Source organism: Mauremys reevesii, linkage group 14 (genome assembly GCF_016161935.1).
Source record: "Mauremys reevesii isolate NIE-2019 linkage group 14, ASM1616193v1, whole genome shotgun sequence".
NCBI lineage: Eukaryota > Metazoa > Chordata > Testudines > Geoemydidae > Mauremys > Mauremys reevesii.
In genome coordinates, this window is record NC_052636.1 from 8,519,460 (window position 1) to 8,591,151 (window position 71,692).

Consider the following 71,692-nt stretch of genomic DNA (forward strand, 5'->3'; position numbering starts at 1 on the left):
GAAAGTAAATAAGGAGTGTTACTTATTCCTTCTCATCACACAAGAACTAGGGGTCACCAAATGAAATTAATAGGCAGATCGTTTAAAACAAACAAAAGGAAGTATTTTTTCACACAACACACAGTCAACCTGCAGAACTCCTTGCCAGAGGAGGTTGTGAAGGCCAAGACTATAACAGGGTTCCAAAAAAGAGCTAAATCGATTCATGGAGGACATGCTCTGAGCCAGGATGGGCAGGGATGGTGTCCCTAGTCTCTGTTTGCCAGGAGCTGGGAATAGGTGACAGGGGATGGGTCACTTGGTGATTCCCTGTTCTGTTCATTCCCTCTGGGGCACCTGGCTTTGGCCGCTATGGGAAGACAGGATACTGGGCTAGATGGACCCAGTCTGACCGTTCATACGTCCTTATGTCCTTATGCTCCTTTCATACAGATGCCTGGGATTCTGCCTCACAAGGTGTCCCTGAGGTCTCAGCCAAAATGCCCAGACAGGCAAACACTCTGGGCTCCTGAAGCCTCTGCCCCCCACCTAGTGCCCTATGGCTCATCCCTGACCCTTGCTGCTGCTCCTTGCTATAGACTGTGAAAGGAGCGGAGGCAGCGCAGGAGCCTTCTGGGGACGCAGATCTGAGGCTTTGGGAGAGACACATGTCTGAGACATCAGAGCTCTGCAAACCCTGCAGCCACCCCCTCAATCTGGGGCCTGTTCCAGCCCTGAGTCTGGGCTACCGCGATACCTCCCCAGAGCAGGGCGCCCACAGATAACAGCCTGGAAATAGGCGTCTGACACTAACTCCTGCTCTCACTGGCAGGGCCTCCCTAGACCAAGTGCCTCTCCCAGGCAAGACGTGTCTTCGCTGCCCCATATGTTAAAATTTTGAATATCTTATTTTTCATTGCATTTGTAGCTCAGCTCATGATTTTGATGCACAATTTCGATGCATGATTTTCTCTGTCATATAAGATGATAAATTTGCAGGCTAGGTTCTGTAAACCTGTATTTATTCATGCCATATATAAGCAAATAGAACAAATGCATTTTCTTTAAGCATATAGAAACTTTTAATTTTGACAGTAACTGAAATGTACTAACATCTAGAATGGAACTGTCACTAGCACAGGGTGGGCCGGTATTAAATAGTGTTACAGTAGGAGACAGCGTTAGGATGTTAACCCCAGGCCTTTAGTTGAAAGGTCGCTTCTCTCACCTTTCCCCCATGAACTGAAGCGCAACATTACAGAGATCCAAAGATTGGCCAATGGCATTTTAAGTGCTAAAATAGCAAGCGATGTCAGTCTCTCATTGGCCATCAGCAACTGAAGATGTGGTTTAATGAGCCGGAGCTTCAAGGCGAGGGTGGCTCTGTCCACTGCCTTCCGTTGCGCTGCTGGGCCCCAAGTCCCTGGTGGCCAATATGTGACGCTGGGAGAAGAGAGTGGGGTGGCAAGTGGCGGCAGGACTTTTGCCACCAGGGTCTAGCTGCCCAACTTCCTCCTTGTACTGCTGGCCCCCCGTCGCCTTCAGGTAACCCAGGAACTAAGGCAGGAATAGGGCGGGGAAGCAAGTAAAGCCGAGCAAGGAAGGAAAAGTGAATCTTGTCTTCATGGGCCGCTCGCAATGACGTCCTTTTTCTGTGCCACAGCTGACAAAAACATCCCAGACAGAAAAGCAGGAGGCCAAAAAGAAACTGAGCACTGCTGAAGTAGTTCAGTTGGGAGCGTGCTAGACTAACAGGCTCTTCTGTCCTCCTTTGTGCACGGGTAGGATGTTTTCTGAAAGTGCAGCAGTGCCTTTAACTGCCACGAGTCCCTCATTTCAGGCTATGCAGCTGGAAAAGGCAGCATGGGCTTCTGCACCGAGTTGGCCCACCTGACCTTTCATTCTTCTCTTGCTCTTTGTCAGCAAGGGGAAGAAAAAGAAGCTCTCCGTCAAGCTGGAGTCACAAGGGCGACGTAAGGACGACTTCCTGAGTGCCTGCTCCAGTCCTCTGCTCTGCCAGCTGACCTATTGAAGGGCTGCCACCACTTTCTCTAGGTTTGTCCATCGGTCTGTCCGAGGATGAGCAACAGCTAAGTAGATGGAGTTTCTGTAGTGTAGTGGTTATCACATTTGCCTCACATGCAAAAGGTCCCTGGTTCAAAACCAGGCAGAAACATGCTGGCTTCCTTTTGCCAGATCCCCTTGCTGTTCAGGAAGACGCTCCTCCTTCTCCTATTGGCCTGTCCCTGGGATAACTCCAAACCCTGCATGACAGAGGGTGCTGACAGCAGTGGAGAAAGCACCTTGGCATCAGGCTGGAGAACCTAGAGGAGTGCGGCGTGTCACCTTTTGGAGGCTTGTGGCTTGGCCTCCTCTGCCCTGGGAGGTTGGCCGGTGGAGGCCGGCTCTTCCTGCTGGCCTCCTCTGCGTGACTTGCCAAAGGAGGAAGTGAGGCAGGAATGGGGCAAAAGAGGAAAGTCGAGCTGAGGAAGGCAGGGCAGAAGCTAAGCACGTCATTGCGGCTAAGTGGGGTTAGTAGAGCGTCACCATTCGTTCTGCAAAGCCGGGAGGTGCGGTTGGCTGCCGGGAGGCAGAATCCTGTGCCTGCCTCTTGGCTTCCCAGGGGTGGCTCCTTGCAGCCCAGGAGAAGCGGGGTTCTGGGGGGAAGGAAAAGCAGCAATCGCGAGGCTGAGTGGGCTCCTTTCTGGCCGAGATGGTGGGTCTGGGAGTTGCCTGTAAGCCATAAGTGGACTTGGTGCAGTGAAAACCGCTGCTCCATTCTGGCTGACCTGGGGGAGCCATTAATGACTTGGGAGTGGGGCAGGGTGCTGGCTGTGAGCAAATGGGATCCAGGAAGCCCCAGCCTGCCCCTCCAGGGGCCCAGTCTTCTTCTTCTCTCCTGCCAGGGGGAACCTGCCCAGCATGCGCTGCAGCTTGAGCATTAAGCCTTCCTGTGGCATAACCGAACTACGGCCTAGTGTAATAAGATGTAAAGTTTAGATTGTGAATTTAGCTTTAATTTTCATGGTAACTTACTTTGATCTTTTATGCCTACCACTTATAATCCTTAAAACTCCATCTTTCCGTAGTTAATAAATCTGTTTTATGAAACTGGAGTATTTTGCTTGAAGTTCTTGGGAAATCTCAGCTCCATTACAGGGCTGGTTCATGTACTATTCACAGTGAGGGAGGGGTGGACCCTGCGTAATAAACTCACTATTGTGTCCTACAGGAGGCCTGTGATATGCAGGGGGTCAGATTAGATGCTCTAATGGTCTCTTCTGGCCATAAAGTCGACTAATTTCTGAAAAACTGAGTGTAGCATTGGGAGCAGCGTCTGATGTTTCCCTGTCTAGCCGGCTTGCTGCCTAGAACGAACGCTCCTTGAGTGGGGTGATCCACAGGGAGTAGCTCAAACCTCCAAAGTGCCTGGCCAGGGGCAGGACATTGGCACAGCAAGGGAGGGTGTGGCAGTGACATCACAAAGGCCTTTGGCAGGACCTCAGCCTATTGGTCCAAGGTGGTGGGGAGGTGGTGACCTCACAGAGAGATGCTGACATCAGCCAGGCAGGACAGGGCGAGGGGCCAGGGAAACCTCAGAGACCCCTTTGGCTTTGCTTCAGCAAGTCTCCTTCTCCAGGTCTCTCTTTGAGGACTGAGAGAGTATTCGGGTTCACGGACGTGAGCGCCAGGAGGAACCTCTTCCGAGTTTTCTCCTTCCCTTTTAGTGATTTTACTAGAAAACAGCCGTCCCTGTTTAGAAGGTAAGAGCCTCCTGGAGGTTTGAAACCTGTTCAGTCTGGTCCATCTGGTGACAGTTGAATTCTAGGCATGGAAAACACGAGCTTAAGGAGGCAGAATTTTATTCTGCACCTGGGATTTTGTCCCTTAGAATCACTGGGGACATAAGGGTTTGTCCTTTTTGTTTCACCTCTTGCTCCATCCACTGTCTGATCCCTCTTTTCTCTTCATCTCTTGCTTCCTTTGTCCTTTCTCCTGTTCCCCTCCCAACACCAGGTTTTTTTCTCCTGCTGATAACAGCTCACATTAACTGATCACTCTTGTTATAGTGTGTGTGGCAACACCCATTTTTTCACGTTCTCTGTGTGTATATATATCTTCCTACTGTATTTTTAACTGCATGCATCCGATGAAGTGGGTTTTAGCCCACAAAAGCTTATGCTCAAATACATTTGTTAGTCTCTAAGGTGCCATATGTTCTCCTTGTTTTTTTTGCAGATAAATTAATGGAGGTTAAGTCCATTAATGGATATTAGCCAGGATGGGTAAGGAATGGTATCCCTAGCCTCTGTTCATCAGAGGATGAAGATGGATGGCAGGAGAGAGATCACTTGATCATTACCGGTTAGGTTCACTCCCTCTGGGGCACCTGGCATTGGCCACTGTTGGCAGACAGGATATGGGGTTGGATGGACCTTTGGTCTGACCCAGTATGGCCATTCTTATGTTCTTATGAAGGGAGGGGCACAGCCTTGTGATGGAGTTTCTGTAGTGTAGTGGTTATCACATTTGTCTAACACCCAAAAGGTCCCTGGTTCAAAGTCAAGCACAAACATGATGGCTTCATTTTCTCAGCTTCTAGTGGCCTGTCCCTGCTGTTGTAGGAACAGCAGTGATTTCTATGCTCCAAAGGTCTGTTATCCTTCCCCCTCTCCCCTCACTTTTGTCTCCTCTCCCTCTCTGAATGCCTGTGAAGTGGCTTTCCCCCTCCCTCCTGCAATGCTTGTGGGATGAATGGGCTGGTTGAAGATCAGAAGAGCTTCCAGGTAGACAAGGTGTCTGGGACTCTCATTAGGCAGCACTCACACACCCAGAGCAGGGACACTGCATGGACACTGGCTGAGGTGGAGTGTGACCCACCGGATGCAGCCAAGTCATCTCCAGTCGCAGGCCATGAGGAGCAGGTCCTTAAAAGGGAAGGGGCCCTGTGCTCAGGAGTCACTCAAGCTTGTACCTCCAGTGAATGCCCTTCACCCCGACCGCCTGGCCAGTGGTTCGCTGTGTTACATTCCATCGCGCCTCGGGAAGACTTACCTTCATCGCACCGTCCATCGCGGCGCTGGGGGACACTTACCTTGCAAAATCCTGACATCTCCAGTGCCGAGCCAGTCCTGGGAGCGTGAGTATGGGAGTGTGAGTGTGACCCCGCCTTCTTTTGAGCTTAGCTATCAATATAACAAATGTGCTGCTTTCTACCAAAGTCTGGGGGGTCATTAGTCCTCCCTACACTTAGTAGCTGGCCCAATTTTGGGTAACACCAGCGATAACCCCTACCCCTGCAGGACAGAGGGTGGTGAAATGAACTGAGAAAAAGCCTTGGCCTCAGCAGGGGAAAGCTAGAGGATCTGTGCGAGTCACCTTTTGGAGCCTTGTGGCTTGGCCTCCTCTGCCCTGGGAGGTTGGCTGGTGGAGGCCGGCTCTTCCTGCTGGCCTCCTCTGCGTGACTTGCCAAAGGAGGAAGTGAGGCGGGAATGGGGGAAAAGAGGAAAGTCGAGCTGAGGAAGGCAGGGCAGAAGCTAAGCGCCTCAGTGCGGCTCAGTGGGGTTAGTAGAGCGTCACCATTCGTTCTGAAAAGCCTGGGGAGGTGCGGTTTGGCTGCTGGGAGGCAGAATCCTGTGCCTGCCTCTTGGCTTCCCAGGGGTGGCTACTTGGATCCCAGGAGAGGAAGGATGGTTCTGGTGAAAGGACGACAAGCAAAGCTCTGGGAGGAGATTTGGGTGTGGGGTGCGGGCTCTGTGCTGGGGGAGGGGGTTCGGGTGCAGGAGGGGTGGTGCTTACCCCGGGCACTGCAGCTCCCAAAGTGACCGGTACACACAACCCTCCAGCAGCAGCTCCTAGGTGGGCAGGGCCAGGGGGTCTCCATGCGCCACTGCCTGCAGGCGCTGACCCCTGAGCTCCCATTGGCTGCAGTTCCTGGCCAATGGGAGCTGCAGAGTTGGTACTCAGGGTGGGGCAGCACATAGAGACACTCCCCCCGCCCCAGGGGATGCTGGGACATGCCAGCCACTTCTGGGAGCGGCACGGAGGGACGGAGGTAGAGTGGGCAGGGAGCCACCTTAGTGCTGCTGGCACATCTCTGCACACCCGTTGTGGGGGGAGGGGAGCAGAGGGCCTCCATGTGCTGCCTGGGGTAGGGGCAGAGCACGGAGCTGCCTCCCCTCCCTGGTCTATTCCAGGAGTGGGTGGGTGGGGTCTTTTGGCCTGCCAGGTGCAGCAGGTCAGACAAGATGATCACACTGCTCCCTTCTGACCTTAAAGGTTCTGAGTCTAACAGGGAGAGGGAAGTAAAGGATTTTTTTTTAAATATAAACCAAACATCATAATACCTGGATGACTCCAACTGCTCATTTTACAGTCTTGCCCCTTTCTTTGTCCCCTGTGTGTTTAATGATCTGGTAGGATGTGGGACATTGATTCTCTTATTCCCTTGATAAAGCGGTACAGTGACTGAAACTTAATCAATTCCCATGAGAGGAAACATCACATCCCTGCATTGGCCAGGAATTGAACCCAGGTCAACTGCTTAGAAAGCAGCTATGCTCACCACTATACCACCAAGGCAGCTGGTGAAAGTCCCTGATTTTTCACACTTGGTGTCTGGTCACCTTACTTCTCAGCATGAGGCAAATGTCTCTGTGGTCTCTGCCATTCATCGTGGGGAGTTTCCCCACTGATAACAGTTCTTGCTGGGTCGGGGAGGGGAGAGAGAAGAGGGGTTTGCTCTGTTTCATTCCTCTCCATTTTCTGTTCCTTCCCGTCCCTTCCAGGGTCCTCCCTTATAATAAAAAATAATAATAATTGGAGATATACCAATCTCCTAGAACTGGAAGGGACCTTGAAAGGTCATTGAGTCCAGCCCCCTGCCTTCACTAGCAGGACCAATTTTTGCTCTAGGTGGCCCCCTCAAGGATTGAGCTCACAACCCTGGGTTTAGGAAGCCAATGTTCAAACCACTGAGCTATCCCTCCCCCTTTCCATTTTAGACGGTGCAGTGACACCCTCCCCGCACCCAGGACTCTCGAGCCTCTGGAGCAGCACGATCCCATGAGATCCTCAGTGACCAAGGGTCTTTTCCAACTTCTAGGAGACCCCAGCTTGAGACTAAAGGAAGCTCTGTTCCTTCCTGGGGATCCTCTCTCCCTTCCTGGAGATCAAGATCATGAAGCCTCTGCCTTGCCTCCTGGATCTGAATTAATGTCCCATTTCCCACTAACTGTTCAAAATAAACAAGTTTCTAACCCAGGTGAGCAGAGTTAATTCAGTTCTCAGCTGGAATCCTTCACCCACATTCCTTAGGAGATACAGACTCTCTGTGACACAAACTGACTGGGGTTCATCTCTGCATGTCCCCAATGGGGAAGGAAAGACACTGAGGGGAAAGGAAGATAGGCAGAAGGAGTCAAATTTGGGCAGTCCCCAGAGCCAGTTGATTGAGTGGCCCTGGAGTCAGCCACTGTGGCCACTGCAGAAGTCACAGAGGTTGCAGGAAGTCACAGAATCCATCACTTCCACCACCTCCATGACAGACACGGAGACAAACCCCTCCCTGCTGTGACTGCGGTTCCTGGAAGGAAAGAGAACAAGAAAGTGAAAAGAGAAAGAAAAAGAGAGATTCCCTGTCACCTCTCTCCCTGCTGCCTCCCCCCTTGTATTCTGTAACCTCATTTCACTGGTTTCCCTGTGCTGGTGCCATGGGGGTGTGTCATAGGTCTTCTCCCCCACTTGGAGCTGTTGGGTTCCAAGATGGGGACCTGCATGGACTCCTCTAAACTAAAATCCTAGTTTAGATCTGGTTCTCGCTGCCACCAGTTAAGTTTAAAGTGGGTAACACACTGCCTGTCCCCCAAACTTCCCCTGGGGAACCCAGATTCAAACCCCTTGAATCTCACCAGAGAGACAGAAACAGCCAGTTCCCCTCCCCCACTTCCCTCTCTCCAGCCTGCTCCAGAGAGATTACACCCCGAGTCAAATCCTTGACTCAACACAAAGAGGGACTCACCTCTCCCTCCCCTTCCCTAGTCCTGGAAAGAGATACCTTGATTCAAACTCCTTGAATCAAACAAAGAGGGATTCACTTTTCCCCCTCCCCTTCCCCTGAAAATCCAAACAAGGGAAGAAATCAATCAAGTTCTAAAAAGAAAAGATTTTATTAAAGAAAGAAAAAAAAGTACACTCTCTCTGTATTACCAGGATGCAAAAATACAGGGTCTAACTTATAAAAACTGGAGCGACTTCCCCTCCCTCCTTCTCAGAATAATCCAAGTAACAGCAAACAGAACTAAAGATATTTCTCCAGCAAACACACAATTGCAAATATAGAAAGCAACTCAAAAGACTAATCCGCCTTTTTAACTAATACTCACTATACTGGGTAGTAGGAAATAGTCCAGGAGAACTTGGCGACATGTCTGGCCTCTCTTAGATCCAAAGAGAGCATGAACACTCAAACAAAGAACACAGACAAAGCCTTCCCTCCACAGAGATTTGAAATTATCCTGTCCCTTGATTGGTCCTCTGGTCAGGTGTTCCTCAGGTTACTGAGCTTGTTAACCCTTTACAGGTAAAAGAGACTTTAACCCTTAACTATCTGTTTATGACAGGGTGACACTAGAGTTCTGGGGATTTGGGGGACTCTTCATTTCTCAACATTTCACACAAAATTTGTCTTTGGGCTGAAATTTCTCCTGTTAGGCCTCTCAGTCAGAGCTGTACCCCACCCTGTTTGCGCAGGGGGGGAGGGGGAGAGGGGAGATGTAAATTGCAGAGTAGGCAGAGAAGTCGCCCATAAAGGGTCATATTGATCTGGTGACTGGTTCTGACCGGGGTCCCACGTCCTCTGACACAGGCTCATCACAGGTGTTCAGAGAGACAGGTAGTTGCGGGTTTTCCAGTGTCAAGTCTGAACTTTGATTCTAACAATGTGCGTTGAAATATCAAGGGATCTCCACATACCTGATCTCTTCCCTCCCTTTTTTGTATTAATTTTTATTTTGACGTGTTTGGCTTAACCGTGATCGTCTATTTCCCCACCTGTATTGCAATTTGGGGGTTATGTTTATTGTGCCTCCCTTTTGTTCATGTCATTATAATTGTAACAGCAAAGGAATCTGCAGGAGCAAAAACTGACTCAAAACTTCATTTCCCCATCATGCCGGAACATCCTACAAACAGCTCACGCAGCTGGAATCATAACACGCAAGGCCAGGGGATGGGAGATGCAGGTTTCCAAGGGTTCTGTCTTTCCCAGATGACACATTCCAGCCCCTTGTGTGCCTCCATCCTGTACGACCTGCTGGACTTCGACACATTTATTGTCTCATTCTATAGATAATGTGATTGTAACACAATGTGACTGAAATGAAACCACTTCCAGATGAGGAAACAACAGAAGAGAAAAGCCATTATTGCAGTGGCTGGGAATCAAACCCAGATCAACTGCTTGGAAAGCACCTACGCACACCACTATACCACCAATGCGTCTGGCAGGAGTAGCTTTCCTGCAGGCTGTGTGCTGGTAAAGGGGATGACACATGACCACAGAGTTAGTGAGTAGGGTGGATGGGCTGGAAGCTGCCTGACAGCTGGGAGCAGAGTTACCATCCCAGAGTGACTGAAAGGGGGCAAAGGTGAAAACAGATCTCACTGGGAGCTGGCCCCACACCTGCCCTGCCCCTAGGAGAGGGGAACTGAAACTCAACTTCAATCACAGAAAAATCTTCCCTGAGAAGGAAGGGGACAGCTTGTTTTAAAGACCAGTTTTGTGTTTGTTCCTGCTACATACGGAGGGGCTGGGTAGTGCTGATTCCAGCCCCCAGACTCTGGGAGGATAAGGAACAAATTCAGGCTGCCAGTGATCTGCAGGAGGGAGAATATCTTTTGACAGTGACGGATGCCTCGTCCTAAAGGCCTTTGTCTGCCCCCTTCCAGTGACTGTTTGGTACAGGAATGCAGCCCCCCACCCCTGGGTCTCTCCTGGGGAAATAATGTTTCTGTGCAAAACACCAAAGCTTTTAACAGAAAGGAAGAAAAGGAAATAGCCACATGATGGGACTAGCACATAAGGAATGAAGCACAAGATCCTTCTCCCCTGTGCATTGACTTTTAACCTTGTTTGTGGTGGTGTTGTATCTGTGTTGGTCCCAGGGGTCCTCTGGGGCGCCGGGCATTGGCCACTTTCAGGAGAGTGGGCTAGATGAACTGGTCTGACTCAGTGTGGCTGTTCTTATGTTCTAACTGCTGGTTATGGAGGAGACGACCTTCCAGGCTACACAGAACTGAAGGAGGGTGCTGGGTTAGCTCCACAGCTTGTCTCTTTCACCAACAGAGGTTGGTCCTCTGCAAGCTCTTACCCTCACCCGCCTTGTCTCTCCTGGACTCTGAAAAGTGCTTTCTCTCCACTCCCCTTGGAAAGAAGTTAAGTTTCCCAAAGGGAAGACTTATCAGGCTGAAGCAATTGTATTAATTGTGACACTAGAATAGAAGATTTAATATTATAAATAAATGAGTCTAGACCTGAGGTTCTGGTTTTCACATTGGTTTTTCTAACTCAGTTCCCAATTCTCTTCTAGAAAGGCCTCCAGGCTGCCTGCCCAGCCCAGCAAAAGTGGCCAGGAGAAAGCCCACACTGCTGCTCTTTCAGGTAGTTGAAGGCTGCTATCAAACCCCCCTCACTCAGGCCTGGTCTACACTAGGACTTTAATTCGAATTTATCAGCGTTAATTCGAACTAACCGCTCAACCGTCCACACCAGGAAGCCATTTAATTCGAACTAGAGGGCTCTTTAGTTCGAATTTGGTACTCCACCCCGGCAGGTGGAGTAACGCTAAATTCGCACTTGCTAGCTCGAATTAGGCTTGGTGTGGATGCTAATCGAACTTAGCAGCTCCGGGAGCTATCCCACAGTGCACCACTCTGTTGATGCTCTGGACAGCAGTCCGAGCTTGGATTCTCTGGCCAGCCACACAGGAAATGACCTGCGAAAATTTGAATTCATTTTCCTGTCTGGGCGGTTTGAATCTGACGTTCTGGTTGCACATCGGGGCGAGCTCCGCAGCACCTGCAACGATGCAGAGCTCTCCAGCAGAGGAGTCCGGGCAATCCCAGACTAGAAAGAGGTCCCCAGCATGGACTGACCGGGAAGTCCAGGATCTGATCGCTGTGTGGGGCGAGGAGTCTGTGCTCTCGGAGCTGCGCTCCAACAAGCGGAACGCGAAGACCTTCGAGAAGGTCTCTAAAGCCATGAAAGACAAAGGATACAGCCGGGATGCGATGCAGTGCCGCGTGAAAGTGAAGGACCTAAGACAAGGGTATCAAAAGTCAGAGCGGCAAACGGACGCCCGGAGCCCAGCCCCAGACATGCCGCTTCTACGAGGCACTGCATGCCATTCTAGGTGGGTCTGCCACCAGTGCCCCACCAGTGACGGTGGACTCAGAGGACGGAATAGTGTACCGGGACAGTTCCCCCTCCCTGTTCGCCGATGGGGAAGATGAGGAAGGGTCTTTTGAGGACGGCGCAGGCGACATCGAACCCACTCCCGCTTTCTGACAGCCAGGATCTCTTCATCACCCTCAAAGAGATCCCCTACCAACCGTCCCCGCCCGTTAACCCGGACTCGGAATCAGGGGAAGGATCAGGCGGTAAGTGCTACAAACAGGGAAACATTTATTTTTTTAAGAAACAGGGATATATATAAAAAATAGAAATACTATATAAAAATTTTTAAATATGAAACTATACAAACAGCAGGTCTACACAGATAGGAATGGAGCAATAGTCCTCTGGGGACAGTTCAAAAAAGCTCTCAGAGAGCAGCTGGAAAAGCCTCAGCAAGAGGTTTCTTGGGAGAGGTGCTTTATTGGGTGCTCCGTTGAAGCACACTCTTCCGCGCCAGGCCATCCTCAGGTACAGGGGGACCATCGCCTCTACGAGCATGGCAGCGTATGGTCCTGGTCAGTGCAGGGCTTCTGTTAGCATCCGCTCTCTCTGTGTGCGCCTGACACGCCTCAGGGTGATGTTGTTGTGGAAGTGCTGCATCTAATTAGTGGAATTAGTGTACTGTTACTATTGTGCATGGTAGACTTTTACTTTGCATAAGAATGACCCTCGCTTAACAGAGTTTTACTTTGCATAAGAATGACCCTCGCTTAACAGAGTTTTACTTTGCATAAGAATGACCTCGTTTAACAGCCACGTGTTGCAGGCCACAGAGGAAAAGCATACAGGGTCTTTCCTGCTCACTGGCGGGAGGTGCCGATAACGCTCATCTTTTCTGCTTTGCACATTGCCTCCAGCAGGAGAGCACAGCTAAGCACTAACTGATAAGCACTCTGTACTGTAAGGCTTACCAGGACTTTGTGCAAGAGGGATGCAGCTGTCTCTCCTCGCTGTGCGCTATCCAGTGCAATCGCGCCGCCAATGAGAGCGTATTCCGAAATCTCGGACTAGTTCTGAGATCTCCTGAGACTTGGTTCCCTGTTTGGTCTTCTTAACTGAAACTGACTAGACTGTGTTTACTGTTGGCAAACATGTATTTGTTCAAGGAAATCACCTACTTTTTCGCATCACACAGCTTCGCTCCTTCCCGACTGCCCCGCCATCCCCCTCGCAGAGGCTGGCTCAGATTAGACGCCGAAAGAAAAAGACAAGGGACGACATGTTCCAGGAACTGATGGCCAGCTCCAGAGCGGAGGCGGCAGAGCAGAGACAGTCGAGGGAGAGCCTGTGTCAGCAGCATCGCACACACCTGGAACGGGAGGATAGGTGGCGGCAGGAAGACCAGCAGGCGACTCAAACGCTGCTTGGTCTAATGAGGGAGCAAACGGACACGCTCCGGCGCCTTGTAGATGTTCTGCAAGACCGCAGTCAGGAGGAGAGAGCCCCCCTGCAGTGCATCTGCAACCGCCCTCCAACGCCAAGAAGTCCTGTCCCCCCCTCACCCAAAGTGACAAGACGGAGGGGCGGTTGGGGCCGTGAGAACTGTCCCTGCAGCGCAGCACACAGATAATGTTCGAGACAACTCTCGCGCTGTAAATTTGTACAAGCTCTTTCCTTACAGCATCAACCAGTCCCAACTCCAAGTTCAAACCCCCCACTGTGTACTACATTATTAAAAGCGGTTTGGTGTTACTGACTGTTTCACACGTTTCTGGTGTCAGAAGACTTTCTGTTGTTCTGTGTGTGGGGTGGGGGGAATTTTAATTTCACTACATACCCCACAGTGCCATGCTACAGACTTGGCTGCAGGGTCAACTGCAGGGCACACACAGACTGCAGTCACTAGGCACCAGAGACAGTCTGTGTGGTGTATGCTGCCCCGGGTCTTTCCTTGATGTGTATGCTTGTGCAGGGTCCTGGTGCCTGCCATCCCCGAATGTAAAGGCAGGCTTCCTTCACATGCACTTGGACCGTAGTCACGATCCTCCCGGTGCCCTGAGCCCCAAAGAGACCTCATCCAGGGGCAGATACTCACCCTTCCCCACACCCTCACCCCTTCCAACACCCAAACCCACAGCCGTCATGTTAACCCCTATCCAAAGACGGCACCCTCGCCCCTTCCTGCAAACCCACCCATCAGTGCACAACTTAACCTGCTCAGAATGCTTCAATTTTTCAACGAATAAAGATAAATGCAAAGTCAACGAAACATTTATTATTAATTACTAATAAATGTCCTTAGTTTTATAACGTCCTTCGGAAGTGGGGGAAACTTGGTTTATGATCAGGCTCTCTTAAAATCAAGTGGACAGTCACAGGTTACCCTGCTCTGCTAGGAAACTCGCTTTCAAAGGCTCCCTGATGCATATCGCTTCCCGCTGGGATATTCTCTCAGCACGGGTGTCTGGCTTATCGTAAACAGCAGCAAGGAGATTTGCCTCAACCTCCCAAGCGGCCAAAAGGTCTCGCCCTTGCTCTCACAGAGATTGTGGAGCACACAGCAAGCAGCAATAACTATGGGGATATTCTTTCGCTGATGTCCGAGCGAGTCAGTAAGGTCCGCCATCTCCCCTTGAGACGTCCGAAAGCACACTCCACCACCATTCTGCACTTGCTCAGCCGGTAGTTGAAGAGTTCCTTTTCACTGTCCAAGGCGCCTGTATAGGGCTTCATGAGCCAGGGCATTAGCGGGTAGGCCAGGTCCCCGAGGATCACTGTAGGCATCTGCACATCCCCAACCGTTATTTTGTGGTCCGGGAAGAAAGTGCCTGCCTGGAGGCGTCTAAACAGACCAGAGTTCCTGAACACACGCGCGTCATGAACCTTGCCCGCCCACCCGACGTTGATGTTGGTAAAACGTCCCCTATGGTCCACCACAGCTTGCAGCACCATTGAAAAGTAGCCCTTTCGGTTAATGTACTCGCTGGCCTGGTGGGCTGGTGCCAGGATAGGGATGTGAGTCCCATCTATAGCCCCACCGCAGTTTGGGAATCCCATCGCGAAGCCATCTATGATGACCTGGACATTTCCGACAGTCACTACCTTTGAGAGCAGTTGCTCCACGATTGCGTGGGCTACTTGAATGACAGCAACCCCCACGGTAGATTTGCCCACGCCAAAGTGGTTCGCTACTGACCGGTAGCTGTCTGGCGTGGCAAGTTTCCAGAGGGCTATGGCCACTCGCTTCTGCACACTCAGGGCTGCTCGCATCCTTGTGTCCTGGCGCTTCAGGGCAGGGGACAGCAAGTCACACAGTTCAAGGAAAGTGCCCTTACGCATCCTGAAGTTTTGCAGCCACTCTGTGTCATCCCAGACCTGCAGCACTATGCGGTCCCACCAGTCTGTGCTTGTTTCCCGGGCCCAGAATCGCCGTTCCACACCATGAACTTGACCCATTGCCACCATGATCTCCACTGCCCGGCGTACCCTGCTTTCTGAGAGGTCTGCGCCACTCTCCTCACCGTGCTGCCGGAGCCTCCTCGCCCGGTTTCTCAGCATCTGACTGTGGAAGAGGTGGACGATAACGTGCGAGGAGTTGACAACGGCCATAAGTGCAGCGATGATCGCAGCGGGCTCCATGCTCGCAGTGCTGTGGCGTCCGCGCTGTAACCGACCAGACAAGGGCGCGAACAGATTTCCCGCCGGCGCTTTCAAGGAAGACAGGGAGGGCGTGATTGACGGTTCAATGACGACACATTTTTCCCCCCAGCATGCATTGGGGGGAAATCCCACAATTCCAATGGGCAGCGGGGAGTGCGGGAACTGTGGGATAGCTTCCCACAGTGCACCGCTTCCAAAGTCGAAGCTGGCCCCGTGAATGTGGACTCAGAAGTTTGAATTTGTGTATTTAGTATGGATACACAAATTCGACTTCATAAGGTCGAATCCACAAATTCGAACTAAGTTGATTCGAAATAGTCTTGTAGTGTAGACAAGGCCCTAGTCAGTCCCCAGTCTGTGGCAGTGCATAGGATTCTTCCATCCTAAGTGCAGGACTCTGCACTTCTCCTTGTTGAACCTCCTCAGATTTCTTTGGGCCCAATCCTCCAATTTGTCTAGGTCACTCTGGACCCAAACCCTGTCCTCCAGCGCTTGGATTCTTTACATGCTTTCACAGAGCGAAGAGCACATGTTCCATGATTTCATAGGGCAGAGTTTTGTGCTATCGGGAGCTTTCCCTGTGTGAATTTGACAGGTGGATCAACACAGAGACACATTATGACCCTTCTCAGGGTGCTGAGGGCTGTGAGTCTCCTTGTTGCCACCTGCCACAAGGAAGAGGGAGTTTTGCATTTGGCAGCTGGATGTTAGTGACCAAACGCACCAGCCTGCTGGAACTCAAGGACCCTCCTCTGAGCTACAGCAGCCACCTTAACCCTTGAGTTCCTTCAATGTGTCCCCCTCTGGGGTCCAGCCCGGATCACCAGATACTCGGTGAAATCCCAGATCCTCTCTTCCCCAAGTATCCCAGGTTACTAGTTTTACTGTGGACCATTGCTACTGTATCTCACACAGCATCTGAGTACAGTTATCGAACAAGCAAAAAATTTATTTCACAATGGATAGAGATTTAAACAAAAACATGAGTGATGGAAACCAACTGTTACCACTAAACAAAGGCAGAAAATGATAGAAGAGAAATGCCAGCACAAAAAACAGAGAGAGGAACAATAAGATACTAAAAGGACAATGGTTGGAACTCTCCCTTTCTCTCAGTCTTTGGATTGATGGGTACTAGAGCTGTAGCAACAGTTGAGGAACCAGGGTAAATTAAATCTAATTAACTTTTCAAGATTAGCCATCATTTCCTGTACGACTAAAAAAAAACCACAAAAACAAGACAACTTTCAGTTTTCCAAAATAATTCACATTATCACACAGTCTCTTACTCTTTAACCAATAACTTCACCTATAATTTCATTTTAATTGGTAACAACAACATATTCAAAGATCACAAATTCTTTTCATATATGTTAGGGCTTGGCTACACTTGAGAGTTGCACCGCTGGGAGTTACAGTGCTGGTTGTGCAGCTGTGTAGGAACAGCGCTGGTGTGTGGCCACACTCACAGCTACCAGCGCTGGTGTGTGGCCGCATTTGCAGCGCTGTTGGGAGTGATGGATTATGGGCAGCTATCCCAGCATTCAAGTGCCAGCAACCTGCTTTTCAAAAGAGGGGGGTGGGGTGTAGTGTGACAGGGAGCGGGGGAGGGAGAGAGAGAGACAGTGTGTGGATTTTTTGAGCCGACACTGTGTATTAGCTCCCTGCCCTGAAAATCTGAAAATTTTCCAAACCCCTTACTCTGCAAACAGCCTGCAGACCAGATAAGAAGCACGGACTTCCCCCCCCCCCGTTTCTCTCATCAAACACTCAACCCCTGTGAATGAGGTAGGCAGGGGGTTCTCTCATTTGATTGTTCACAGTCACTTACAGATTGATCACAGCAAACAGGAGCTGTGTTTGTTTAGATAAGCAGCTCCCGAGTTCACAACAAAACAAAGAGAGGCTGCATAACAAAACAAAAGAGAGTAATTTACTTTAAAGCATTCTGGGATATCTCCTAATACCCTAGAGGCCAACAACAGCGCTGGTGTGTGTCCACACTTGATGAGCAGTGCTGGATCACCAGCATTGCACTCGTTATACCCCAAGCAGACCAGGTGTTCAGCCAGCACTGCAGCCAGGGAGTTGCAGCGCTGGATGTGCCTTGCAGGTGTGGACAGTTACTAATTGCAGCGCTGGAAAGCCTCCACCAGCACTGCAACTCACAAGTGTAGCCAAGCCCTTAGTTTGCTTTTAATCCCCATTGTCAATAACTGAACCCTTGTTCTTATTGTGGTTTGTCCCAACCACTTCTGTGAGTTCATATATCTCAGGATCTTCTGCCATATGTGTTGGTAGAAGGAGTCTTCTATGTCGGAATGTTTGCATTATGGAGAAAAATACCTCTCTTTTCACACTTTTTAATCTTTCAAAGTAGGAGGAGGTAGAGAAGTAATGTAAATGCATAAAACAAAAGAGAAACCTCTCTGGTCTACACTAAAGACATTTATCGGGATAACTATATTGCTTAGGGGTGTGAAAAATCCACACAGCTGAGCAACGTAGTTACACAGCCCTAACCCCCTGTGTAGATAGTGCTACATGAGCGGGAGAGCGTCTCCTGCCAACATAGCCACCGCCACTTGCGGGGGCTGGACTAATCAAGTCTGATGGGAGAAATCTCTCTCATTGGCTTAGAGCATCTGTTATAGCAGTGCTACAGCAGCGCAGCTACATTGGTGCAGCTGTGCCAACATCAGCTTAATTGTGTAGCCACAGCGTCAGACACAAAACCATAGAATCAGGACTCAACATGCGTGTATCTGGAAGTCTGAAATTGGAGGCTGACAAATGCGTTGCCTCATTGGTTACCATCATTTCTACAGCCTGAAAGTCCTTGTTACCCAATCAGGCAGCCAGTTTGGGATCCACAGGGAAGGACTGTCCTATGAAGCACTCTCTCTTTGCATCCAAACAGTGAAGGATGACTGTTCTCAATCTAACCCTGGCATACTTTGGAAGTGTAATCAGTGACACTGAACTAGGAAGTGGAGTTGTACAAACAATTTTCCTTGGGTCACCATAGCTTCCTTTACTGGGATGGAAACCAAGAACTGGGTGTGGACTCTTTCAACCTCAGCTCTTTCCAAATCCTTGGTTTTGGATAGGGTAGATTTACACTTCTCTGAAGAAGAATACTTTACAAAACCACTTAAAATCTCAGCAGTGTTAATGAGGAATGGCTTCCTGAAACATGCCCAGCTTTTCTTTAATTCGGTGGCACAGGTCCAGGGAAGGGACTGGATACAGGCCTTGATCAGAATCTTCGTTAGTTACCAGAGCTGGAGATTCTATTCAAACATGGCTATTTTGCTGAAGATATTACATTTTCAACACTGGTTTCATTTTATACACATCTTTAGCACCTACAAAAGGATAAATTCAACCAAAAACTCCACTTCTATTTCCTCAACATCTGTGTCATGAAGGGCTGCATTTCCCATAGCATAGGATTAGCTAGGAGAGATCTTCTGTAGGGCCTGGGTTACAAATGGTCTGGGAACCAGACACACGGGCATTTTGCCTAGTTCAAAACCACTTACCATGCAATTCTCTTCCCAAATCATTGGAGACAATATTGCCTTAAACAACTGAAATACACTGTGATCAGATGCACTTCCTTCAGTTAGTTGGGGTTCTGCTGTTGTTCACCATTTCTGAGTGGAGATTTTAAATCACTGCTGTTTCTTTGTTAGCCTGTCCAGTAAATTAGAGAGTTCTCTCCTGTTGATAGAACTGCACTTCAACTTTCTCCATGTCATCATGGAGGGATGGGGAAAAAGCAAAGCTGAAATCATAAATGAGGCCTTTAGCAAAGGGTCATTGTCTTAAATTCTTCAATAAATCTGAGCTACAGCCTATCAAACTGAACTAATATCCAATTGGGTGACCAAACAGCCTTCAGGAAAGATAGAAACCCACATCACAGAGAGACAATACATGACAAAGAAAGTGTCAAGTGAAATTCCAGAGCAGGTTACATCTGATTATTCAGAATCGGGACAAGAGATTTTCCCACCACATTGTCCTCTGATCCATTCAAACCTGCTTCCCTCATCCCTGTCTCAATAGTCAGTTATGTTATTTACAAATGTTTTAGTATCCTAGCATGCTCATAATGAGGGAAAAACAGCCCTCTTGCCAGAAGTGGCTTTACAATAGATGGAACCTGGAATTTAAACTCTAAATTATCACACTGTATTTGGAATCCATTTGAATTCCCCTTCCAGGTCTTTGACACTTTCATCTCCAGTCATAGCGACTCTGATATAGGATTAAAGAAGTCAAAACATCATCTGCAAGCACAGACAACGGAGAATGCTTCATCCCATGACACTTATGAAGTGGATGGATAGAATGTGATGAAGATAAACTCTGCCTGGCTTAGGCAAAAGGTAAGAGTTCTGCAGTGAAGGGGAAGGAGGGAATTTCTGAGTCACCTCATCTCCTTCCAGTGTCACAGAAGCTGTAATTATACTTTTTTCCTGCCCCTGCTCCTCTTCATTTACATATAATTTGAAAAATTCCCAATGTAACTGCTCTTCAGCACAACCCAGAGCAACGTGAGAACAACTGGCAAGGATACAATCTGTATCACTGGTGACTCTAACAATAACTTTGCAATAGGAGGAATGGTATAAACGTGATGCTCCCTGGTTCCTCATAGGAAGGGCACACTCCAATTACTTGTGGGACAATAGAAAGGACAAATAGGTCCATCTCAAAAGAGGGCAAACTGCAAAAGGCAAAAATGGGCCAGTCATCTGGACAAGCTGAGGGATAACGGTGGTGTAAACAGTTCAAAGAGCTTTAAAAGTTAATATGTGGGAATCAGGAAAAGTATTAAAGAAAGAAAGTCTTGATAGCCCTAGAGATTTTTACAATGTTTATCTCCCTTGCAGATTCTCTGATGGCTAACAAGGGTTGAGCTGCGATTGAAGGTTTTCCCACACAAACTGCATTCATAGGGCCTGTCCCCTGTGTGGATTCTCTGATGGGTAATAAGGTTTGAGCAGTGATTGAAGGTTTTCCCGCACTCACTGCATTCATAGGGCCTGTCCCCTGTGTGGATTCTCTGATGAGCAGGAAGGGCTGATCTTTGAGTGAACGTTTTCCCACACTCACTGCATACATAGGGCCTGTCCCCTGTGTGGGTTGTTTGATGACTAATAAGGTGCGAGCTGCGATTGAAGGTTTTCCCACACTCACGGCATTCATAGGGTCTTTCCCCCGTGTGGATCCTCTGATGTCTAGAAAGGTCTGATCTGTAAGTGAAAATTTTCCCACACTCACGGCATTCATAGGGCCTCTCCCCTGTGTGCATTCTCTGATGTCTAGAAAGGTCTGATCTGTAAGTGAAGCTTTTCCCACACTCACGGCATTCATAGGGCCTCTCCCCTGTGTGGATTCTCTGATGTTGAGAAAGGTCTGAGCTGCTAGTGAAGCATTTTCCACACTCACGGCATTCATAGGGCCTCTCTCCTCTGTGGATTGTTTGATGCCTAATAAGGTGCGAACTGCGATTGAAGGTTTTCCCACACTCAGTGCATTCATAGGGCCTGTCCCCTGTGTGGATTCTCTGATGTCTAGAAAGGTCTGATCTGTAAGTGAAAATTTTCCCACACTCACGGCATTCATAAGGCCTCTCCCCTGTGTGGATTCTCTGATGTTGAGAAAGGTCTGAGCTGCTAGTGAAGCATTTTCCACACTCACGGCATTCATAGGGCCTCTCTCCTCTGTGGATTTTTTGATGCCTAATAAGGTGCGAACTGCGATTGAAGGTTTTCCCGCACTCACGGCATTCATAGGGTCTTTCCCCTGTGTGGATTCTCTGATGTCTAGAAAGGTCTGATCTGTGAGTGAAAATTTTCCCACACTCAGTGCATGTACTTTTTCTCTTTCGCCTAAAGATTTCCTGTTGTGTTGTGGTTTCCATGAGGACCTTCTGAGTTCCCCAACAGGAAATAAATTTATCCACTTTCTTCCCTGGCTGGTTTCCTTGATCTCTTTCTGGTCTGTGCTGAATCTCCCAGGAGTTTCCCTGCTCAGGACTTCTGGACACATTCCTTTTCGATCTTTGCGATAATGCTCTGTTTTTACCCACTGGCTCGACATCTTCAGGCTGAGAATTCTGCTCCTCTTTCTCACATGCCATTGCATCACCTGCTGTGATAGAGACAGAAACCTCAAACAGGGATGGAAAGGGGAAGACCAAACCAAAACAAGTGCTGAAGACAGGTCAAATAAAAATCAGGAGCTGAACTCCCCCAAACTCTTCCCCCAAATAGGAGAGAGGAGGGGAATGAATTCAGCCTTCACATCCCATCCAAATACGCAGGGGGAAGGGAGGAAGCTACTGCCTGGTGTCTGCTAGGGTCTATAGGAAGCCATGAACTATATTTACCCTGAGGATACGACCCCTGTTAGGGACAATAATGAACTGAGAGACCTCCCAAGGGCTTTGTTGGGCATCCCAGATGTTTCCTTCAGGCACTTACAGATTCTGAGTTGGTTTAATGTTTCCTCACCTGTGCAGGGAGATCTCAGGATCTCTCTTTCCTCTGAACCCCGGAGGTCTGGGACCCATGGCTCTTCCCCTTGTTCCAGCTGGGAGATCACATCAGGCTGGGTAACAGGAAACCCTGCTCAGATGAAAGAAAACAAAGGAGTTCAGTTGATTTCATAAGACTTTGTCATAAAAAAACATTCTATTAATTTAACGTCAGTGCTTAGTGTGACCTGGTGGGCCAGAGGCAGTTCGCACTGAGAATGCCAAGATCAGGGCAGGCTGAAAAAGGGATCACCCACATGGGTTATCAAGAAGCTGAAAAAAGAAATCACACAGCCCCCTTGATTGCATCCCAGTTCTCTGACTCCTAATCAGCACTTAGGTCCAGTACAGTGAGAGGTTATTTCAAAACTCTGCTCACATAAACAAAATGATCTTCTGACCCCAAAGGTCAGCCACGTTACTAGGTCAGTATAGGTTTGGATCTTACCCAAAATACCACACTGCCAGCCAATCCTTAGCATCTAAACTAAAGGTTTAAACGAAAGAAAGACAGAAAGAAGTTAAATGGAAAAGCAGTCAGACACATTCCAAAATGGATATATCAGGTTCTTAGCAGTATTGGTGAGTTGCTGGCTTGAAAGTCCGTCTGGAACACATCCACAGCTTGGATGGGTCATTCAGTCCTTTGTTCCAGGGTTCAGTTTGTAGAAAAGTTGCTCCAGAGGCAGGAAAGGGGATTGAAGACAAAATGGGGATGATGCAGCTGCCCTTTACATTCCTTTTGCCATGTGGCCTGTACTTCCTGTGTCCCAAACACAAGCTTCACAGCACATGGCATGGAAAAGCCTTGGAGTTCTCATTACACAGGCATACCCCGGCATGTCTTGCTGACTCAATAGGTGTATCCCCTTGGTCCTTTCCATGGGCTCATTGTACAGATGATGACCCTCAATGGGCCATCAAACAGGCTAGGCAGTGTTGATGCCAATATGTCTGGGGGTGTCACCCAGAAACACTGCACAAGTCTGGAAATACAGATATACCCTACATATCTATAACTCACAATACAAAGGTGATACAAACATAGAAACTAAATGATCATACTTGGAAAATCGTAACATTTCCCCTGACACCTTACATGGCATATCTAGCATGATTCATTGCAATTTGATAAGATTATATTATTTTATTATTAATACCAAAGTGTCTCTCAATCCCATACAGTGTCACACTTGGTAAACCAGTGAATTCCCAGGACTAGTTCCCCAGGTCCTTGAAGATGCCGAACACTGTGCTTATAGGGATTGAAATACCCACATATCTACTGGGAACACACACATAGACACTGTGTCAGTCTACACCCCTGTGTTCACTCTTCTAGAAAATTATGATCCATTTTGTACGCAGTATGGCTTGTGAGGTATCATTTGAAAACGCATAATCTACTGAATATTATCCTCCTGTTAAAATGTGTAGTAACACTGTATGTAAAGTTATGCGATTTTACAGTATGAGATTACAGAAAAAGTTACAATTCTGGGGAACACCCACAGAGCAGTTCCTCAGAGACAGCAAGGCAAACAGCTGGTCAAACAGCCATTCTCCTGCAGCGGGAAGGTGTGAAGACATTTACATTCCATCACAGGGACCTCTAGAAGTTGTTATGAAAACGACCACATGATTGAGTTTGAATCAGCTCAGCCTGAGGCTCTTTCTTGGTTAAAAGTGCGCAGGGGCGACAGCTATTGGAATACTGTCCCCCTGAGCTAAAAACCACACAAGCCTTTTAAAGCTTAAAACCACAATCAATGGCACATACGTTGCACGTTAATTTCCTTATTTGGAATATATTGCAAAATATGATGCAGGTCAAAAGCAAGCTGAACAATCAGTTTTCCATATTCAGCCTTTCCTGTTATTGTTATTCCTAGTCTAGTTCGTGGTTTGACTTTTCTAACACTTCCACTGTGGTTATGTTTCACAAGCTCGGTTACTGCAAATCAGTGTGTTTGGGGACTTTCCACTTCACCTACTTAGGCCCCTTACGCACACAAAGCCATTGGTTCCCAATTTGGGGATTTAAATTAAAATAAATAATTGGAGATATACCAATCTCCTAGAACTGGAAGGACCTTGAAAGGTCATCAAGTCCAGCCCCTGCTTTTACTTTTTCCCCAATTTTGGGGATTTTCCATTCCACTTTGCCTTTCTATGCCCTTTACACAGAGAAGCAAGCTCAGCTAATACTTCAGGCCTACTAGCTTGACCAAAGCTCCAAAGCTCTTTCTGTAGATTTTCCCTCACAATTCTCGTATCTCCGACAGACAGCCTGGCACCATGACTCAGCTGAGAACTGAAGTTGTTTCTAGTACAAAAGACTGAATTATAAAAAGAGGTGAGGAAAATGCTTCAGACTCTCTCTCTCCCCTTTCCCTCTGCTCATGACAACTCCTGAAGAGCTGAACGTGGGCGGCACGGGTGGGTTAGGCCAAGTCCTGGCTGAAAGGAAAACCAGCCTGTCTCAGCACATGGCGAGAGAAACATTTGCCTTGTTTCAGCTGGTTAACTTAGACATTAGTTTGTGTTTTATCTTTGCATTTCTTTCGTAAACAATTCTGAGCTTTATGCCTCATTATCTGTATCTTAAAATATTTTTTTTGATTGTTAACTATCTTGTTTTATTCTTTATCTAACCAGTGTGTTTGTATTAAAGTGTATTGGAAACTCCATCTGGGATAACAAGGCTGGCACATGTCATTTTCCACTGATGAAATTACAGACTTCATATGAGCTTGCGTTGTTCAGGAGTGTGCTGGACAGGGAAAGATGCACATTTCTGGGAGAAGTCTGGGAGCAGAGAATTTTCTGGGGTTCTCCTGTGCTGCACTGTAACTTGTGAGTCACTGACTAGCAGCACTCAATACTGTGTAGCTGGGAGCGAGTTACATGCTGGAGACTGTGCATTACCTGCCCAAGAATGGCTGTTCTCACAGTAAAGCAGTGTAAAAGGCACCCCAGCTTGGAGAACTGAGTCACACAGCTGTTCAACAGTCCAGGTTGCACTGTGGTTAATATCACAGACACTCAATTTCAAAGAGTTCCTAAAACACAGAGAAAGTAAATCCATGTCCCAGAAATCAAAGACTCCAGAGAGAGGGCAAGTCTCCCTGGCACTGCTTCTTGCTGACAGAGAGGTTCAGGGACAGTGAGAGAGTCCTGGGGAAGCTGGGAACAGGAAGCATGGGCTGGTGGGGTTCAGTGGAGAAAGGGAACAGGAAGGGCAGGGATATCACTGAATGCAGGATCTCAGCAGTACTAGATGACAGGATAGCACATAGTGCAGCCCATTGGAAAACATAATCCCAGCTATACATACAAAATGATGGGATCTAAATTAGCTGTTACCACTCAAGAGAGAGATCTTGGAGTCACTGTGGATAGTTCTCTGAAAACATCCACTCAGTGTGCAGCAGCAGTGAAAAAAGCGAACAGAATGTTGGGAATCATTAAGAAATAGATAGATAATAAGACATAAAATATCATATTGCCTCTACACAAATCCATGGGACGCCCACATCTCAAATACTCCGTGCAGATGTGGTCGCCCCATCTCAAAGAAGTTTACTTGAGCAAACAGGAGCTATTTGACACTGCGATGCGGCTCCTGTGCTCTGTTCCCAAAGTGTTCTGCAGCAGGGGAGGGTCTCTGGTAGTGTGTGTGTGTCACTGGCATATTGGGGTGATGCTGCAACAGGACAGAGTAGAGGTGGCATTGTGGGGCTGGCATGAACCTTATCTCTTCATTTCCTATTCCAAGTACCAAGAGGACGGGAATCCTTACCCAGCGAGGTCACATTTTCATAGTTCTCCTGCATGACATCCCAGTATAGGGCTCTCTGAGCGGGGTCCAGCAGAGCCCACTCTTCCCTGGTGAAATGCACAGCCACCTCCTCGAAGGTCACCGGCCCCTGAAAGAGCAAGAATCCAACACTCAGTACCTGCTGCCCCACTATTCGTGGGGGAAAGGAGCCAATCAAATGGAAGCTCTGGGTGGATCGCAGTCAACAGAGTCCCACCCCCACCCTGCAAAGAGCATCCTGGAAACACCAGGTTAAGGGGACTAAGAGAGAGCCCCTTGTCTCTCTCAGCAGATCCATCACACACTTACTAGCCACCGACTGATACAGGAGATGGAGCCCCTAGCAGGGCGCAGGGAGAGCTCCCTGGTAGGAAGCCCAATAACCTCCTCATTGTCAGGAGCTGGATATGAAGGGGGCAGCTCCCCTAAACCTCACTGATGGGTGCCCACTTCATATCTCACAGCAGCCGCTGGTCAGTCAGGTCAGGCTCCAGCACTAGGAGTCTGGTCAGTTAGACTAGCTCCTTGTAGGTGGGCTATTTTCGGTTTCACAAATTAGGGTATTTCCACCACCTAATCTCATGGGTCTGTTCCTAGAATCTAGGCCACTTATTAAACAACACCCAGCAGGTTTATCTCAAGCTGTCCTCCTCCCTTCCCCACCCTGTGCATTTCCTGCCCACCTCCAACCTCGACTGTGCAAATCTTCCCATCTCTGGTGTATTTGCTGTCCCTCTCCCCCCTGCAGGAACCCACCAGCAACCTCCCGATAATCCCTACCTGAACAGGTTCCTCTGCACCCATTTCTCTTCCCTCTCCCATGGGAGGATGGGATGAGCTGGAGCGAAACATGGACGTCATTTTACAACCTGTCTGGGGGAGAAGGGCAGTTGTGGGGGTTTCAGAACAGACTTTAGTTAATTTCACAGGATGATTCTCCCAGGCCCTTTCCCTGCAGACAGGCATCCTAGATTCTGCCATCCTGGGAAAGAGATCAAGCATGTTATTACAGTGTAGACCTGGCTCCTCCTGCCAGGCTAAGCCCACAGAGACATTTTTAACCTTCCTTGAAAGGTCATCGAGTCCAGCCCCCTGCCTTCACTAGCAGGACCAATTTTTGCCCAAGATCCCTAAGTGGCCTCCTCAAGGATTGAACTCACAAACTTGGGTTTAGCAGGCCAATGCTCAAACCACCGAGCTATCATCTGACTGTCACACAAGCCATGCATGACTCACACTCCTATTTACTCAATTTAGAATTCTACAGGCAGTATATTTTCCTCTTACAATGAGGAAAAGGCATGAAAGCTACAGTGATTAATGTAGTTATTAATGTAGCCAATAAGGATACATTCAATGCAGTTTTAAAATGACTGACAGCACCAAAAAAAGCACATGTCCAAAAATTATACTAGTAGGTGGGAGATGAGGCAAAAACAGTGGGGGTAAGGAAACTTGTATGACAAATAAAGGTATAAAATTACTCCTACTCAGGTTCTTGAGAGACCCCACAGCTTTTAATAACTCAGGGGACAGGACTCCTTACCCAGCGAGGTCACATTCTCATAGTTCTGCTGAATGACATCCCTGTAGAGGGCTCTCTGAGTGGGGTCCAGCAGAGCTCCCTCTTCCTGGTGAAATACACAGCCACCTCCTCGAAGGTCACCGGCCCCTGAAAGAGCAAGAATCCAACACTGAGTACCTGCTGCCCCACTATTCACAGAACAGCAGCACCAGGTAAATGGAGGCACATGTTAACAGAGTCCCACCCCATCTTGCTTAGAGCAGCCAGGAGGCATCATTGGGTAGAAAGAGAGAACCTTTGTGTCTCCCAGCTGACACACGGAGGCAGAGTCTTCATATTTATCACATACCCACTAGCCAGAGCTTGATACAGGAGATGGGGCTGTCTCTGGACCCTGCTGGTGGCTCCCTGATAGGAATCCCAACACTCTCCAAATAAAATATATGGAAGAAAGGGGAAGTCAATAGTAAAGACTATAAGTTAGGAGGTCAGAATTGTAGAAAATTGGTAAGGGAAGCTATCAGAAATCAATGATCAATGAAAATTAAGAAGGAAGTTTTTAAAAGTATATTAAGTACAAAATTAATCCTAACAACGGTAGTGGTAAATTACTAGATAGAAATGGCAGAATTATCAAAAATAATGCAGAAGAGGTAAAAGTGTTAAAGAAATATTTCTCTCCTGGATTTGGAGAAAAACAAATGATGTAACTCATATCATAAGATGTTGACGACGACACTTTCCATTCCAACAACAACTCATGAGTATGTTAAACAGCAGGTATTACAGTTAGATGTGTTTAAATCAGCAGGTCCAGATAACAAGAGTTTTGAGAGACCCGGTGGAGAAGCGTGGAGGACTGTTAGTGTTGATTTTCATTAGGACTTAGAACACTGAGGAAATTCCATAAGACTGGAATAAAGCTAATGCTGTGCCAATATTTAAAAAGTGTAAAAGAGATGACCCAGCTAATTACAAGAGTGTTAGTCTAAAATCGATACTGGGCAAGAGAATGGAGCAGCTGATACTGGAGTTCATTAATAACGAATTAAAGGAGGGTAATATAATTAGTACCCATTAACAAAGGTTTAGACACAATAGATTGTCAAACCAACTGGATATCCTTACTGGATGAGATCAAAAGTTTGGTTGCAACTAATAGTATTGATGTAATATACCTAGACTTCTGTAAGGCATATGACTTGGTCCAGCACAATATTTTGACTAGAAAACTAGAAAGATACAAAATACACAGGGCATATATTAAATAGATTAAAAACTGGGATTGTAAATGGGGAACTATGGTCGAGTGGATTTCTTTCTAGGACTTCCCACAAGGACTGGTTCTTGGCTCTGTGCTATTTAACATACTTATTAATGACCTGGAAGAGAACATAAAATCATCAGTGATAAAGTTTACAGTTGCCACAAAGATTGGGGGTGGTGGTAACTAATGAAGTGTCAGTGGATTCTGGCTCCAGCTCTGGGAGTCTGGGAAGTTGTCCCAGCCCTGGCTGGGGGGTTATTTCCTGTTCCACAAAGAGGGGAAGTTTCATTCCCAACTCCTGTGCCTTGAAATTAGGCCCTATCTGACACTACACCCCACATTCAGCATAGTGGTAGGAGTATAAAATGATTAGGCCATAATTATTAGGCATTTTGTGCAAGATGCGTCATGTGCAGTGTCATTGGAAAAGTTGTGATTGGCCGAATATGATTATCCTATTTGTGTGCATGGATCATCTTTGTTATCTGAAGTTATGGATATTGATTCTGTATCTGAAGAACAAAACATGTCAAACCAATCTGAGAGCTTTCTTTGATAGGATAACAAGCCTTGTGGATAAGGGAGAAGCGGTGGATGTGGTATACCTAGACTTTAGTAAAGCATTTGATACAGTCGTGCATGATATTCTTATCAATAAACTAGGCAAATACAACTTAGGTGGGGCTACTATAAGGTGGGTGCATAACTGGCTGGATAACCGTACTCAGAGAGTAGTTATTAATGGTTCCCAATCCTGCTGGAAAGATATAACAAGTGGGGTTCCGCAGGGGTCTGTTTTGGGACCGGCTCTGTTCAATATCTTCATCAACCATTTTGATATTGGCATAGAAAGTACGCTTATTAAGTCTGCAGATGATACCAAACTGGGAGGGATTGCAACTGGTTTGGAGGACAGGGTCATAATTCAAAATGATCTGGAGAAATTGGAGAAATGGTCTGAGGTAAATAGGATGAAGTTTAATAAAGACAAATACAAAGTGCTCCACTTAGGAAGGAACAATCAGTTTCACACATGCAGAATGGAAAGAGAAGGTCTAGGAAGGAGTACGGCAGAAAGGGACCTAGGGGTTATATAAAAGCAGCAAAGAATCCTGTGGCACCTTATAGACTAACAGACGTTTTGCAGCATGAGCTTTCGTGGGTGAATACCCACTTCGTCGGATGCAAGAGTGGAAATTTAGGGGTTATAGTGGACCACAAGCTAAGTATGAGTCAACAGTGTGATGCTGTTGCAAAAAAAGCAAACATGATTCTGGGATGCATTAACAGGTATGTTGTGAGCAAGACACGAGAAGTCATTCTTCCGTTCTACTCTGTGCTGGTTAGGCCTCGACTGGAGTATTGTGTCCAGTTCTGGGCACTGCATTTCAAGAAAGATGTGGAGAAATTGGAGAGGGTCCAGAGAAGAGCACCAAGAACGATTAAAGGTCTAGAGAACATGACCTATGAAGGCTGAAAGAATTGGGTTTGTTTAGTTTGGAAAGAGAAGACTGAGAGGGGACATGATAGAATTTTTCAGGTAGCTAAAAGGGTGCCATGAGGAGGAGGGAGAAAACATGTTTATCTTAGCCTCTAAGGATAGAAGCAGCAGCAATGGGCTTAAACTGCAGCAAAGGGAGGTTTAGGTTGGACATTAGGAAAAAGTTCCTAACTGTCAGGGTGATTAAACACTGGAATAAATTGCCTAGGGAGGTTGTGGAATCTCCATCTCTGGAGATATTTAAGAGCAGGTTACATAAATGTCTATCAGGGACGCTCTAGACAGTATTTGGTTATGCCATGAAGGCAGGCGACTGGACTCGATGACCTCTCGAGGTCCCTGCCAGTCCTAGAATCTATGGATCTATGAATAAGAATGGCCATACTGGGTCAGACCAAAGGTCCATCCAACCCAGTATTCTGTCTACTGACAGTGACCAATGCCAGGTGCCCCAGAGGGAGTGAACCTAACAGGCAATGATCAAGTGATCTCTCTCCTGCCATCCATCTCCACCCTCTGACGAACAGAGGCTAGGGACACCATTCCTTACCCATCCTGGCTAATAGCCATTAATGGACTTAACCTCCATGAATTTATCCAGTTCTCTTTTAAATGCTGTTATAGTCCTAGCCTTCAGAATCTCCTCAGGCAAGGAGTTCCACAGGTTGACTGTGCACTGTGTGAAGAACTTTCTTTTATTTGTTTTAAACCTGCCGCCCATTAATTTCATTTGGTGGCCTCTAGTTCTTATATTACGTGAAGAAGTAAATAACTTTTCCTTATTCACTTTCTCCACCTGAGGAAGCACCTGAGGAACAAAGACTGAACTGGGGGAAGTGTTGGTCCCAGGGTAAAGGGATTTCAAGCTTGTATATGGAAACTTGGTGGACTGCTTCTATCATCAGTAAGGGTGAGAAATTGCTAGTTCAAATTCTATCCATCTAGTATGTTAGCAAATAACCAAAAACTCAAACTAAGCCTAAGTAATCTGCTTTGATCGCTTTGCTATCACTTACCGCTGGGAAATTGGCTGTTGTCTTCTCTGTCCTTGAGTGGCTTAGGTAAAGCACTCAGGTAGCTTAGCTGGGTGCATGGTACCACCTGCTGTCGTGTTGGGTGATAACAGGGACTGGAGAGGCTGGCTGAATCTCCGGCCAACCACTGTGAGAAGGGTCAACCCAGCTTCAGGGTTAGAGGGCACAGCAGTTCCCAGAAGCCCCCCACAGTGCACCCCGGGGGTGACAACCCATCACATCCTACATTACACAAGTCTCAGAAGCTTTGTCACATCCTGTCCCCTCCCTTCCTCCACCCTAGATAGTTCCTGCCTCCCACCACCTCGAGCAGCTCCCACCCTCCTATGCATTTACTGCTCCTCTCCCTCCAAGCAGAACCCACGACCAGCTGTCTGATAATCCCTTACCTGAGCCAGCTCCATTGCAGCCATTTCCTTCCCTCTGGGAGGAGGGGATGATCTTGAGCGAAACGTGGACGTTATTCTGTAACCTGCCAGGGAGAGAAGGGCAATGTGAGAAAATTCAGGTGGGGTTTTTGTCCATTCCACAAGCTGATTCCCCCAGGATTTTCCCCTGCTAATGGACATTCTAGGTTCTGCTACACTGTGGAGCACAGAGTGACCGTATTCCAGTACAGGCCTAGCCGCATCCCACCAGGGTGTAACCCTCTGACACAGGGTGAAACCCTCCCAGCAGCAGAGTCTCTGTGTTACACTTATGTTTGTGGACGATACCAAGCTGGGAGGGGTTGCAAGTGCTTTGGAGTATAGGATTAAAATTAAAAATGATCTGGACAAACTGGAGAAATGGTCTGAAGTAAAGAGGATGAAATTTAATAAGGACAAATCCCAAGTACTTCACTTAGGAAGGAACAATCAGTTGCACACATACAAAATGGGAAATAACTGCCTAGGAAGGAGAGCTGCGGAAAGGGATCTGGGGGTCACAGTACATCGTAAGCTAAATATGAGTCAACAGTATTACACTGTTGCAAAAAAAGCAAGACACGAGAAGTAATTCTTCTGCTCTACTCCGCGCTGATTAGGCCTCAACTGGAGTAGTGTGTCCAGTTCTGGGGGCCACATTTCAGGAAAGATGTGGACAAATTGGAGAAAGTCCAGAGAAGAGCAACAAAAATGACTAAAGGTCTAGAGAACAAGACCTATGAGGGAAGATTGAAAAAATTGTGTTTGTTTAGTCTGGAGAAAAGAAGACTGAGAGGGGACATGATCACACTTTGCAAGTACACAAAAGGTTCTTACTAGACGACCTCTCAAGGTCCCTTCCAGTTCTATGATTCTAAGAACCAAAGGCCAGAGACGAGCAGAATTAAAGGAGTCACTCTGGGGATTCTCCCTGTCACTGTCCCCAAGGCAGCTCTCTCAGGTTTACAAAGCTGTTGGATGCTCCAGCCTTTATTCAGTCTCTCCTGGCAGTGCCCCTTTCATGGGCTGGGCCTAGTTTTAGCCTTTTGGAAGCGTGACCCCGGGGGCTCTGAGACGGGGCCTTCTTGCCTCAGCACATCTTGTTCCTTTCTGTGGCTCCCCAGGGAGTCCCAATGAGTAGATACTCCTCATACAGACTGTGAACATAAGAGTGGCCCACTGCATCAGACCAATGGTCCGTCTAGCTCAGTGGCCAGTGCCAGGTGCTTCAGAGGGAACTAACAGAACAGGTAACCATCAAGTGATCCATCCCCTGTTGCCCATTCCCAGCTTCTGGCAAACAGAGGCTAGAGACACCATCCCTGCCCAGCCTGCCTGTGACACTGGCAGATGAGGTGTTAGCTCTTGCAAAAGCTCCCAAGTCTTAACTGAACATGGACAAACGCATCGCTGGAATCAGTCTGACTCACCTGTGTTAGTATTGTTAAAAGAGGTATTAGAATTATAACAATGGGTTGAGACTTTACTAAATGTGTGTGATTTGCTGCCAGGGTTAATATCTGACTAGCTGCATTGTGAGCCTCTGTAAATCACCAGACAGGAGAGAGACTTTACCTAGGTGAAGTGCTGACTGGCAACTGAATGCATTACACCCTGCCTGGCAGTAAAGGTTCATCAACACCAGATAGACTATTATGCGATGTGAAAGATGACAAAAGACTGTTGTTGTGCTCTTCACTTCCCATTAGCTGACTTTGCAGCTCAGAGCACATGGCAGGAAGGGGGTAAAAACCCCCATACAGAAGGAACTGATTATCTGTATGCTGCTTGGACTCTGGGGGGCAAAGTTTCTAGGCATAAGCAAGAGATCCCCAGCTCCTTATTCTTTAGGACTAACCCAGGCTATGTAGAACTTGCTTATTATAGAAGCTTCTGTTACCTTTTGAAATTTAAGACTGTAACTCGTCTGCATCTGCTTTAACCTGCCTTAACTTTGTAAACAACTCTGGTTTTAAATAAAATTTAATGCAGGTTATTACAGGACTGGCTACAAGTGTTGTCTTTCTTGTGAGATCTAAGATTCAGCTGACCTAAGGAAGTGATTGGTCCTTCGGGACTGGCAGTAACCTGAACATTGCTGTGACTCGTGGGGTAAGGGAGGGGTTCTCAACCAGGGGTCTGGGGCCCCCTGGGGGGCCGTGAGCAGTTTTCAGGGGGCTGCCAAGCATGGCCAGCATTAGACTCGCTGAGGCCCAGGGCAGAAAGGTGAAGTCCCAGCGCATGGGGCTGAAGTCCAGGCCCCTGAACCCCACCACCAGGGCTGAAGCCAAAGCCTGAGCAATGTAGCTTTGTGAGGGCCCCTGTGGCATGGGGCCACAGGCAGTTGCCCTGCTTGCTGCCCCCTAACACCAGCCCTGGATTTTATATGCAGAAAACCAGGTATTGTGGCCCACGTGGGCCGTGGAGTTTTTATAGCATGTTGGGGGGGGGGGGCACAGAAGGAAAAAGGCTGAGAACCCCTGGAGTAAGGGACCATCTGTCACAGAGGTCGGCTCACCTGCGTGGTGAGATATATGGGATCACCCAAGGGGACTGTCTGTGATTCCATGTTAATGCTGTTACAGAGCCTGAAGCGTTTACACTGGATTCTAGGTTGGTGAAATCTCCATACAGACCTTACACCCAATTTGGGGTTTGTTCCCTGCTTCTCACCAGTCTGCCGGAGGCTGGTGCTCGTGCTCTCCAGTCACTGGGGACAGCGCTACAGAGACTAACGGGCACAACGGCACCAGCAGCAATTGGCAGCACTGCAGAGCAGGCTTCACAGGGACACAGTGTGGGCCAAAGGGTCTGTGGTCTCCACCAAACCCCCGTTCTCCTCCAGGGCACATCAGCATCCCGGCAACCTTCAAGGGGGGGTCCAGGCTGCCACCCATCTCCAGTGATGGATCTGCAGCACAGCATCACCCGCACCCCATGACCCACCTTGTCTCCTGAGACAGAGGTGAGTGACGGAGGGGGCAGAACAGATCCAGGGGGCAGGGAAAGGGATAATAAAACACCTCCTGGGGTCACCCCTCAGGCAGTGACGGTGACAGGCCTTGTGGTGGCAGTAAAGGGGGAGGGGAGGGAGTGGGAGCAGCACCCTCAAGGGCAATGCTGCCAGTGGGTCTCCCCACCACCTCAGGCATGGGGCTGATAGGGGGCCATTCCCTGGGCCTGGGTGCCTGTGAAGGGCTATATAAACCCCACGCTGGCATAGAAGGGGTTAAACTGCTGCTTTAGTCTGGACTGGCCTGTCAGGACTGGAGCAGGAGCTAACAGGAGAGACCTACTCTACTCTGGGGAGGGGGGGGCACCCTGGGAAGGGAACAGTCTGTGGAGCATTTCCAGCCCCAAGGAGAGGGCTGGCAGCATTCGGGGCTCTGGCCTTCACTGAGGGCGGGTGGGGATCCCGGAGCTCAAAGGGGGAGCAGGTTAAAACTTGCGCTGGGGACCCACTAAACTCTGAAGGGGACTGAGACGCTCCCAGGGCTCTCAGAAGTAAGAGGGGCCCAGATCCTGATGGGAGCTGTCCACAGGGCTTTCCCCGTTTCTCTTTCATTCCTTTATTTACCCTTGTTTGCCGACAGTCGGCTCTTCTGCTGTTTCACCTGGTGCCCCGAGAAGGACGTGCCCCCGTAGCACCCCTGGGGCAGGGGCCAATGGGACTCTCAGAGCTGCACCCCAGAAGGCCTGAGGCCCAGCAGTTGGGCACCAGTTTGAGGGGCTGGATGGCCTCTCCCTGGGGGCTGCCAGCAGCCTGGCACATGGAGTAGACACGGGGTGGCCTGGGGAGCAGGAAGCGGGGCAGCATCCCAGACAGCACAGCGAGAAGGGAAATGGCGAGGGGACATGGAGCACTGCAGTGAACTCAGCACCCGTCCTGAAGGCCATTGGCAGAAAGTCGTCCTCTCCCTGGCCTAGGGGGGTCAGACAGTGACACAGAGATCCCTTGGCAAAGGGTCACTTGGTCTTTGCCAGCAGCTCTCACCTGAGACCTGACAAACCCACCACACCAAACACATCGCTTGGAGGATGGTCCTGCGAGGTGTCTACAGAAAGCTCATCACTGGTCAAGACTCAGTGACAGAGAGATCAACGTATGGGTCATATGTACGGAACAAAGCGCTGACACTGAACATCTACTTTATAAACTCAACTGTCCAGCCTTGCTCCCTCCCAAACTAGCAGTGGAAAACCATCGGGACACCACCAAACAACTGGAACTGGAGTGTGGGGGAGCTGAAGGTGGGGGAGTGTGATGGGGAGTGTGGGGGAAACTGGAGTGTGGGGGAGCTGAAGGTGGGGGAGTGTGATGGGGAGTGTGGGGGAAACTGGAGTGTGGGGGAGCTGAAGGTAACAAATTTAATCTTCCCAAATCCAAACTAGGAATAGTTTCAAGGCACATGTTACACATGTACGGGGTGCAGGGGCAGGCCAGAGTGTATAGGGGAGGAGGCGCAGAGCTAGGGCACTGCTGGACCAGGAGCAGAAGGCCCAGCTGGGGCACAGACCATGTCAGAGATTTCTCTCGCTGGCTCTGTTACCACTGCCCAGGGCAAACACTTGAAAGAAGGGGAGGCGGAGCTGCAAATGGTGTCAGGAGGAGGAGAGAGACACTTGAAAGCATGACCATTATTCCCATTCCACCGTAACAAAAAGTACAGGAGAGGGGAGCAAAACTTCAGAATCACGCAGCACCTAGGTGGAGAGAGCACTGGACCCAGACTATTCCTGGCTCTGCCACGGGCCTGCTGGGTAAGTCATTGCACTTCCCTGTGCCTCTGATTGCAAACTTGTGTGAGACCCAGAACTGCCTATAGCCCTGCTAACTCCTCCTGCCAACATTGCTCTGTGCAAAAAGCTAGGAAATTCACCTATTAAAACTTTATGAAAGCAGGATTTAAGGTTGCCCGAAGCTGTCTGGTGCCCCTCCAGAAGAGAGATCAGCAAAACTCAAACTTGTAATAATCAGGTAATGCAGAGAAAATACACACCAATGTAATCCTAATTCTGCAATTCACAAAGGCAGCAAAGCTCTGGGAAAGGCAACTTTCAGAAGCAAACAGAAGAGGATAGCGCTTATCTCTGCTAAGGCAGAATGTGGTTTTAGGTGAGCTGCGCTGTACAGGAGCTACCGACACCTGTTCTACACTCAGATACTGGGCCTGCTCCCCAGAAGCAGCCGCACACTTGGTCAACTGAACACCCCTTCACCCCTTTTACAACTCTTTCATCCTTACTCACAGAAGTTCCAGTTAACAGTCTCCATTCACTCACCCATCGTGAAGCACACAGACTGCTCTCACATCCCATCTCACTGCTGACCATTCCCATGGCAAACAGTCCCGTTTCCCCCTGACAACGTGCACCGCTCAGTGCAGAAACGAGACAGACTGGAAGCTCAAGGTACACATGCACCTCTCTCCTTTCATCGCACAATGGGGGACTCAGACCCAGATCTTCTCATATCACAATCGCACCTCCACCAAATTGCTTTAACTAACACCTCGACCAATCAGTGCGGTCCTTGCCCCAAAGAGCTCACAATCCAAGTAGACAATGGGTAGGAGGAAAGCACAGAGGGGCTGTGACTTCCCCCAGGTCACCAAGCAGGTCAGGGACAGAGCCAGGAACAGACCCCGGTAACGCCAGAGCCCCGTCACCCGCAGCTTGAAAAGGTCCCCAGACCCCATTGTATTAGGCTGCAGGAAGAGGTGGTTTGTCCATGGATGCACAGGCTGTCTCGGCAGGGCAGCTCAGCTGCAGTCCCTGCACACAGCTGGGGGGTGTCCCCTGGGTCAGGAGAAGTCAGTGTCCCCATCCCCCCCACAAGCCTTCAAACTGGGACATGGTGCACCAGTGCCAATCAGAGCGCACTAGTGTAAATTCTGTCTGTACAGAGGGTTTACACCAGCGCCTAAAACACCAGGGTGGCAGAGACCTTCAGTGCCCAAAACAGCCCTAGAACTGGGATCTATTTCTAGCTCGGTCACGGACAGCCTGGGTGACCTCGGACACGTCAATGTTTCTTCTCCCCACTTCAGTCTCTTTACCCAGCTGCCACTCACTGGGGTCTCCTCTCTCTCCAGAGCTGCTCACCACTACAGTCTGTGTGGGTGTCCCCAGAGCTAAGGCAGGTCAGCTCGGGAATAGTCTTACAAGGGGGCTGGGGAGTCTCTGTCCCTGGAAGTTTTTAGGAACAGGCAGGACAGAGATAATCTACAGAGACCGGATCCTGCCTCAGCAGGGGGAGCTGGACAGAGACATGGCAGCTGAAGGCACTAGGCTGCCCTACAATAGATACGTATGAAAACAAATCACACAGAATAAAACCCACCACACCATAACGTCAGGCAATTCAGGAAAAAACCAACCTCCCCACACACACACACACGGGGGGGGGGCAGGTGTCGATCAGGGATAAGATCCGAGCGGTTCCCACCAGGGTCTGGCCGAGGAGCGGGGGGAAAAGCGGCGCCGTTGGCCCCCAAGGCCCCGTCCCGCGGGGCCCGGGCACAGGGTCGATCCGGGCGGTGGCTCGCGCGGTCCCGTTACCGAGGCGGGGCCCCGCGCTCGGCCCGGTCCGGCAGCAGCAGCGGAGGCGGGAGAACGGGGCGGGGGTTGGGATGTTTTATATCCGGGTCTGAGCGTTGGGAAAACGGGTCACAGACTCCGCCCCGGCAGCGGGAGACAAACCCCAGCGCGGGGCAGGGCGGGACCCCGGGGGATTTACGGGACGCTCCAGCGCACGCGGGCAGTGACGGTTCCCCCTCACAGGGGCCGCAGGAGCCCGGGGGAAGGGGCAGCAGTGGGGGAGGGGCAGGGGCGAGACACGGACACACACTCACCCCCCCCACGGGGGTTTCCCGCCCCCCCCGCTACGGAGGCCGCACCGGGACACCCCGCCCCGCCCCAGCTCCCGGCCCGGCCCAGGGCGGGGGTCTCAGGCCCAGGTGTCTGTTCCCGCCCCCTCTTACCGGTTCTGCCGCGCGCCGGAGCCTCCCGCAGCGGCCGGAAGTGACGCACCCCGAGGGGGCCGGCGGGGAGGAGTCACGTGACGAGGCCGGTGTAACGCCAGAAACAGCCCCCGCTCCGGATTCGCTGCTTGGGTGGCACTGAGCATGCGCAGCCGAACGGAGCCTGCGCAGTAACCGCCGCTGTGGCCGCTGCCCGCTCTCTGCCCTCACCGCTCCCGGCGCTTCGCTGCCCGCTCCGCGGGGGGGTGAAAAGCCCCGGGGGGCAAATCGCAGCGGGGAGGGGCTGCCAGGGGCTGAGCGGGGCAGAAATTCACTGGCCGGGGGTGGAGCTGCTGCAGGGGCGGCGGGGAGGGCCGGGGGCAATGGGGAGCCGCTGCCAGACCCTGTGCGGGACAAACCCCGTTTGGGGAACAGGGGCCCCTCGGGCCGAGCCCCCGCTGCGCGCGCAGATCCGGGGGCCGGGCGGGGGCACCGGCTGTCTCGGTTCTGCCGCGTGTCACCCCGGGGCGGGTTCCCGGGGCTCCAGGCACCGCCCCCGCCTGTCCGAGCCCCGACCCCGCAGCGCCGCTCGGTCTGTGCCAGCGCTGCGGGCGGCCCCTGCTCCGGCCGGGAGCCCGAGTGCAGGACACACCGGCCAGACCCCGCCCCCGGCTCTGCCTCCCGCCCGGGACTGTGGGAAAGTGTCTGTGTCCGTGTGAAACCCCGCAGCCCCTTCCCTGGTGCAGCGCCGAGCTGCCAACTCCCAGCCCGCGTGTCCCCTGCACCCCATCCCCTGCCCCAGCTCAGAGCCTGCCCCCTCCCTCAACCTCCCCATAGCCTGCACCCCTCCCGCCCCCAACTCCTCCCAGAGCCTGCGTGTCCGCCCCTGCACCCCATCCCCTGCCCCAGCTCAGAGCCTGCCCCCTCCTCAACCTCCCCATAGCCTGCACCCTCCTGCCCCCAACTCCCCTGAGCCCGCGTGTCTGCCCCCCCTGCACCCCATCCCCTGCCCCAACTCAGAGCCTGCCCCTCACTCAACCTCCCCATAGCCTGCAACCCTCCCGCCCCAACTCCCAGCCCGCGTGTCCGCCCCTCTGCACCCCCATCCCCTGCCCCAGCTCAGAGCCTGCCCCTCCTCAACCTCCCCATAGCCTGCAACCCTCCCGCCCCAACCCCCTCCCAGAGCCCGCGTGTCTGCCCCCTGCACCCCCATCCCTGCCCCAGCTCAGAGCCTGCCCCCTCACTCACCCTCCCCATAGCCTGCACCCCCGCCCCAACTCCCCAGCCCGCGTGTCCGCCCCTCTGCACCCCCATCCCCTGCCCCAGCTCAGAGCCTGCCCCCTCACTCAACCTCCCCATAGCCTGCAACCCTCCCGCCCCAACCCCTCCCAGAGCCCACGTGTCCGCCCCTGCACCCCATCCCTGCCCCAGCTCAGAGCCTGCACCCTCACTCAACCTCCCCATAACCTGCACCCTCCCGCCCCAACTCCCTCCCGAGCCCGCGTGTCCGCACCCCCTGCACCGCAATCCCTGCCCCAGCTCAGAGCCTGCACCCCTCCCTCAACCTCCCCATAGCCTGCAACCCTCCCGCCCCCCAACTCCCTCCCAGTGCCCGCAAGTCCGCACCACCCTGCACCCCATCCCTGCCCCAGCTCAGAGCCTGCACCCTCACTCAACCTCCCCATAGCCTGCAACCCTCCCGCCCCAACTCCCCGAGCCCATGTGTCTGCACTCCCCTGCCCCCATCCCCTGCCCCAGCTCAGAGCCTGCACCCCTCACTCAACCTCCCCATAGCCTGCAACTCTCCCGCCCCCCAACTCCCTGTGTCCGCACTGAGCTACTCCCTGTGGATCACCCCACTCAAGGAGCGTTTGTTCTAGGCAGCAAGCCGGCTAGACAGGGAAACATCAGATGCTGCTCCCAATGCTACACTCAGTTTTTCAGAAATTAGTCGACTTCATGGCCAGAAGAGACCATTAGAGCATCTAATCTGACCCCCTGCACATCACAGGCCTCCTGTAGGACACCATAGCTACTTTTGAGGCAAACACATTCCAGAAAGGCATCTAGTCTTCATTAAATGACATCAAGAGATGGAGAATCCACCACTTTCCTTGGTAGCTTGTTCCTGTGGTGAATCATCCTCGCTGTTGAATATTTGTGCCTTTGTTGTAATATGAATTTGTCTCTTTTCATCTTCCAGCCATTGGGTCTTGTTAGGCCTTTCTCTGCTCGATTAAAGAGGCCTTTAATACCCAATAATTTCTCTCCATTAAGGCACTTCAACACTTCAATGAAGTCACCTTTCAATCTTCTTTTGATCAGCTAAACAGGTTGAGCTCTTTCCATAGCTCCCTAGAAGGCATTTTTCTCCGGCCCTCAGAACATTTGGTGGCTCTTTGCTGCCCCAGCTCCAATTTCACAACATCTTTTTCACATGAGGACACCAAAACTGGAGGCAGTATTCCAGTATCAGTCTCACTGATGCCGTGTCACCTCTTGTGATGTTATTGACATAATCTGTAACTGTATAGATCACCGTTGCGACCACGGTTCTATATTTGCAGCCAATATTGTAGAAAGGTTGTCGTGTAAGAGGTCTATGGAGTGGTTCTGATTGGCTGATTATAATGATGCTATCTCTAGATGTGTATCATTTTTGTAGTTGACGTTATGAATATTGGCTCTATGCTGCCTGTATTTCAAACTTGTGCTCTGCTTCAGGGAACACCCCAGACAAGTTGGTGTCAGTTCTGCCTAGAACGAACGCTCCTTGAGTGGGGTGATCCCCAGGGAGTAGCTCAAACCTCCAAAGTGCCTGGCCAGGGGCAGGACATTAGCCCAGCAAGGGAGGGGTGTGGCAGTGACATCACAAAGGCCTTTTGCAGGACCTCAGCCTATTGGTCCAAGGTGGTGGGGAGGTGGTGACCTCACAGAGAGATGCTGACATCAGCCAGGCAGGAGAGGGGCGAGGGGCCAGGGAAACCTCAGAGACCCCTGTGGCTTTGCTGCAGCAAGTCTCCTTCTCCAGGCCTCTCTTTGAGGACTGAGGGAGTATTCGGGTTCACGGATGTGAGCACCAGGAGGAACCTTTTTAAGTTTTCTCCTTCCCTTTTAGTGATTTTAATAGAAAACAGACGTCCCTGTTTAGAAGGTAAGAGCCTCCTCGAGGTTTGAAACCTGTTCAGTCTGATCCATCTGGTGAGAGTTGAATTCTAGGCATGGAAAACACAAGCTTAAGGAGGCCGAATTTTATTCTGAATTTTATTTGATCCCCACCAGTGACCTGGGCCATCCTTTGGGCTCTCTGGTGAGAACCCTCAGCCTCCCTTCCTCAGTCTCTACCCTGATTGGCTGAGCAGGGGGTTATTGACAGGGAGAAGACTCAGGTCCTTGTTGGTCTCTTTTAAGACCAAGGAAATAAGTCAGAACCAGTTCTGTGTTTGACAAATTTTGCTGCTTCTCTACATTAATGGTCTCTGAGTTGTTCATGATTCTCTCTAACATTGCAGTTCTCCTCAAATACTTGCTGAATAATTCCTGTGCACTGTTGTTGGTCTGGAGCTCATCAGAGAGCACTTTATTCAGGTCATTCAATGTCTGAAATTCAAGGTTAGTTTGAAAATCAGGGCTCTTGGGTCCTATTCCCAACTCTGCCACTGACTGGCTGTGTGACCTCAGACAAGTCAATTCTCCCTTCTCAGCCTCAGCTTCTCCCTCTTTCAAGTAGGGATAATAATGATCTTCTCCTACCTACCTCACGGTGGGTGAAGGATGGGGATCCATTGGAGAGTGTCACTAGGAGTAGTGCATAATATGAGGTTGTCATGAATAGTTAGTAAAGGGTTAAAGCATAGTACCTGGTGGGCACCTGACCTGAGGACCAATCAGGGAAGAGATTTTGAAACTCCTAGGAGGGAACTTTTTCTCTCTGTTTGGGGGGGTCTTTGTCTTTGGCCGTTTGGAGTTCAAGAGACCAGACGAGTTAATCAAGTCCCCACAAGTTTCCACCTTTCTGAACTAATTTCTTCTAGTCAAGATAGTGAGTATTAGAAAGATACTTTGTGTCCTTATCTAATAATCCTATGTTTGCAATTCTGTGTGTTTGTTATTGATTATTCTTAATTCTGCTTGTACTGGTTGTACTGAGAAAGAGAGAGGTTCCTCTCCAGAACTTAGCAAGGTTATACCCTATGAGTGTCCAGCTTGGACTCATAGAGATTCTGTATTTTCTTTTTGTTCTCTTAATAAATTCTTTTCTTTTCTTTGGACTTGGTTAATTCCTTCCCTTGGGGAAATTCAGGGGAAGGGGAGGGGGAAGTGGGCTGCTTCCCTGTGTGTAGAGATTCAAGGCGTTTGAATCCAGGTATCCCTCTTCAGAGCAGGCTGGAGAGAGGGAAGGGGGGGAGGGGGAAGGTTCCTCCTCTGTGAATTAATCTGTGTTCCCAAGGGGGGAAACAGGGGTGTCCCGGCCCACGGAATTGACCGGGTGGTGGCAGCCGAAGGGGAGACCTACCCTAGGATTTTGGGGTGGGGGGAAGACATGCTGGTCCTCACTTTGAAACCGCCCAGTTTCAAGTGAGGGTGCAGACCAGGACAGAGGTGTTCTATCACGTTTACTCAGAGCAGATTATGACATAATAGAATAGCTGAAAGTCTATTTTATTTGTATTTTTTTATTTTTAAATTGTTAAGAGCAGCAACGACTTAGCTCAGATTGAAGCATCTTATCTAATTTTTGAGATCGAAGTGTCTCCTCTTTGTGTGTGACGAGACAATCTAACACACTGTGACAAACAGGAGATGCTTTTGTTTTGCAACAAAATCTTTTTGCAAAGAATTTTCATCCCACTTGTTATGATTTCGAGAAACAAACTGGTTTAGTCTGAATGGGATTTTCTGACAGAAATGGTTTCAATGAAATTTCCCACCATCTCGATTCCTGGGCTCCATCCCTGCCTCTGGGGGTTTGCTGTTTGTTAGAACAGGAGTCGGAACTGGTGGCTTCTCTTTCTGGCTCTGCCACTGCCTTGCTGTGTAGGCCCTTGGGTAGGTCATTTCCCTTCTCTGGACCTCAGGCTCCTCCCCATCTATCCAATGGGAACAGGGACAATTCTCGAGCTCTGGGCAGTCATGAGCCTGAGTGAGATAAGGGGCGATAAAGCCCTCTGTGAAGGAGAAAGGGAAGTTTCACGGTGTTTAGCACCAAGGAATTCTAAAGTTTGCTAAAATGTCTAGTCTGTGGAAACAAGAAATGGTCGGGCCCAAATTTTTAACCACTGCCTTTCTAAAGCCCATTCAGGGATGTGAGTCTCTGTCTTTTCGGTACCTGGGGTTCTTTGCCAGCAGGAGAGAAGAGGTTCCTGCCTCCATTTTTGGGGCCTTAACAAACCAGGTGTTGTGCCCCAGTTCTCGTCTGAGATCCCTGAAAAAGAACATCTTCCCATCCATGAACAAGACAGGACCTATCTTTCAAAGGGGAACAAAGAGACCCCTGGGACTTGCAGACTAGCCAGCCTCACTTCCATAGCTGGAGAGATACTGGAATACATTCGTAAACACTCAGTTTGTCAGCAGCACCTACAGGAGAATTTGATTCTTAGGACGAGTGAGCATGGATTTGTCAAGAACAAATCATCCCAAACCCATCCTCTTTCCTTCTTTGGCAGGGTTCTGGGCCTAGTGGAGGTGGGTAAACAGTAGATGGGATCTATCTCGGGGTTACTAAGGCTTTTGACACAGTCCCGCAGGACATTCTCACAAGCAAACCAGGGAAATGCGGTCCAGCTGCAATCAGTGTCATGTGGGTGCAGAGCTGGTTGAAAGCCCAGACTCCAAGGGCCCTTCTCCATGTTTGGCTGCCCAACGGAGAGGGGGCACCTCGTGGGTCCGGCAGGGATCAGTCCGGGGTCCGGTACTATTCAATAGTTTCATGAATGATTTGGAAAATGGAGTGGAGATCATGCTTCTAAATTGTGCAACTGACACCAAGCACTTTGGAGCTCAGGACTGGAATTCAAAACGCCCTTAACGAATTGGAGACTTGGTCTTCTTGAGCCAAACCCCATGGCTGGGCCCCTCTCTCTAGACTGGGCTGAAGTGAAACCCCAGAGCCAGACACTCCTCCTCCTGGGGGCAGTGCGCTCTGACCTTGAATGGTCAGATGCTGCTTAGCTCTGTCAGAGCAGCTTTGGCTGGGGGATTCTTCCAGCACTTTCCAATAGTGGGAAGGTTCGAAATCCCCATTTGCCTGCTGGGGACGGAGCCCTAGAGGGGGGAGCAACTTGCCCAAAGTCCCACCGGAAAAGGAAAACAACCAGCAGTGGAACCAATAGGGGTGTCAGGATCTTGGAGGCGCTGTCACCCCCACACTAGGGCGGTGTTATGCACCCCCTGCGGCTGGCTGAGTTTCTCCGTGCCTTGGCAATAAGACAGCCTAGAACCCCATCCAGGATTATTCTATCTGCTACCCAAGATCCATAAACCTGGAAATCCTGGATGCCCCATCATCTCAGGCATTGGCACCCTGACAGCAGGATTGTCTGGCTATGTAGACGCTCCATCATCATTCCACACAAAGATGGACTACAAGCCGTCAGGAACAGTATCCCCGATAATGTCACAGCTGAACTTTGTGACTTTGTCCTCACCCATAACTATTTCACATTTGGGGACAATGTGTACCTTCAAGTCAGCGGCACTGCTAGGGTACTCACATGACCCCACAGTATGCCAACATTTTTATGGCTGACTTAGAACAACGCTTCCTCAGCTCTTGTCCCCTAATGCCCCTACTCTACTTGTGCTACACTGATGACATCTTCATCATCTGGTCCCATGGAAAAGAAAACCCTTGAGGAATTCCACCATGATTTCAACAATTTCCATCCCACCTACAACCTCTGCCTGGACCAATCCACACAAGAGATCCACTTCCTGGACACTACTGTGCTAATCGATGGTCACATAAACACCACCCTATACCGGAAACATACTGAACGCTATACTTACCTACATCTCCAGCTTTCACCCAGACCACATCACACAATCCATTGTCTACAGCCAAGCTCTAAGATACAACCGCATTTGCTCTAACCCCTCAGACAGAGACAAACACTTACAAGATCTCTATCAAGCATTCTTACAACTACAGTACCCACCTGCTGAAGTGAAGAAGCAGATTGACAGAGCCAGAAGAGTACCCAGAAGTCACCTACTACAGGACAGGCCCAACAAAGAAAGTAACAGGACCCCACTAGCCGTCACCTTCAGCCCCCAACTAAAACCTCTCCAGTGCATCATCAAGGATCTACAACCCATCCTGAAGGACAATCCCTCACGCTCACAGATCTTGGGAGCCAGGTCAGTCCTTGCTTACTGACAGCCACCCAACCTGAAGCAAATACTTACCAGCAACCACACAACAAAAACACTAACCCAGGAACCTATCCTTGCAACAAAGCCCATTGCCAACTCTATCCCCATATCTGTTCAGGGGACACCATCATAGGACCTAATCACATCAGCCATGCCATCAGGGGCTCATTCACCTGCATATCTACCAATGTGATATGTGCCATCATGTGCCAGCAATGCCCCTCTGCTATGTACATTGGCCAAACCAGAGAGTCTCTACATAAAAGAATAAATGGACACAAATCAGACATCAAGAATTATAACATTCAAACACAGCCAGAGAACACTTCAATCTCCTGGTCACTCGATTACAGACCTAAAAGTCGCAATATTACAACAAAAACCTTCAAAAACAGACTCCCGAGAGATGCTGAATTGGAATTAATTTGCAAACTGGACACCATTAAATTAGGCTTGAATAAAGACTGGGAGTGGGTGGGTCATTACACAAAGTAAAACTATTTCCCCATGTTTATTTGTCCCCCTACTGTTACTCACACCTTCTTGTCAACTGTTGGAAATGGGCCATCCTGATTATCACTACAAGTTTTTTTCTCCTGCTGATAATAGCTCACCTTAACTGCTCACTCTCATTATAGTGTGGATGGCAACACCCATTTTTTTCATGTTCTCTGTGTATATATATATCTTCCTGCTGTATTTTCCACTGTATGCATCTGATTAAGTGGATTTTAGCCCATGAAAGCTTATGCTCAAATAAGTTTGTTAGTCTCTAAGGTGCCACAAGTACTCCTCTTATTTTTGCAGATAAATTAATGGAGGTGAAGTCCATTAATGACTATTAGGCAGCCTGGGTAAGGAATGGTATCCCTAGCCTCTGTTTGTCAGAGGGTGGAGATGGATGGCAGGAGAGAGATCACTTGATCATTACCTGTTAGGTTCAAGTATCAGAGGGGTAGCCGTGTTAGTCTGGATCTGTAAAAGCGACAAAGAATCCTGTGGCACCTTATAGACTAACAGACGTTCTGCAGCATGAGCTTTCGTGGGTGAATACCCACTTCTTCAGATGCAAATGGTGGAAATTTCCAGGGGCAGGTTTATATATGCAAGCAAGAAGCAAGCTAGAGATAACGAGGTTAGTTCAATCAGGGAGGATGAGGCCCTGTTCTAGCAGTTGAGGTGTGAAAACCAAGGGAGGAGAAACTGGTTCTGTAATTGGCAAGCCATTCACAGTCTTTGTTTAATCCTGAGCTGATGGTGTCAAATTTGCAGATGAACTGGAGCTCAGCAGTTTCTCTTTGAAGTCTGGTCCTGAAGTTTTTTTGCTGCAGGATGGCCACCTTAAGATCTGCTATTGTGTGGCCAGGGAGGTTAAAGTGTTCTCCTACAGGTTTTTGTATATTGCCATTCCTAATATCTGATTTGTGTCCATTTATCCTTTTCCTTAGAGACTGTCCAGTTTGGCCGATGTACATAGCAGAGGGGCATTGCTGGCATATGATGGCATATATTACATTGGTGGACGTGCAGGTGAATGAACCGGTGATGGTGTGGCTGATCTGGTTAGGTCCTGTGATGGTGTTACTGGTGTAGATATGTGGGCAGAGTTGGCATCGAGGTTTGTTGCATGGGTTGGTTCCTGAGCTAGAGTTACTATGGTGCGGTGTGCAGTTACTGGTGAGAATATGCTTCAGGTTGGCAGGTTGTCTGTGGGCGAGGACTGGCCTGCCACCCAAGGCCTGTGAAAGTGTGGGATCATTCTCCAGGATGGGTTGTAGATCCCTGATGATGCGCTGGAGGGGTTTTAGCTGGGGACTGTATGTGATGGCCAGTGGAGTCCTGTTGGTTTCTTTCTTGGGTTTGTCTTGCAGTAGGAGGCTTCTGGGTACACGTCTGGCTCTGTTGATCTGTCTCCTTATTTCCTCGTGCGGGTACTGTAGTTTTGAGAATGCTTGGTGGAGATTTTGTAGGTGTTGGTCTCTGTCTGTGGGGTTAGAGCAGATGCGGTTCCAGGCAGAAACATGGTAGCTTAATTTTTCCCAGCTCCTAGTGGCCTGTCCCTGCTGTTGTAGGAGCAGCAGTGATTTCTATGCTCAATAGGTCTGTTATACTTCCCCCATTCCCATTTTTGTCTCCTCTGCCTCTCTGAATGCCTGTGAAGTGGCTTTCCCTCCCCTCCCGCTCCCTCCTGCCATGCTTGTGGGATGAAGGGGCTGGTTGAACAGCTGGAAGATCAGAAGAGCTGCTAGATAGACAAGGTGTCTGGGACTCTCATTAGGCAGCGATCACACACCCAGAGCATGGACACTGGCTGAGGTGGAGTGTGACCCACCAGATGCAGCCAAGTCATCTCCAGTCGCAGGCCATGAGGAGCAGGTCCTTAAAACGGGAAGGGGCCCTGTGCTCAGGAGTCACTCACAAGCTTGTACCTCCAGTGACCGCCCTTCGCCCCGACCGTCTGGCCAGTGGTTCGCTGCGTTGCAGTTCATTGTGCCTCAGGAAGACTTACCTTCATCGCACCGTCCATCGCGGTGCTGGGAGACACTTACCTGGCAGAATCCTGTGCCTGCCTCTTGTCTTCCTAGGGGTGGCTACTTGCAGCCCAGGAGAAGAAGGATGGTTCTGGTGAAAGGAAGACAAGCAAAGCACTGGGAGGAAATTTGGGTGTGGGCTCTGCGCTGGGGTGGGTGGGTGGTGCAGCTCCCAAAGTGACCGGTACACACAACCCTCTGGCAGCAGCTCCTAGATGAGTGGGGCCAGGGGATCTCCATGTGCTGCTGTCTGCAGGCGCTGCCCCCAGAGCTCCCATTGGCTACAGTTCCTGGCCAATGGGAGCTGCAGAGTTGGTGCTCGGGGCAGGGGCAGCACGTGGAGACACTCCCCCCACCCCAGGGGATGCTGGGACATGCCAGCCACTTCTGGGAGCGGCACGGAGGGGCGGATGTAGAGTGGGCAGGGAGCCACCTTAGTGCTGCTGGCACATCTCTGCACACCCGTTGTGGGGGGAGGGGAGCAGAGGGCCTCCATGTGCTGCCTGGGGTAGGGGCAGTGCACAGAGCTGCCTCCCCTCCCGGGTCTATTCCAGGAGTGGGTGGGTGGGGTCTTTTGGCCTGCAAGGTGCAGCAGGTCAGACTAGATGATCACACTGGTCCCTTCTGACCTTAAAGGCTCTGAGTCTAAAAGGGAGAGGGAAGTAAAGGAATTTAAAAAAAAAATAAACCAAGCATTGTAATACCAGGATGACTCCAACTGCTCATTATATAGTCCCACCCCTTTCTTCCTCCACTGGATGTTTAATGACCTGTTGGGATTTGGGACACTGATTCTCTCATTCCATTGATAAACTGATACAACATGACTGAAATAAAACCAATTCCCAGTGAAGGAATCATCATATCATTGCATTAGCTGGGAATTGAACCCAGGTCAATTGCTTGGAAGGCAGCTATGCGCTCCACTATACCACCAACGCATCTGGTGAAAGTCTCTGATTTTTCACACTTGGTGATTGGTCACCTTACTTCTCAGCATGAGGCGAATGTCTCTGTGGTCTCTGCCATTCATCGTGGGGAGTTTCCCCACTGATAACAGTTCTTGCTGGGTTGGGGATGGGAGACAGAAGAGGCGTTTATTCTGTTTCATTCCTCTCCATTTTCTGTTCCTCCCCTTCCCTTCCAGGGTCCTCCCTTCCATTTCAGACTGTGCAGTGACACCCTCCCTGCACCCAGGACTCTCGAAGCTCTGTTCCTTCCTGGGGATCCTCTCTCCCTTCATGGAGATCAAGAGCATGAAGCCTCTCTGCCTTGCCTCCTGGGTCTGAATTAATGTCCCATTTCCCACTATGTGCTCGAAAGAAACAAATGTTTCTAACCCAGGTGAGTGGAGTTAATTCAGCTGGAATCCTTCACCCACATTCCTTAGGAGATACAGACTCTCTGTGACACAGACTGACTGGGGTTCATCTCTACATGTCCCCAATGGGGAAGGAAAGACACTGAGGGCGAAGGAAGAAGATGGACAGAAGGAGTCAAATGGGGCTAGACCAGAATAGGACATTTTCTGCCTGTTAAAATGTACTAGACTCTAATTGCTTAAAACAAAACAAAACCCCACCAGCTTCTGTTTGAACCATCAGCTTTTCACAGAGCAGCCAAAGTGGTGAAGCACAGACACACACAACCACCGACAGCCCAAGTTTGTCTAAAAAGCACCTATAGTGGCTCATGCAGGGGGAAATACAGCTGTGGGTGTGAGTTCAGGCCTCACCCAGAGTGTTGGTTTTCATTAGCCACGGAGCTTCCCCCACTTGCTTTGCCCAATTCACATGGAAAGTGCCATAGGAGGGTGATGAGAGTAAATTCTAAACTCTGAAATGCGGAGGTTGGCCCAGAGATTGGGATAAGGGGTTTGAAGAGAAAAAGCTCTAAGAGTATAAAACCAGACAGTCTACAGGGGCAGGTTCGGTACAACGCCTCAACAGGGAGCCATTTGGAGGGGTTCACTCCCTCTGTTCAATGTCCTGAGAGGTATTTGAAGATGAAGATAATGCCATGGCTAACAGGTGACTGGCATGTCCTGGGTTAAAGAAAGGGACCTGGGTTAATAGTCTGAAGATTTGCGTTACCGTCACTGTCTGACCCCCCTTCAGTGCGGAGCAGGTGTGTGCGTTGCTGGGTGGAACGCACAGACTCCTGGAGAGCAGGGGCAGCTGTTTCCATGGCAGAGAGCCTGGCACTTAGGAGACTTTCTACACTTGCTGTTTTGAAGCAATTCAGTAAAATAACAGTGGAGCTACAATGTCTGGTCCAAAATTTCAGCTGCCCCTGGTGCAAAAACGCTATTTTAGGATCTACATCGGAGGCTCCCGGCACTAGGACACCTGACCAGAGAGCTCAGTGGGGGCGTAACAGCTGCTGACTCTGAGGGTCCCGGGCTAAATCCACTTGCAGGGGGAAGTGTTTTGATTTATTTGATGGATAATGAGCACCAGCTACCAGGGGAGAAGCCCTGAGAGTCGCTGCCACTCCAGCTGCTGCTAGGGCAGGGGGGAGCCCCAGGGGGCCAGCTGCTGCTCTGGCCACCCCAGAAGTGCTGCCAGAGGCCACCAAGCTGTGGCTGCTCCTGCTGCCCTCGGGACCACTGGTCAAGTGGTCCCCAGGGCCAGCCGCATTGGCCGCTGCTTGGGCGGTCCCTGGAGCCAGTTGATTGAGTGGCCCTGGAGTCAGCCACTGTGCCCACTGCAGAAGTCACGGAGGTTGCAGGAAATCACAGAATCCGTCACTTCCACCACCTCCGTGATAGACACGGAGACAAACCCCTCCCTGCTGTGACTGCAGTTCCTGGAAGGAAAGAGAAGAACAGAAAGTGACGAGAGAAGGAAAGAGAGAGACTCCCTGTCACCTCTCTCCCCTGCTCCCTCCCCCCTTGTATTCTGTAACCCCATCTCACTGGGTTCCCGGTGCTGGTGCCATGGGGGTGACACTAGAGTTCTGGGGATTTGGGGGAGGGGAAGGGGGCTCTTCACTTCTCAGCATTTCACACAAATTTGTCTTGGGGCTAAAATTTCTCCTGTTAGGCCTCTGTCAGCGCTGTACCCCACCCTGTTTGCGGGAGAGGGGAGATGTAAATTGCAGAGCAGGCAGAGAAGTCGCCCATAAAGGGTCATATTGATCTGGTGACTGGTTCTGACCGGGGTCACACGTCCTCTGACACAGGCTCATGTGCAGAACATGGGAGCTCTGGCTTGTCCTAAATGCTGTAGAGTGTGAGTTCCTGGAAAGGGCAGGGGAGAGGAGCAAGAGGAGAAAGGCAGAGACATTGGAGACGAGGAATTGGGGGGAGAAGAAGGAGAGAACAGAGAGACAGTAAATGATTGAAGCAGAACAGGTGTCCCAACTCCATCTTGCTCATCATAGGTGTTCAGAGAGACAGGTAGTTGTGGGTTTTCCAGTGTCAAGTATGAACTTTGATTCTAACAATGTGCGTTGAAATATCAAGGGGATCTCCACATACCTGATCTCTTCCCCTCTCCCCTTTTTTAGTATTAATTTTTATTTTGACGTGTTTGGCTTAACCGTGATCGTCTCTTTCCCCGCCTGTATTGCAATTTGGGGTTTATGTTTATTTTGCCTCCCTTTTGTTCATGTCATTATAATTATAACAGCAAAGGAATCTGCAGGAGCAAAAACTGACTCAAAACTTCATTTCCCCATCATGCCGGAACATCCTACAAACAGCTCACGCAGCTAGAATCATAACACGCAAGGCCAGGGGAGGGGAGATGCAGGTTTCCAAGTGTTCTGTCTTTCTCAGATGATACATTCCAGCCCCTTGTGTGCCTCCATCCTGTATGACCTGCTGGACTTTAACACATTTATTGTTTCATTCTATAGATGATGTGATTGTAACACAATGTGATTGAAATTAAACCACTTCCAGATGAGGAAACAACAGAAGAGAAAAGCCATTATTGCATTGACTGGGAATCAAACCCAGATGAATTACTTAGAAGACACCTCTGCACACCACTAAACCACCAATGCATCTGGCAGGAGTAGCTTTCCTGCAGGTTCTGTGCGCTGGCAAAGGGGGTGACACATGACTATGGAGTTAATGAACAGGGTGGATGGGCTGGAAGCTGCCTGACAGCTGGGGGCAGAGTTACCATCCCAGAGTGACTGAAAGGGGGCAATGGTGAAAACAGATCTCACTGGGAGCTGGCCCCACACCCGCCCCACCCCAGGAGAGGGGAACTGAAGCTCAACTTCAATCACAGAAAACTCTTCCCTGAGAAGGAAGGGGACAGCTTGTTTTAAAGACCAGGTTTGTGTTTGTTCCTGCTACATACGGAGGGGCTGGGTAGTGCTGATTCCAGCCCCCAGACTCTGGGAGGATAAGGAACAAATTCAGGCTGCCAGGGACCTGCAGGAGGGAGATGATCTTTTGACAGTGACGGACGCCTCATCCTAAAGGCCTTTATCTGCCCCCTTCCAGTGACTGTTTGGCACAGAAATGCAGCCCCCACTCCTGGGACTCTCCTGGGGAAATAATGTTTCTGTGCAAAACACCAAAGCTTTTAACAGAAAGGAAGAAAAGGAAATGGCCACATGATGGGACTAGGACATAAGGAATGAAACACAAGATCTTTCTCCATGTGCATTGACTTTTAACCTTGTTTGTGGTGGTGGTGTATCCATGTTGGTCCCAGGGGTCCTCTGGGGCGCCGGGCATTGGCCACTTTCGGGAGAGTGGGCTAGATGAACTGGTCTGACTCAGTGTGGCTGTTCTTATGTTCTAACTGCTGGTTATGGAAGAGACGACCTTCCAGGCTACACAGAACTGAAGAAGTGTGTGGGGTTAGCTCCACAGCTTGTCTCTTTCACCAACAGAGGTTGGTCCTCTGCAAGCTCTTGCCCTCACCACCTTGTCTCTCTTGGACTCTGAAAAGTGCTTTCCCTCCACTCCCTTTGGAGAGAAGTTAAGTTTCTCTTTGGGCAACTATCAGGCTGAAGCAATTGTATTGACTGTGACACTAGAATTGAAGATTTAATATTATAAATAAATGAGTCTAAACCTGAGGTTCTGGTTTTCACATTGGTTTTTCTAACTCAGTTCCCAGTGCTCTTCTAGAAAGGCCTCCAGGACGCCTGCCCAGCCCAGCAAAAGTGGCCAGGAGAAAGCCCACACTGCTGCTCTTTCAGGTACTTGAAGGCTGCTATCAAATCCCCCCTCACTCCGTCAGTCTCCAGTCTGTGGCAGTGCATAGGATTCTTCCGTCCTAAGAGCAGGACTCTGCACTTCTCCTTGTTGAACCTCCTCAGATTTCTTTTGGCCCAATCCTCCAATTTGTCTAGGTCATTCTGGACCCAAACCCTGTCCTCCAGCGCTTGGATTCTTTACATGCTTTCACAGAGCAAAGAGCACATGTTCCATGATTTCATAGGGCAGAGTTTTGTGCTATCGGGAGCTTTCCCTGTGTGAATTTGACAGGTGGATCAACATAGAGACACATTGTGACCCTTCTCAGGGTGCTGAGGACTGTGAGTCTCCTTGTTGCCACCTGCCACAAGGAAGAGGGAGTTTTACATTTGGCAGCTGGATGTTAGTGACCAAACTCACCAGCTTGCTGGAACTCAAGGACCCTCCTCTGAGCTACAGCAGCCACCTTAACCCTTGAGTTCCTTCAATGTGTCCCCCTCTGGGGTCCAGCCCGGATCACCAGATACTTGGTGAAATCCCAGATCCTCTCTTCCCCAAGTATCCCAGGTTACTAGTTTTACTGTGGGCCATTGCTACTGTATCTCACACAGCACCTGAGTACAGTTATCGAACAAGCAAAAAATTTATTTAACAACGGATAGAGATTTAAACAAACAAACGTGAGTGATGGAAACCAACTGTTACCAACTAAACAAAGGCAGAAAATGATAGAATAGAAAGGCCAGCACAAAAAACAGAGAGGAACAATAAGATACTAAAAGGACAATGGTTGGAACTCTCCATTTCTCTCAGTCTTTGGATTGATGGGTACTAGAGCTGTAGCAACAGTTGAGGAACCAGGGTAAATTAAATCTAAGGTTTGAGCTGCTAGTGAAGCATTTCCCACACCCACTGCATTCATAGGGCCTCTCTCCTCGTGGATTGTTTGATGCCTAATAAGGTGCGAACTGCGATTGAAGGTTTTCCCGCACTCAGTGCATTCATAGGGCCTGTCCCCTGTGTGGATTCTCTGATGTCTAGAAAGGACTGATCTTTGAGTGAAGCTTTTCCCACACTCACGGCATTCAAAGGGCCTCTCCCCCGTGTGGATTCTCTGATGTTGAGAAAGGTTTGAGCTGCTAGTGAAGCATTTCCCACACTCACGGCATTCAAAGGTCCTCTCCCCTGTGTGGTTTCTCTGATGTTGAGAAAGGTCTGATCTGCTAGTGAAGTGTTTCCCACACTCACTGCATTCAAAGTGCCTCTCCCCTGTGTGGATTCTCTGATGTTGAGAAAGGTTTGAGCTGCTAGTGAAGCGTTTCCTACACTCACGGCATTCAAAGGGCCTTTCCCCTGTGTGGATTCTCTGATGAACAGAAAGGGCCGAGCTGCTAGTGAAGCATTTCCGACACTCACGGCATTCATAGGGCTTCTCTCCTCTGTGGATTGTTTGATGCCTAATAAGGTGTGAAATGCGATTGAAGGTTTTCCTACACTCACGGCATTCATAGGGCCTTTCCCCTGTGTGGATTCTCTGATGTTTAGAAAGGTCTGAGCTGCTAGTGAAGCTTTTCCCACACTCACTGCATTCAAAGGGCCTCTCCCCTGTGTGGATTCTCTGATGTTGAGAAAGGTTTGAGCTGCTAGTGAAGCGTGTCCGACACTCACGGCATTCACAGGGCCTCTCCCCTGTGTGGATTCTCTGATGTTGAGAAAGGTTTGAGCTGCTAGTGAAGCATTTCCCACACTCACGGCATTCATAGGGCCTCTCTCCTCTGTGGATTGTTTGATGACTAATAAGGTGCGAACTGCGATTGAAGGTTTTCCCACACTCACGGCATTCATAGGGCCTGTCCCCTGTGTGGATTCTCTGATGTACAGAAAGGGCTGAGCTGTGAGAGAAGGTTTTTCCACACTCCCTGCATGTATTTTTTCTCTTTCGCCTGAGGATATCCTGCTGTGTTGTGGTTTCCATGAGGACCTTCTGAGTTCCCCAACAGGAAATAAATTTATCCACTTTCTTCCCTGGCTGGTTTCCTTGATCTGTTTCTGGTCTGTGCTGAATCTCCCAGGATTTTCCCTGCTCATGACTCCTGGATACATTCCTTTTCGATCTTTGAGATAATGCTCTCTTTTTACCCACTGGCTCAACATTTTCAGGCTGAGAACTCTGCTCCTCTTTCTCACATGCCATTGCATCACCTGCTGTGATAGAGACAGAAACCTCAAACAGGGATGGAAAGGGGAAGACCAAACAAAAACAAGTGCTGAAGACAGGTCAAATAAAAATCAGGAGCTGAACTACCCCAAACTCTTCCCCCAAGTAGGAGAGAGGAGGGGGATGAATTCAGCCTTCACATCCCATCCAAATACGCAGGGGGAAGGGAGGAATCTACTGCCTGGTGTCTGCTAGGAGCTATAGGAAGCCATGAGCTATATTTACCCTGAGGATATGACCCCTGCAAGGGACAATAATGAACTGAGAGACCTCCCCAAGAGCTTTGTAGGGCATCCCAGATGTTTCCTTCAGGCACTTACAGATTCTGAGGTGGTTTAATGTTTCCTCACCTGTGCAGGAAGATCTCAGGATCTCTCTTTCCTCTGAACCCTGGAGGTCTGGGACCCATGGCTCTTCCCCCTGTTCCAGCTGGGAGATCACATCAAGTTGGAAAACTAGAAACCCTGCTCAGATGAAAGAATACAAAGGAGTTCAGTTGATTTCATAAGACTTGGTCATAAAAAAACAAACATTCTATTAATTTAACTTCAGTATGACCTGGTGCGCCAGGGGCCACTGGTGCGCCAGTTCTCACTGAAAATGCCAAAGTTAGGGCAGGCTGAAAAAGGGAGAGCAGATGCTCCCAGAACTGCTGGTTAACACTGAAGTTAAACTCACTGACCAGTCACCAACTGGGTTATCGAGAAGCTGAAAAAAGAAATCACACAGCCCCCTTTATTGCATCCCAGTTCTCTGACTCCTAATCAGCAGCGAGGTCCAGTACAGTGAGAGGTTATTTAAAAACTCTGCTCACATAAACAAAGTGTTCCTCTGACCCCAAAGGCTCAGCCACATCACCAGGTCAGTATAGGTTTGGATATTACCCGAAATTCCATCCTTCCAGACAATCCTTTAGCATCTAAACTAAAGGTTTAAAGGAAAGAAAGACAGAAAGAAGTTAAATGGGAAAGCAGTCAGATACATTCCAAAATGGATATATCAGGTTCTTAGCAGTATTGGTGAGTTGCTGGCTTGAAAGTCCGTCTGGAACACATCCATAGCTTGGATGGGTCATTCAGTCCTTTGTTCCAGGGTTCAGTTTGTAGAGAAGTTGCTCCAGATGTAGAAAGGGGGATTGAAGACAAATGGAGATGATGCAGATGCCCTTTATATTCCTTTTGCCATGTGGCCTGTACTTCCTGTGTCCCAAACACAAGCTTCACAGCACGTGGCATGGAAAAGCCTTGGAGTTCTCATTACACAGGCATACCCCAGCATGTCTTGCTGACTCAATAGGTGTATCCTCTTGGTCCTTTCCATGGGCTCATTGTACAGATGATGACCCTGAATGGGCCATCAAACAGGCTAGGCAGTGTTGATGCCAATATGTCTGGGGGTGTCACCCAGAAACACTGCACAAGTCTGGAAATACAGATATACCCTACATATCTATAACTCACAATACAAAGGTGATACAAACGTAGAAACAAAATTACCATACTTGGCAAATCATAACATTTTCACTGACACTTGGCATGGCATATTTAGCACGATTCATTGCAAATTTATCAGATTATATTATTATTTTTATTATTAATACCAAAGTGTCTCACAATTCCATACAGTGTCACACTTGGTAAACCAGTGAATTCCCAGGACCAGTTCCCCAGGTCCTTGAAGATGCCGAACACTATGCTTATGAGGGATTGAAATACCCACATATCTGCTGGGAACACACACACAGACACTGTGTCAGTCTACACCCCTATGTTCACTCTTCTAGAAAATTATGATCAATTTTGTACGCAGTATGGCTTGTGAGGTATCATTTCAAAACACATAACCTACTGAATATTATCCTCCTGTTAAAATGTGTAGTAACACTGTATGTAAAGTTATGAGATTTTACAGTATGATATTACTGAAAAAGTCAAAATTCTGAGGAACACCTACAGAGCAGTTCCTCAGAGACAGCAAGGCAAACAGCTGATCAAACAGCCATTCTCCTGCAGGGGGAAGGTGTGAAGACATTTACATTCCATTGCAATCCAGAGCAGTGAGGAGTTGTGTCATCTGTAATCCTGGGTGAGATTCAGTGTTCTGCTGCTGGGGCTCCCTGTCTGGATATCCCCAGCCAGCATTCAAGGCCGCACCGAGTGTCTGTGTGATAAGTCACCCTGGACCAGCAGCTCTGACTCCAGCCACCTGCTTGTTACATACCAAGCCCATTCTGGTTTGGGTAGAGAAGGCTCAGGGTTTGAGAGAAGGCCAGGGGTAGGAAGCTTCTATTCATTATGCTGGACCTAACCCCCAGTTTTACTTGAGTAAAGAGGAGATATTTGGCACTGTGTGATACTGCTCCTGTGCTCTCTTCCCAAAGTGTTCTGCAGCTTGGGAGGGTCTCTGGTAGTGTGTGTGTGTCACTGGCATATTGGGGTGATGCTAAAACAGGACAGAGTAGAGGTGGCATTGTGGGGATGGCATGAACCGTCACTCTTCATTTCCCCTTCCAAGAACAGAGGGAACAGGAATCCTTACCCAGCGAGGTCACATTCTCATAGTTCTGCTGCATGACATCCCAGTAGAGGGCTCTCTGCGCGGGGTCCAGCAGAGCCCCTCTTCCTGGTGAAATACACAGCCACTTCCTTGAAGGTCACCCTCTCCTGAAAGAGCAAGAGTCCAACACTCAGTACCTGCTGCCTCACTCACAACCCCACTATTCACGGAACAGCAGCACCAGGGAAATGGAAGCTCCGGGAGGCCCATGTTAACAGAGTCCCACCCCACCTTGCCTAGAGCAGCCAGGAGGCATCAGAGGGTAGAAAGAGAGAACCTTTGTGTCTCCCAGCGGACAGACGGAGGCAGGATCTTCACATTTATCACATAGCTACTAGCCAGAGCTTGATATAGGAGATGGGGCTGTCTCTGGACCCTACTGGTGTCGCCATGGTAGGAATCCCAACGCTCTCCAAATTAAATATATGGAAGAAAGGGGAAGTCAATAGTAAAGAATAGAAGTTAGAAGGTCAGATTTGTAGAAAACTGGTAAAGAAAGCTATCAGAAATCAATGACCAATCAATGACAATAAGAAGGAAGTTTTTAAAAGTATATTAAGTGCAAACTTAATCCTAACAATGGTACTTTACTAATAGAAATGGCAGAATTATCAAAAATAATGCAGAAGAGGTAAAAGTCCTCAATAAATATTTCTCTCCTGGATTTGGAGAAAAACAGACGATGTACTCGTATCATAAGATGTTGATGGCGACACTCTTTCCATTCCAACAAGAAGTCATGAGGACATTAAACAGCAGCTATTAAAGTCAGACACGTTTAAATCAGCGGGTCCAGATAACTTGTATCCAAGACTTTCTAAAAGACCTGAAGTCTGACATCTATACTCATCAAGAGAATGGAGCAGCCAATACTGGATTTCATTCATTAATAAAGAATCAAAGAAGGGTAATATGATTAGTGCCCACTAACAAAGGTTTAGAGAAAATAGAGCCTATCAAACTAACGGGATATCCTTATTGGAGGAGATCAAAAGTTGTAATTTACCTAAACTTCTGTAAGGGATATGACTTGATCAGCACAATATTTTTACTAAAAAACTAGAATGATACAAAATAAACACGGCATACATTAAATAGATTAAAAACGGTGATAGTAAATGGGGAACCGGGTTTTCTTTCTAGCAGATTCCCGCAGGGATTGGTTCTTGGCCCTGTGCTATTTAACATTCTTATCCATGAGCTAGAAGAGAGTATAAAAGCATCACTGATAAAGTTTGCAGTTGCCACAACGATTGGGGTTAGTGGTAACTAATGAAGTGCCAGTAGATTCGCTCCAGCACTGGGAGTCTGGGAAGTTGTCCCAGCCCTGGCTGGAGGGTTATTTCCTGTTCCACAAAGAGGGGAAGTTCCATTCCCAACTCCTGTGCCTTGAAATTAGGCCCTATCTGACACTACACCCCCATATTCATCATAGTGGTACGGTTATAATATGATTAGGACATAATTATGATGTATTTTGTACAAGATGCATCATGTGTGGTTTCACTGGAAAAGTTATGATTTGCTGAATATGATTATCCTATTTGTGTGCACATATCACGTTCGTATCTGAAGTTATGGGTATTGACTCTGTATCTGTATTTCAAATGTGCTTACTCTGGGTAACACCCACAACGAGCCTTTCAGGTACAACAATGAAGAAGCCAGACAGTCCTGATAGCTCATCAACAAAGACAATGGACCGTGGAAGAGCTTAGCCTTCCTCTGAATGTTTCAGCCAGCCTATTAGTCATGGATACTATGGCGCAGCAGGGCCTGTGACCAGACCACATGACACTAAACTCCATTTTAGTACCTGTATTTTTCCACAAACTGGACTGGGAACTGAGTTTGGAACAAAGGGGTCACGCCATATGGAAAAGCTACATAAGGTGGGGTGTGACGTTATCTCTTGGTCTCATTCCCCACACAAGAGAACTCCTGGAAACACCTGAGAAAAAAAAACTGAAGTGGGGGAAGTGCTGCTCCCAGGATAAAGGGATTTCTAGCTTGCGTATGGAAACTTGGTGGACTGCTTGTACCATCAGTCAGGGTGAGAAACTGCTAATTCAAATTCTATCCAGCTAGTATGTTAGGCTTAGTTTGAGTTTTGGTTATTTGCTAAATAATCTGCTTTGATCTGTTTGTTATCACTTATAATCACTTAATCTGTCTTTCTGCAGCTAATAAACTTGTTTTATGCTTTATCTTAACCAGCGTATTTTGAGTGAAGTGTCTGGGGAAAATCTCAGCTTGGTTAGCACAAGCTCGCTGTGCACATCTGTCCCAGATCGAGGGGAAGGGGAACTATATTAATGAGCTGACATTAGAGGGATCCCTGTGCACTATAAGATGGTATAATTCTGAATTTATACTACAGCAAGTGTGCAAGGTTGGGGAGCTGGGAAATTGGCTGTTGTCTCTATCTGTCCTTGAGTGGCTTAGGTAAAGCACTCAGGTAGCTTAGTTGGGTGTATGGCGCCACCTGCTGTCTTGTTGGGTGATAACAGGCCCTGGAGAGACTGGCTGAATCTCCAGCAAAGCAGTGTGAGAAGGGCCAGCCCAGCTTGAGGGTTAGAGGGCACAGCAGTTCCCAGAAGCCCCCCAGACTGCACCCCGGGGTGACAACCCATCACACCCTAAACTGCACTAGTGTCAGCAGGTTTGTCACATCCTGTCCCCTCCCTTTCTCCGCCCGAGATATTTCCTGCCTCCCACCACCTCTAGCAATTCTCACCTTCTTATGCATTTACTGCTCCTCTCCCTCCAAGCAGAACCCACCACCAGCTCCCTGAGAATCCCGTACCTGAGCCAGCTCCACTGCAGCCATTTCCTTCCCCCAGGGAGGACGGGATGCTCTGGAGCAAACCATGGATGTTATTCTGTAGCCTGCTGGGGTGAAAAGGGCAAGGTGTAAGAATTCAGACGGGGCTTTTGTCCATTCCACAAGCTGATTCCCCCCAGGTTTTCCCCTGCTAATGGACATTCTAGGTTCTGCCACACTGTGAAACACAGAGTGACCTTATCCCAGTACAGGCCTAGCCCCCTCCCACCAGAGTGTAACCCTCTGAGACATGATGAAACCCTCCCAGCAGCAGAGTCTCTCTCTTACACTTATCAAGTTTGTGGACAATACCAAGCTGGGAGGGGTTGTAAGTGCTTTGGAGGATTGGATTAAAATTCAAAATGATCTGGACAAACTGGAGAAATGAGCTGAAGGAAAGAGTTTCAGTAGGGACAAGTGCAAAGTACTTTGCTTTGGAAGGAACAATCAGACACCAGAGAAGAGCAGAATCCAAAGAGTCACTTTGGGGGATTCTCTGTCATTGTTCCCAAGGCAGCTGTCTCAGGTTTACAAAGTTGTTTGATGTTCCGGCCTTTATACAGTCTCTCCTGGGAGTGCCCCTTTCATGGGCTGGGCCTAGTTTTAGTTTTCGGTAGTTAACAATCTTGGTTTATTGTTTATCTAACCAGGGTGTTTGGATTAAAGTGTGTTGGAAACTCCGTTTGGGATAACAAGCTGGTGCATGCCATTTTCCACTGATGAAATGACAGACTTCATATGAGCTTGCGTTGTTCAGTAGCGTGCTGGACAGTGCAAGATGCACATTTCTGGGGGAAAGTTGGGCACTTGAGAATTTGCTGGTTTTCTCCTGAGGTGTAATTCATGAGTGGCTGTCTAGCAGCACTCAATACTGTGTAGCTGGGAGTGAGTTACATGCTGGAGACTGTGTGTTAATTGGCCAAGAGGGGCTGTTCTCGCGGGAAAACAGCGGAAAAGGCACCCCAGGTTGGAGAACTGAGGGGACACAGCTATTTAACAGTCCAGATTGTACTCTGGCTAATGTCACAGACACTCATTATGACACAGCCTCTTACAACACAGAGAAAGTAAATCCATGTCCCAGAAATCGAAGACTCCAGACAGAGGGCAAGTCTCCCTGGCACTGCTTCATGCTGACAGAGAGGTTCAGAGACAGCGAGAGAGTCCTGGGGAAGCTGGGAACAGGAAGCATGGGCTGGTGGGGTTCAGTGGAGAAAGGGAACAGGAAGGGCAGGGATATCACTGAATGCAGGATCTCAGCAGTACTGGATGTCAGGATAGCACATAGTGCAGCCCAGTGGAAAACATAATCCCAACTATACATACAAAATGATGGTGTCTAAATTAGCTGTTTCCACTCAAGAGAGAGATCTTGGAGTCACTGTGGATTGTTCTCTGAAAACATCCACTCAATGTGCAGCAGCAGTGAAAAAAAGCGAGCGATGTTGGAAATAATTAAGAAAGGGATAGATACGACAGAATATATCATATATCATAATTGTAAAAACAGCAAATGAATCCATGATACACCCACATCTTGAATACTGCATGAAGATATTGTTGCCCCATCTCAAAAAAAAGATATATTGGAATTGGAAAAGGTTCAGAAAAGGGCAACAAAAATGATTAGGGGTATGGAACAGTTATGCCAGACCTAACCCCCAGTTTCACTTGAGCAAACAGGAGCTATTTGACACTGTGCGATACGGCTCCTGTGCTCTGTTCCCAAAGTGTTCTGCAGCAGGGGAGGGTCTCTGGTAGTGTGCGTGTGTCACTGGCATATTGGGGTGATGCTGAAACAGGACAGAGTAGAGGTGGCATTGTGGGGCTGGCGTGAACCTTATCTCTTCATTTCCCCTTCCAAGAACCGAGGGGACAGGAACCCTTACCCAGCGAGGTCACAGTCTCATAGTTCTCCTGCATGACATCCCAGTAGAGGGTTCTCTGAGTGGGGTCCAGCAGAGCCCACTCTTCCCTGGTGAAATGCACAGCCACCTCCTCGAAGGTCACCGGCCGCTGAAAGAGCAAGAGTCCAACACTCAGGACCTCTTTCCCCATTCACAGCCCCATTATTTGTGGCAGAGAGGAGCCAATCAAATGGAAGCTCTGGGTGGATCGCAGTCAACAGAGTCCCACCCCCACCCTGCTCAGCGTATCCAGCAAATACCAGGGTGAGGGGACGAAGAGAGAGCCCCTTGTCTCTCCCAGCAGATCCATCACACACCTACTAGCCACCAACTGATACAGGAGATGGAGCCCCTAGCAGGGTTCAGGGAGAGCTCCCTGGTAGGAAGCCGAACAACCTCCTCATTGTGAGGAGCAGGATATGAAGGGAGAGGCAGCTCCAATGAGCCTGACTCATGGGTGCCCCCTTCATATCTCACAGCCGCCGCTGGTTAGTGAGGTCAGGCTCCAGCACTAGGAGTCTGGTCAGTTTGACTAGCCCCATGTAGGTGGGCTATTTTCTTTCTTCACAAATTAGGGCATTTCCACCTCCCAACCTCCTGGGTTATTAAATAACTCCCAGCAGGTTTGCCACACCCTGGCCTCCTCCTTTCCCCACGCTGTGAATTTCCTGCCCTGCACCAACCTCCAAACCAGACTGTGCAAACCTTCCCATCTCCGGTGTATTTGCTCTCCCTCTCCTCCAACAGGAACCCACCAGCAACCCCCCGATAATCTCTACCTGAGTTGGCTCCACTGCAGCCATTTCTCTTCCCTGTCCCACGCCAGGCTGGGATGAGCTGGAGCAAGACATGGACGTCATTCTGCAGCCTGTCTGGGGGAGAAGGGCAGTTGTGGGCATCTCAGAACAGGTTTTAGTTCATTTAGCATCAGAATTCCCCCAGACCCTTTCCCTGCAGACAGACACCCTAGATTCTGCCATGCTGGGAAATGCTCAATCTGTTTATTACAATGTCGATCTGGCCCCTCCTGCCAGGCTAAGCCCAGACACATTTTTAACCTCCCTTCTCCCTCCCCTCACCCCATAACAAAGTCTCTGAACACAAGGCTAGAAAAGAGCAGAACCAAAGGAGTCACTGAGGGGGATTCCCTCAGACACTGACCCCGCGACAGCCACACCCCAGCAGGGGGAATATGGAGTCAGGAACTGGCTTTTCCTCTGTCTGATCCTTGTTTTATTCACTGGAAAATGGTTCTGCCCAGGGACGCAGCAGTACATGTGTCTGGGTGGAAATCTCTCCCCCCTCATTTCTCCCACTGCCCCTTTCAGTCTCTCCTTCCCCTGTCCTCTCTCCCTGCCCCTCTGGCTGGGAAGGTCCCATTCCTGGGGGCTTTGCTCTCCCAGGGCTGGATTTTCTCCTGGCAATTGCTACTGGGAGGAGAAATGAGGAGGGGCTGTTTGTGCAGAGTCATTTCATGCCAGTCCCCAGCACTTTCCCTGAGGTCTTTCAGTTACCTGGAGACTCTGGCTCAGAATTTAGTATTAACAGGGCCCAGGGCTGCCCTAGGGGGCTAGGACCAGCTGGAGAAAGTCATCCCCTGGGCCAGGCAGAGAAGCAGCTTTAATTCAGGTCATTTCCCAGCACAGAACCCCGCTGGGGGAGCAGCAGCTGCTAAGCCTGGTCTCCCAGATCACAATGGAGGCTGCAACGTCTCACCCAGGAAGCTGAACCCCAGTATCCTGAGCAGAGAGGGTCAGAGCGTCTGAGCAGCTTCCCTCCTTTAGCTCTCTGGGGAGAGCAGCTAATGAGAGCCCCTCCTCACAGGGAGAATTGCTGATCTCATTTGCCCCACTGGCCATCCGGAGTCACTCCTTGTCTTTCCATACAGTGACTCTGGATTAACAATGGTCTCAATGAAACCAGAGTTCAGAAAGAATGAGTCCAGAATGCGGTGGAAGAGACCACCCCCTGAAACCTCAAATCTCCAGAACCCACCAACCTAACTAGGGTACCCCCTGCCCAGCCACCCAGAGGCCTCCCCCTACCACAATTCCCCTTCAGCTGCTATCTCCCCACACAGCCCCACCCCCAAACAGCAACACTGTTACCTCACAGTGCCTGAGAAGTGGATAGAAAGTGACCACCGCCCCCTGCTGGCCAGTCACACAGGCAGAGGGAGCCCTGGGGGATGCTTCTTTAACAGGAGAATGGAAAACCTGGAGGGACAAAATAGGTAAGAAATGTCCATGGCCTGTCACTAGCAAATAATGGCCACCATGGATCCACCCCAGAGGTGGCTGCATCTTAGCACTGCGGGAAGCAACCCCACACAGAGGCCATTTGCCATGGGGTTTAGGATACTTCCGGACCCACACTGCACTCAGAGTGACCTCCTCATCCCGTGCCAGCTGGAGAAAAGAAAAGGGTCCAGCCAACTCTCCCGTTACCAGCTGGGAACCACTGATCCCCAAACAGGGGGAGGCCTCTGGCTTTGATGGGTATTAAATATGTGGCTGGTCTCTTTCATCAGCAAACATTTTAACAGAGGTAAAGGAGGGAACAAATGATTCGCAAAGGAGACGGGAAAGATGAACTCTGGGCAATTTAACCCCCTGCGACCTCCAGGATGGAGAAGAACTCAGGGCAACAGGTTCCCTCAAAGGAAGAAGTTGCTGGGATTTAGAAACACAGGGAACAGCCTCAAACCCCAGAGGATTTTTAACTGACATTTGATAATGACATAGAAAGAGGCAAAACCTGAGCTTTGAGAGCAACATTCAGAAATGAAAGAGAAAGGGTGGAAATCTGAGAGATTTTGGATCCATTTTGCAAATTATAGAGAGGAAAGTGGAAAATCAGAGGGATTTTATATCAGTTGTTGATAGGAGGTAAAATCTGAGTGTTTCACATCAATATTTGATAAATGAATAAAGAGGAAATGGGCAACATTTGCAAACATTTTATATCCAGGTTCAAGAATCTGAGAAAAGGTGTAAATCTGAGATTTTCTTGGTATTTTATAATTAGAGAGGCAGGGGAAATTTCAGGGCATATTCAATTAGAAACAGACAACTAGAGAGAAGTGGGGCAAATGTTTAGGGTATTTTATATGAACCTTTGAGATTTGCACAGAAAATGTGTCACAAACTGCGTATTTGATAACATGAGAGAAAAACACCAAGATCTGAGGGGATTTTATATTGCTGTTAACGAACTAGTGGAAAAGGGGAACTGTTGGACTGGATTTTATATGACTGTCCAATACATAAACACAAAGTGATGGTTGCCCCCACCCCCACCATTCCCATGGGCAGCAGGGAGCCCTTTGAGGAGCTGATTAAAAGGGAGGGGGAGGGGGAGCTGAAAGGTCCCTGGATAAAGGAAGGGGGCAGCAGTGGGGGATGGGCGGGTGACTGGCAACTGATCGTTAGGGGTAACTGTGTTGGTAGTTAGGGGGCAACAACTGGGATTGGGAAACGGGGTCTGGGCAGTCCCCACGTGGGACATGTGCACCTCCCTTCCAGTGATGAGCTGCTAAAATCTTAACAACCGGTTCCCTATAAAAAGTTCTGATTTAAGGGATGTGCCACAGTATGGATTTTTTGTACCAATAGGGTTACCATACGTCCGTATTTTCCCGGGAGGAATTTTTAAAATTTACCACCCAGACAGCGATTTAAGAACCTAAAAGCCTGACATCTCTGGGAAAATACAGATGTATGTTAACCCGACCTACAGTTCTTTTTTACAAAGATGGGCCTGAACTAGAACTGAGCTCCATTTCACAGGTGTGGGTCCCCGCCACTCCCTGGGGTGTGCTAGGGTGACCAGATGTCCCAACTTTATTGGGACAGTCTCAATTTTGGGGTCTTTTTCTTATCTAGGATCCTATTACCCCTCACCCTCTGTCCTGATTTTTCACACTCGCTGTCTGGTCACCCTCGGGTGTGCCCATGTGTGGGTCCCAGCTGCTCCCTGCCCCCCTCATTGAAGCAGGTGTGCAGGGTTAGTGCCCTGGGAACTGCAGGGCACCAGTGGCCATGGGGCTGGCTGCAGACAGGGGCGTGGGGCAGGGCTAGCTGGAGGCAGGGAGTGTGACACGGGCTGGCTGCAACAGGAGCTGGCTGTGGGCAGGTGGTGCAGACAGGCTGTGGCGGGGAAAGGGGCTGTGTCAGGGGGTGGCAGGGGCTGTGGGCAGGGACTGTGGCAGGAGGCAAGGGGGGTGGCAGGGGCTGTGGCAGGATGGATGGCAGGGGCTGGCTCTGGCCAGGGGTGCAGACAGGGGCTGGCTGGAGGCGGGGCGGCAGAGGCTGCGGGTGGGGAGGGTGGCAGGGGCAGCTGTGGGCAGGAGGAGCGGGGGTGCAGACACTGACACAGGGGAGCAGCTGGGAGCAGGAGGTGGCTGTAGGCAGGGGCTGCGGGCGGGGTGCAATGAGGGTGGCAGGGCAGGGGGTGCAGACAGGGACTGGCTGGGAGCAGGGGTGAAGACAGGGGCTGGGGCAGGGAGGGTGGCGGGGTAGGGGTGCAGACGAGCTGGGGCAGGGCAGGGGTGCAGACAGGGGCTGGGGTGCAATGGGGTGGTGGGGCAGGGGTGCAGACAGGGGCTGGCTGTGGGCCGGGGGTGGCAGGGCAGGGGTGCAGACAGGGGCAAGCAGGGGCGCAGACAGGGGCTGACTGCAGGCAGGGGGTGCAATGGGGAGTGGCAAGGCAGGGGCAGGGGTGCAGACAGGGGCTGGGGCAGGGAGGGTGGCAGGGCAGGGGTGCAATGGGGGTGGCAGGGCAGGGGTGCAGACAGGGGCTGGGGCAGGGCAGGGGTGCAGAAGGGCTGGCTGCAGGCAGGGGGTGCAATGGGGGCAGGACAGGGGTGCAATGGGGGGCAGGGCAGGGGTGCAGACAGGGGCTGGGGCAGGGCAGGGGTGCAATGGGGCAGGGCAGAGGTGCGGGCAGGGGCTGGGGGCAGGGCTGGGGTGCAATGGGGGCAGGGCAGGGGTGCTGGCAGGGGCTGGGGCAGGGCAGGGGTGCAATGGGGTGGCAGGGCAGGGGTGCAATGGGGGTGGCAGGGCAGGGGTGCAGACAGGGGCTGGGGCAGGGCAGGGGTGCAATGGGGGTGGCAGGGCAGGGGTGCAGACAGGGCTGGGGGCAGGGGTGCAATGGGGGTGGCAGGGCAGGGGTGCAGACGGGGCTGGGGGCAGGGCAGGGGATGCAATGGGGCAGGGGTGCAGACAGGGGCTGGGGCAGGGGTGCAATGGGGGCAGGGCAGGGCAGGGGTGCAGACAGGGGCTGGGGGTGGGGCAGGGGTGCAATGAGGGGCAGGGCAGGGGTTGCAGACGGGGCTGGGGCAGGGCAGGGGTGCAATGGGGGTGGCAGGGCAGGGGGTGCAATGGGGTGGCAGGGCAGGGGGTGCAATGGGGGGGCAGGGCAGGGGGTGCAATGGGGGGTGGCAGGGCAGGGGGTGCAGACAGGGGCTGGGGGCAGGGCAGGGGGTGCAATGGGGGTGGCAGGGCAGGGGTGCAGACAGGGGCTGGGGCAGGGCAGGGGTGCAATGGGGGTGGCAGGGCAGGGGTGCAGACAGGGGCTGGGGCAGGGGTGCAATGGGGGCAGGGCAGGGGTGCAATGGGGGTGGCAGGCAGGGGTGCAATGGGGTGGCAGGGCAGGGGTGCAATGGGGGTGGCAGGGCAGGGGTGCAGACAGGGGCTGGGGCAGGGCAGGGGTGCTATGGGGTGGCAGGGGCGCAATGGGGGCAGGGCAGGGGGTGCAGACAGGGGCTGGGGGAGGGTGACAGGGGCTGGCTGCGGCGGGGGCTGCAGGCAGGGGGCTCTGGGCGGGGGAGGGGCGCAGACACTCACACGGGGGGGGGGGCTGGGAGCGGCAGGAGGCAGCCGGGCCCCCCCCAGGCAGCAGCAGGAGCCCCAGGGCCAGAGCTCCAAAGAGCAGGAGCAGCAGCAGGGCCAGGAGGCAGCTCACGTGGCTCCCGCAGCGCAGCGCCCCCCGGCGGCCGGGAGGAGGAATTGCACCTTCCCAGCCAGAGCCCATCCAAGCGACCCGGCTCCAGCTCCCGCTTCCCTGCCCTGGCAGAGACCCGGCACCTCCTAGAATATCAGGGCTGGAAGGGACCTCAGGAGGTGTCTAGCCCAACCCCCTGCTCAAAGCAGGGCCAATCCCCAACTAAATCCCCAAATGGCCCCCGCAAGGAGTCAGCTCCCAGCCCTGGGTTTAGCAGGCCAGTGCTCCAACCACTGAGCCATCCCACCCCCACGCCAGGGGCAGCCATGTGCTGGGGAATGACTCAGGGCAACAATTTCCCACCTAAACAAGGACAAATCGCTGCACATAAAACGGGTGGGAAAATGCCCCTCACGAGAGAAAATTTTAAACTGACGTTTGAGACTCATGGGGAGAACGGGGGAAATCGGGGGGGATGGGAGAGCTGATCATTGGAGGGGAAAGGGGGAATCGCCCCAGATTTTATAGCCCGTGTGAGACACTGAGAGAGAAAAGGGGCAGAACTGGAGAGAATTTGTATCGGGGGCGAGAGGCAAGTGGCACAAACAGGGACAGGATCCAATTAACCCCCTCCCCTTCCCCGCCCGCCACTCCCGGGAATTTCCTGGCTGCCCAGAGACAGTTCAACCCCGCCCCACGTCCCACTGACCTTCCCCACAACTCCAGCTTCTCCTCCCTGCCTGACACCCCATCTCCCCACACCACAGGGGATCCCCGCCAGGCCCCAGTCTCTGCCCCCAAATCCCACTGGGGCTGAGGCAGCTCTGAGGCTTCTCCCAGGTTCCCGGGGCAGAGTCACTTTCCTGCCCAGCCCCAGTGCCCCCGGGGTCTCTCACTCCCGGGGCTCCGTGGGAGGCTGGACACCAGGGATGCAGGACGGCAGGAATGGGGGTGACAGGCCTCCTGTTCCTCAGTCTCACGGCGGGACCGAGGGGGCTCGTCGCTCTCCGGCTCGGGAGCGCTGGGAAGACCCGCCCGTGGAGGGGCCGCGGCGGGGGGGGGGGGGGGGGCGGCCCCGCGCAGGCGCTGAGCACGTCCTTATATCACTTCTGTGGCGGGAAAAGTGCTGAGGAGACGGAACGCTGAGGGCTGGTTTTGGTGGGAAAAACCGGTTTGGACTGGTTTGAGCCTGTCCCCTGATGGTAAACAAGTCCCCTCTCAGAGATGGAGTCCCGGGGTCAATAGTTCATATGCTCCAGATTGGATCTTATTTTAAAGCCAGTGATTTACCTCATAAACATCTTATTAACCAACTAATTGAACCTATTGAACAGTTCATACTTCTCACACCTCACAATGAGATACAAAAAAAGAAGACAGACAAACCTTGTCAGTAACAGCTAATGTCCCAGCTGGGAAGCACGTGCGCTTGCTGCAGAGCTGCTGCTCAGGGACGGGAACCTCCTGCCACCCCAGCCTCCAAAATCACTCAGGCTGCACTTTCTGCACAACTAGGTGCTGGCTGAGGGGGGCGTGGGAATTGGTGGCCTCTGCTGCAGGTGATGGGAATCGCAGGTATTTAAAGCCATGGCCTAGAGGAGGGAAGTGCCTAACTCCAGAGTCTGCAGCTGCCTAGGGCCAGGGCTGAGGTTTTAGAGTCCCTAGTGCAGCTGTTGCAAGGTTCAAGTAGGCTCAGCCCTGGCATTGCCACCCCTCCTGCGGCTAGTAGCTGCAGCTGGCTAAGGCTGGCCTCTGGGAACTGGCCCCATGGCTGTAGCCAGAGAAGCTGCAGGTGGCTCTATGACTACTGGGGCCATTAAGCTAGAGCAGCTAAAGACACTGGAGTTCACCTCAAGGAACAGAGGTCACCAGTAGGATAGGAATGTCAGGGGGAGCAGGGAAAGAGGGAGCAGGTCAGGCTGTCAGAGGGAGCTTCCAGCTGGTTGGGAGCATGTCCAAAGTAGAAAGGAAACAAGTATGGGGAGAGGTGGTGGTGACCAGGTAGCAGACTAGCATGTAGATGGGAGCAGAGGGAGAGAGGCTGGTGGCTTCAGATTCCCAACGGCTAAGTCCTGACTTTGGGGAGATGGTGTTTGCAGGTGGCTGGCTCACATGGCAGGATGGGGGCTGAGGGGGGGATCTGTCAGAACTGAACAGGTGTCTGCTGGCTTTAGAACTCTGAGCTGAGACTAGGATCACATGCGGTGACTGGTGACGTGGGGGGTACTGGAGACATGGCTAGAGAAGGTCTGAATGAGGAAGGAGATAAATTTGTGGGGAGTTTCCTTGATCACTATGAAAGTTCTGCTCACTGTGGACACTGGTAAACCCACATGGGTGTACAGCTCAATAAAGAAAACCTGGGGGCTGAGGGAGCTGTGTAGGGCAATGCATATAGTCACGGAGAGGTGTGTGATCAAAATGAAAAATGTCTCTGAGGTTCAGTAGCGGGTATGCTAAGGCACCAATGGCACTGCCCCACCAGGCCCACACTCAGAGCCCACAGTGACTATATAGGGGCCTACAAATATGTTTGGTGCTGAGGCCCACAAAAGGTTAATCTGGCCCTGACTGCCTGAGCACTATTTCAGCCCCACATTTTTGGATGGATCTCCCACAGTGGGAGCTGCAGAGCACTCCCCCCGCCACACCCACCCACCCATCCACCCCTGGTGTTGGGAGGAACAGGAGAAAGGACAAAAGAAGCAAGAGACAAAGAGAAAGGAGGGAGGGAGGGAGGAAAAGGTGAAACAAAAAGGACAAACCCTAATGTCTCCAGTGATTCTGAGGGACAAAATCCCAGGTGCACAATAAAATTCTGCTTCCTTAAGCTCATGTTTTCCATGCCTAGAATTCAACTGTCACCACATGGATCAGACTGAACAGGGTTCAAACCTCCAGGAGGCTCTTACCTTCTAAACAGGGACGGCTGTTTTCTAGTAAAATCACTACAAGGGAAGGAGAAAACTTGGAAGAGGTTCCTCCTGGTGCTCACGTCCGTGAACCCGAATACTCTCTCAGTCCTCAAAGAGAGACCTGGAGAAGGAGACTTGCTGAAGCAAAGCC

At 50.2% G+C, this 71,692-nt stretch overlaps 1 protein-coding gene and 1 non-coding gene across 2 annotated transcripts; one reads left to right on the plus strand and one right to left on the minus strand.

The window, feature by feature from the left end:
• The first annotated feature begins 2,082 nt into the window (after positions 1-2,082).
• TRNAV-CAC lies at positions 2,083-2,155 on the plus strand. The gene has a single exon. It is a non-coding gene; the product is annotated as a tRNA-Val (tRNA).
• Positions 2,156-19,976: 17,821 nt separating this feature from the next.
• On the minus strand, positions 19,977-55,072 carry LOC120381690 (zinc finger protein 420-like; the record flags this gene model as incomplete). Its single annotated transcript, XM_039499813.1, has 2 exons — positions 19,977-20,790; positions 54,132-55,072. Coding segments are annotated over 2 exons (1,755 nt in total), but the record flags the coding sequence as incomplete, so codon positions are not given.
• Positions 55,073-71,692: the final 16,620 nt, after the last annotated feature.